Source organism: Lycium barbarum, chromosome 8 (genome assembly GCF_019175385.1).
Source record: "Lycium barbarum isolate Lr01 chromosome 8, ASM1917538v2, whole genome shotgun sequence".
Lineage (NCBI taxonomy): Eukaryota > Viridiplantae > Streptophyta > Magnoliopsida > Solanales > Solanaceae > Lycium > Lycium barbarum.
Genome location: NC_083344.1, coordinates 121,879,416 through 121,951,504, shown reverse-complemented (window position 1 = coordinate 121,951,504; position 72,089 = coordinate 121,879,416). Strand labels below are relative to the sequence as shown.

The 72,089-nt window shown below is 36.1% G+C and overlaps 2 protein-coding genes and 1 pseudogene across 2 annotated transcripts; all 3 read right to left on the bottom strand.

Moving 5' to 3' along the window:
* Positions 1-17,820: 17,820 nt before the first annotated feature.
* On the bottom strand, positions 17,821-21,187 carry LOC132607028 (protein NRT1/ PTR FAMILY 5.6-like). Its single transcript, XM_060320813.1, has 4 exons — positions 20,892-21,187; positions 19,783-20,000; positions 18,885-19,432; positions 17,821-18,793 (listed from the first exon to the last, which is right to left on the bottom strand). Exons 1-4 carry the CDS (start codon positions 21,049-21,051, stop codon positions 17,920-17,922), a joined length of 1,800 nt encoding a protein of 599 aa, XP_060176796.1. The 5' UTR covers positions 21,052-21,187; the 3' UTR covers positions 17,821-17,919.
* Positions 21,188-25,913: 4,726 nt separating this feature from the next.
* LOC132608404 (U6 spliceosomal RNA) lies at positions 25,914-26,023 on the bottom strand (annotated as a pseudogene).
* Positions 26,024-58,285: 32,262 nt separating this feature from the next.
* LOC132607029 (protein NRT1/ PTR FAMILY 5.6-like) lies at positions 58,286-65,385 on the bottom strand. The gene is made up of 4 exons (XM_060320814.1): positions 65,118-65,385; positions 61,032-61,249; positions 59,858-60,402; positions 58,286-59,343 (listed from the first exon to the last, which is right to left on the bottom strand). The coding sequence occupies exons 1-4, from the start codon at positions 65,254-65,256 to the stop codon at positions 58,470-58,472; spliced, it is 1,776 nt and encodes a 591-aa protein (XP_060176797.1). The 5' UTR covers positions 65,257-65,385; the 3' UTR covers positions 58,286-58,469.
* Between the last annotated feature and the right edge of the window lie 6,704 nt (positions 65,386-72,089).

Here is a 72,089-nt window from a genome sequence, read left to right as displayed (position 1 = left end):
ACAAGAGTCGACGCCGATTCAGTGGCATTCCGATGAGATCCCCTATCTTGATCATCTTCAAGATCGTCCAGATGCCTTTGTCTTTACTAGGGATAATGATCATATTCGGCGAAGTTTGTGGAAAGAGCCAGTGGATCTTTTAAAACAAAAAGCTCATATTGAAAAAGGGATGATTTTCAACTCGAAAAAATCATTGCAAAGGGCTGTTAAGATTTATTGCATCCAGGGGATGAGGGAGTTTAAAGTTGACGATTCCACACGAAAACTTTGGCGATTGGTCTGCAAACGAAAATATCAAGGCTGCGAATGGATGCTCCGTGGTAAGGAAACTGCTGAAAAGATGTAGACTATTTCAAAGTTCTACACAAAGCACACTTGTGATATGGGTGACCTCCCAGATGATCATTGCAATCTAGATACCAATATGATTGCTCGTGTGTTAGTTGGCGACATTGGAAAAAACCCAAGGTATCCCCTTCGCCTATGTTCATTTTATTTTTGGTGTTAATATAATGTTCCTCGTTGCTATATGCTGATATTTCAACTTTTTCAGGTTCCCTATTAAAGATTGTATTAGAGCCATCCTAAAAGTATATAGCAAAACTGTTACTAGGAGGAAGGCGTATCTTGGGCGTAGGCGTGCACATGAGATAGTCTACGACAATTGGGAGGGCTCTTTCAAGAAGTTGCCGAGATACATGGCGGCTCTACAACACTTCAATCATGGTACTGTTGTTGAATGGAAGCTCAAATCGAAACCTGGTGTGCCCGGTAATATTTTTGATTTTGTGTTTTGGGCATTCAAACCATGCATTGATGGCTTTGCTCATTGTCGGCCTGTAATATCAATAGATGGAACACATGTGTACGGGAAGTATGACATAAAGCTGCTAATAGCAGTTGGAATGGATGCAAATGGAGCTATATTCCCTCTAGCTTTTGCAATTGCAGCTAATGAGAGCATTAGTACGTGAACGTGGGGTGTGTTTTTGGACTACTTAAGGCAACACATTATTAAGGATCGCATGGGAATCTGTGTGATATCAGATAGAAATGCTGGCATATTGCATAATATGTTCAATTTGCAGGGGTGGCAGCCACCCTTTTCCTACCATCGTTATTGTTTAAGGCATTTGAATGCAAACTTCCAAAAGGCATATCGAATCCCAGCACTTTGCAATTGGATGTGGGCGGCTACAACAGAGCATCAGGAGAAGAAGTTTAACTTGCAGATGGACATTATTAGGCGGGCGAATGAGGAAGCCTTCCACTGGTTGAATGCAATTGATAAAGACAAATGGACATTACAACAGGATGAAGGTAGGCGATGGGGTATGCTGACAACAAATAGCTCTGAGTCATTCAATGGCTTGTTGAAATCTGCACGCGGACTACCCGTCACAACAATGGTGAGAATGACATTTAAGCAGGTTGTGGAGCGGTTCGTCACTAGATCAAAAGAGGCCAAAGTATATGCAACAGAAGGTCTAAGATGGATGCCAAAACCGTCAAAATTGTTCGAGTACCAATAAAATATTCAGCTTAGAAACATGACCGGATGGAGTACAACCTTGCGGAGCGTATATTTGAACTCACAACAAGTGTGCACCAAGGTAAAGGAGGTAACGTCCACACAATTTGTGAGATTCCAAGAACATGCACATGCGGCAAGTGGCAATCATATCACATGCCATGTTCTCATGCCTTCAAGTGTTTTATCACAATGGGAAAGAACGCCTCCTCGCACATGGCTGAGGAATATACAGTTGAAAATTATGCAAGAACGTATGCTGGAAGGTTCTACCCACTTGGCAGTGAAAGTTATTGGCCATCGGATCCATTTTCAATGGTTGCAAATAAAGCATTTATCCGTAAATTCAAAAAGAATGCATACTCGCGTATTCATAATGAAATAGATGTTCCACTGGGGAGATACACTTGAAAATGCTCATTTTGCAATTATGTTGGTCATGATAAGCGCAAGTGTCCCTTACGGTATGGTGGTCAAACTACATCTCGCGGTGGAAGTACCTCTCGTGGTGGAGGAAACTTTCGTGGTGGAAGTACCTCTAGTGGTGGTGGCACATCTAGCGGTGGTGGCGGAAGATCAACTCAAGGGAATTAATTGATGAATATTTTTTAACTTTTTTTCTTACTTTGATGATTGTATTTTAAAAAGTTTGGCTTTCTTATTAATTAGTATGTTAAGTATTTTCATCTACTCAAGGTTATGAATGAATGATGCAATTTAATTAAGTTTTTTTTTTTTTTGTATGAATGCTGCCATTTTGACTAACTTTTGATTAATTATTAATGAACAAGTTTAAGTATTCGTAAATAACTTCAAGCTAATGTCACCGAGCCTTCAAACGAAAATGGCGTTTGAGCACTTTTCAGCCACTAAAACGGCCATCCGAACTTTTGGGTATCCTTGATGTATTGATCCTACCTTATTAATCGCACAAAAATAAGTAGGGTTCTATATAAAATATTGAAGTTTCGGGGTCCCGAAGCATGATTAATCTATGGTCAAAGTACGTTAAAAAGTGTAATGGAAGAAGGGTTAACCAAAAGGGCCGGAAAAAAAAGGAGGCGCTATAGCGCAGTAATTTACTGCGCTATAGCACTTAACGGAGCCGTCCCCGTTATGTGCTTTAGCGCAGTAATTTACTGCGCTAAAGGCATTTTGGTAACATTTTTTTTTTGTTGGGGTATTTTGGTTCAAAATTTTTTTTTGGGGGCATTTTGGTTCTGGACTCCTTCCCCTTTAGCGCAGTATTTTACTGCGCAATAGGACCTATTTGTTTTGGTTAAACTCTCTTTCTTTTAAAATTTCACACTTTTTTACGTACTTTAGCCGTATATTAATCATGCTTTGAGACTTCGGAACTTCAATATTTTATATAGAACCTTACTTATTTTTGTGCGATTAATAAGGTAGGCTCAATACATCAAGGATATGCAAAATTTCGGATTGTCGTTTTAATAGTTGAAAAGTGCTCGAAGTGGACTTCGCTAAATTATTCTGGAAAAAGTGAATAATTCTCATGGACAAACGGGACCATAGTTTAAAGGAAATTAATCCCTAATCACTTTTTTCCATCTACTTTATTTTCCTTTAAATTTCCTAATCTTTTTCTTTATTTTCTTTTTCCTCTTCCACTTTTTATATGTAGACTCTTTCACATTTCTATTTTACTTTTTCTCATTTCCTCCTCCATATTTTGGTTTTTTCATATATATACTCCCACCAACACTACCTCGTTTTTCCAGTGGGCCAGTGTCCCCTATCAAAATTTCTTCTCCATCTTTCTCAATTTATGTGCCACCATTTGACTTGACTCAGAGTTTAAAAAAAAGAAGGAAGAATAGAGAATACCTAGGAGCGCGAGATAACTCTCTCTAAGGAACTCGGCAAAATAGCCCCGTAACTTCAGGAGAAGGGGTACCTCCTCACAAAAGGGGTCGCAGTGACCAGGCCCAAACGATTGTTTAGCAAAAACACAGGTCCAGCCGTTTTGTTGTTTGGAATCCTTTTTTAAAAAGAAGAAGTTACTGGTCGAGCAATATATAGGAGTAGTAGATCATATTCGATGGAAAAAAAAAAGAATGATTAAGACTTTTGATATTTATGGTCCAAAACAAGTCTTTGTGTGACGGTAAATCATCTTATAAAGTTAAATTATTTCTAAATATACAAATATGAAATTATTTTTGGACAGCCGGATCAATTTTAATATCTTCCTTTCCATCTTTCATAAGATCATCAAGAGTACCCATTTTTTCCATGTATACTTATCCATTTATACATTTCCCTTTGACCTTGGACGTATCACCGGCAGAATTTGGATCACATTTCAGTGGAATGCAAAGCAGGTTTTTTCTCTACTTCCTTTTCACTAATATGTTGGTCTTACTGTTCTATCCATATTACTCAAGGTCCTGTTTTATAGGTAGGAGTATTATATATGTGAGAAAAGACGGAGTCAAGATTTGAAGTTTATGAGTTCTAAATTTGTTACCGAACTCATAACTCGTTTTAGTTATTGAGTTCGGAGTAAAATATTGATACATATTTCAATGAATTTCCCAATACAAATACAAGGTCTGAGCAAAAGCTATTGGGTTCGGCCAAACCTGAATATGAGCGTGGGTGTATATACGTTTTAGTATTAGTGTTCAATTATCGCATTGTCTCCTATTCTTTGATGTGTATTACTATTTTTGCTACATTTATTGTGTATCTTGCTATTTTGATGTCTCCTTTTTTATAATCTGGCATCGGTTATTTTTCTTTTGAGCCGAGGGTCTTTTGGAAACTGTCTCTCTACCCCATAAAGGTAGAGATAAGGTCTGTATACATCCTAACCCTCCCAAGACCCCAGTTGTGGGATTACACTGGATATGTTGTTGTTGTTTTGTAACACGTGAGCCATGGGGTTCAAAGTTAAAAGCTTTCTTGCTATCTATTTGGGACTTACTTTGGGGCTAGAGGAAAAGATACAAATATTTGGCAGGCATCATTGACAAGTGTGAAATGAAGTTCATTCCCTGGAAGAGACAATACTGGTCTTTTGGCGGTAGATTGAGATTAATCAATAACGTTCTTGACGGGATGTTAGAAACTTGTCTAATTCTAATATCATTGATTCCTATTTCTACTGAAGTTGAGAAGAGGATAAGTAGGCTAACCGGTTCCTATGACAAGGAAATGCCACTAACAAAAAGTTGCATCTGGTCAATTGGCATAAAGTTTGTAGAAGTAAAGAAAGGGGTGGTGTTGGGATAAGGGATTTGAGAATTCATAACAAATGCTTGTTATACAAGTGGCTTTGGAGGTTGAATAATGACAAGAATGCCTTATGGAAACTGATATTATTTCAAAATATAGGTTTATAGCTCTTATTAATATAGATGCTTTCAGAAATTGTTGTTTTGGAATACTAGGTCTGTTGCTGCTGATATGTCAGACTTTCCGGATTTTTTAGAGTCTTTTGTCATGTAATTTGAGACAAGTCCAAATTTTCCGATGGGTTTGGCCAAAAACAAAAAAGAAGAAGTTTTTGGCATTGGTCAAATTGCAGGAGTGTTTTGTGCAATTGAGCAATTCTAATCATTTTTTAAGCTTATAGGTATTTGAATTTTGGTAGCTGAGAATGAAATTTCAAAGTGTGCTTTGAATCAGGTATTTCTCTCATTGCCATAGAACTCATAGATGTCTTACTTGTTCCTCTTTTTGCCTTTATACTTAGACAATTATTTTGGTTTCTTGTTATTGTGTGTTAAACTTCATTGCATATAAAAGTAAGTATCAGCAGTATCCGTTACTCTTCTACTTCTTCGTCAATGGTAAAATTTTTGAGTACATGCTTAATGATATCTCTCAAGGTCTGTCTTCGAATAGTTTTAGAAATTAGCAGAGAAAGCCACAAGGATAGGGAGTTTAAAATTGATGCAAGCCCACTTGTCTCAAGGCTATTTACAAGGAGCCAAGCTCGGGAACTACAACACTTGTAAAGCCTATTCATGAAGCGGGAGGCTCTTGAGTATATTTTTTATGAGCACCTTAGATCCCAAGTTCATTTGTTGATGAAGATTGCTTGGGGAGAAGAAGAGGAAATGGAAGTCACCACATTGGCTAAAAGATGAACAGTTGGCTATTCTTGCAAAGGAGATTTCAAGATTTTAAAGAAAGAAGAATATCCAAACAAGGCCCTTGTCTCATTAAGGGTGTTTATGTCATTTTGCTATCTTTTATTTCTAGCAGAGGATAAATAGTTCTTTTCTTCTTCATGGAAGACTTAGATTATTTTGATGAGAGATATTGAAACTTGTAAACTCTAGAATTGAGTGTTTGAGAGCTTGTTGAAGCTTTTGGTTGTTTGAATTGTTGAGAAGGTGGTTGGTTAATTGGGAAATTAATCCCTTTTGGTCTCCTTAAGAGTTTGGTGTTTTTGAGTAATCTAATTGAAGGTCTTAACCTTTTATGGTTATGTTTGTCTTTTAGTCTTATTCAATTGTGTCAATCTATTCTATCTTTAATTTCTTGTCTTTCCTTTTTATTATTATATCAATTGATATCAGAGTTTGAATTAGATTTGTTCTATCAAATCTAGCCTAGGGTTTGTTACTATAAAAAAAAATCAAAAATCCTAGAAAACCCCATTTTTTTTGTTTGTTTTGTTGTTTTGTTATTAGATTCTGGTTCCTTAGTATGTTAGGGTTTCAAATCCAAAGTTTCGAGTCATTCCAAGTTGTTTTGAGATTTTCACCATTGTTGAGTTGAAGAACTTGAAGTGGGTCTTGTTGATTCGGGTGAAATTTGGACTTGAAACTTATTGGACTTTGTTCTACAAGTCTTGGGGAGTCTAAATTTGAAAATTGAAGGAAAAACAAGTTGATTTGAAGGTAGTTGAAAATTTGAAATTGCTGGTGTTCTTGAAGACCTTCAAATCTTCATAAGGAAGAAGACTCTCCAAAAGGGCATTTAATCCAAAGTTTTCAAGTCAAGATTTGGGGAAAAGTGTTTTTCTACCCCAAAAGGGTAAATACTAGGTTGAGTGGGCCCAGGAACGTCATCAGATCCAAGAAAATCAGTCCAAATTTTGAGAAGATCGAGTTCAACACGAAAATCACTGAAGCTGGAAACATTGTAAATTACGGACCGTAATCTGGGGTCGTAAACTTAGATCTTAAAATTGGGAGGATTACAGTAGCTCACTGGAATTTGGCAACCTCATTAAATATGGACCGTAAACCCAAAATACGGACCGTAAACCACAATACAGACTGTATTCCCCAACCATATAAAGGGACCAAGGATTGGAGCATTCTGCCTAGGAAAGACATCATTAAATACGGACCGTAAAAAAAAAATATGGCCCGTATCTTGTGGGTCGTAAAAGGCAAGGTACGAAGGTGAACATTTTGTTTTGGGGCATCACTAAATACGGACACGAAATACGGACCGTAAGCCACAATACGGACCGTATTTTGTCAAGCTTAAATCGTATACTCGAGGTATCTTTTCAAGTCCAAATTTCATTTCATCCCATTTCCATTTCTCAAAAATTTCTTAATCCTTAGTTGTTGGTCTTGTGTCCCTAGTCCTTTGGTACCTTGGATCAATTGGGACTTCAAGACCACGTTTTCAAGTTATCACATACCCGGGCCTGAAATTTGATTTATTTCTCGATTTTAGCATTTCGTTTTCTTTGGTGTCTCAACTAGTAGCCATCTAGTAGTTATTCCTACTTGTGTTTACTAGTTCTTGTGTCCGCATTTCTTTCGTGCTTTTCTTCGTTTTTGCTTCGTTGTTAGTTTCTTGGTTCAAGTTCATTTGTTTTAATTGAGTCGTCTGTCCTTTTTGAGTCTAGAAGAATCTATTCCGACCAAAAGTAGCATTTGAATCCTTTGAGACCAACCGACTTGAACAAGCTTATAACCTTGAGTCGAAGCAATTTGGGAGGCAATCCACAAGGAACACTTGAGTGATTGTCAGTAGTTTTTATACTAACCTAACACGTTTGTTTGTTTTGTTGAGTGTCATTCATAGGTACTATGTCGTCGGAGGATGGAACAATAGGTCCCAGCGGGGAACTTACTCTCATGGATCTCATGCGAGAGTTGCAAAGTATAAAAGGCACAATGGGAAATTTGGGTGGTCAAATGGCAAACTTGGGAAGTCGGGTGGAGGCCATGGAAAGTGGTAGTCGAGGGGTGTCCCATTCACCTCGGATGGTATAACAAGGAGGTTCGAGTAGGGTTAATCAAAGTCCTTCACACACGATCACACCCGAAACCTTTCACCAAATGTACAACTTCACTCCCCAAACCACTCTTCAAACCACACCTCAAAATGTAACCATCCACAATCCCATTGTTACCCACCCAAATAACATTCCGATAGGTCCACGAAATGACCCATTACCACAAGAACCACCCCTAAATGAACCACACCACCAACCAAATGATCCACATCCAAATAACCCTTTACCAATCCACAACCTTCCACTTAACCAACAAAATCGGGATGATCGTTCAAATCATGAGGATGAGATAGAAGAGGCGATGCATGAACGGTATAGGAACCAAGGGATAGGCCAACGAGGCTAAGCACAAGGTGGATACCGGGGTAGAGGTGGAAGGCATGGCCATCAACCTCACATGGGTAGGCGAGACGGGTACCAAGGGCCAGAGCGCCAAGGTTATGATTTTGATGAAGAATATAAGGAACATTATGGCTATGGGGGAGGACGGGACAAGAGTCTCCATTCTATTAAGATGACCCTCCCAACTTTCAAGGGAGCTTGTAATCCCGATGCATTTCTTGAATGGGTTAAGCAATGTGATAGGATATTCGAAACAAATGAGATGTCCGAAGTGAAAAAGGCTACCTATGCCATTACTCAATTTGAGGGTTATGCTACAACATGGTGGGAGATTCAATCGAGGGCTCGTAGAATTGTTGAATTGCCAATGCCACCCACTTGGGGTGATCTTAAAGAAATCATGCGGAGCAAGTATGTCACCGAGCGTTACAAGTAAGAACAACTTAAGATGGTGTACACCTTGAGACAAGACAAGAGAAGTGTGGAAGAATACTTCCATGAATTCCAACTTGTCAAGATGAGGATCGATTTCCAAGAACAAGCGGTGCAAGAAATGACTCGGTTTCGGGCCCGATTGAATAGTGACATCACCTCCCAAATGAGGCTTCATAACTATAGGAACATTTAAGAAACGCTTGAAGTGGCTATTGAAGTCAAAAATGGTCTCAAAGATGACAAAACCAACAAATCAAAGGGCTATGTGAGCTCATAGAACAACAACAAGGAAAGGGGAACTTTTTCCTCTTTCTCCAATTGGCAAAAGAACAAAGGTTCCATGCATGACACCAAAAAGCCTATTGAAAAAAGTGTTCAAGTTAAGAAGCCAAGTGACAAGAAACCTTCAAGGTATGCTGCAAAAGAAGGAGGTACGAAAACTCCTATCTAATGCTTTAAGTGTCATGATTTTGGTCATAGAGCGAGTGAGTGCCCAAATCGGAGAGCATTCTATGTGAGAGAAACTTATAGTGATGATGAGGGAGAATGTGAGGATGGTGTTGAAGATGTTGATCATGAAAATGAGGGACATGAGAGTGAAGGGGATGGTGTTGAGGGTGATGATGAGCCTATTGTACTTCTCTATGTAGTGCGAAGAACCATGATAAGCAAAGCAATAGATGACCCAAGTCAACGAGAAAATCTCTTCCACTCCAAGTGTATCATTAACCAAAACACTAGCATCATAATCATTGATAGTGGGAGTTGTGCCAATGTTGCTAGTACCACCCTTGTTGATTTCTTGAAACTTCCCATCACCCAATATGAAAATCCTTACAAACTTCAATAGCTTAATGAATGTGACGAATTGAAGGTGACTCGGCAAGCTATCATCAAATTCACGGTTGGGAAATATCATGATGAGGTGTTATGTGATGTTGTGCCTATGCAAGCGTGTCATCTTATACTTGTCTATCAACCATAATGGGAGGACTAACCAATACACCCTTGTCCACAATGGTGTTAAACATGTCTTGAATCCCATGACAACCTCCCAAGTGGGTGAGATCTATAACAAAATGAGGGAGTTGAAAGAGAGGGGTCATAGTGCATTACAAAAGAAGAATGTGGGGGAAGAGGGTGTATATGAGAGTAGTTCTCAAGGGGATAGTGGAAAGAAATGAGAGCTTAGAGGAAAAGCCAAGGTGTCTCTTTTGGAAAATTGTGGGGAAATTAGGTAGGAATTGGGGGAGCATCAACCGGTGATTCTCCTCATGCATAGGGACTATGCACTGCACACTAATGAACTAACCCCTTCTTTTCCTAGTTCTATTTCTTCTCTTTTGCAGGAATTTGATGATGTGTTCCCAATGGAATTCCCAAAAGGCTTACCACCCTTGAGGGGAATTGAACACCAAATTGACTCTGTTCCGGGGTCTCAATTGCCAAACAAACCTACTTATAGAGCCAACCCGGATAACACTAAGGAGCTTCAAAGGCAAGTGGATGAGCTCCTTGAAAAGGGAGTTGTGCCAGAAAGTATGAGCCCATGTGCCGTGCCCGTGATTTTGGTGCCAAAGAAAGATGGATCATGGAGCATGTGTGTTGATTGTTGTGCCATCAATAAGATAACAGTAAAGTATCGCCATCCCATACCTCGTCTTAATGACATGCTTGATGAGTTGAGTGGTTCATGCATATTCTCTAAGATAGATCTTAGGAACGGGTATCATCAAATCCGGATGAATCCCGGAGATGAGTGAAAAACAACATTCAAGACCAAGTTTGGTCTATATGAATGGTTGGTGATGCCTTTTGTCCTCACTAACGCTCCTAGTACTTTCATGCATTTGATGAATCATGTGATGAAACCTTTTATTGGCAAATTCGTGGTTGTTTACTTTGATAATATTTTAGTGTATAGTAAAACTATGGATGAGTATGTTGTTCATTTGAAATGTGTATTTGAAGTGCTTAGACAAGAACAACTTTATGCCAATGTTGATAAATGTTCCTTTCGTGTGGATGAAGTTGTTTTCTTGGGATTTGTTGTGAGCTCAAGTGGGGTTGAGGTTGATGAATCCAAAATAGAAGCCATAAGAAATTGGCCCACTCCAAAATCCATTGGAGATGTAAGAAACTTTCATGGCTTGGCTAGTTTCTATAGGCTTTTTGTTAAAAGATTTAGTACCATAGCCACTCCTTTGACCGAGGTAATCCGAAAGGACAAACCTTTTTCTTCGGGTGTGGAGCAAGCTAATGACTTTGAAACTTTAAAACAAATGCTTAGCTCCGCACCATTGTTGCAATTACCCGGCTTTGATAACATATTTGAGATTGAATGTGATGCAAGCAAAGTGGGTATTGGAGCCGTTTTAATGCAAGACCAAAAGCCCATAGCCTATTTTAGTGAAAAACTCAAGGGAGCGACTTTGAATTATACTACCTATGATCTTGAGTTGTATGCCTCAATTTGTGCTTTGGGAAATTGGCAACACTACTTGTGGCCTAAAGAGTTTGTGATTCGGACCGATCATGAGTCCTTAAAGCATCTTAAGGTCCAAGGTAAGTTGAACAAAAGGCATGCCAAATGGGTTGAATTCCTTGAATCCTTCCCTTATGTAATCCAATACAAAAAGGGAAAGGATAACGTAGTGGCGGATGCCTTATCAAGGAAACATGTTTTGATCAATACTTTGTTTTCCAAATTGATAGGTTTTGAGAGCTTGAAGACATTGTAGCCCGAGGGCCCCATCTTTGCACAAATCTTTCTACAATGCGAAGAATTGGAAAAGGAAATGTGGCTTAGGGATAGATCTTCTACTCCTTATTCTAAGTCTGATGGTTTCTTGTTCAAGAACAAGCGACTTTGTGTGCCCATGAGATCTTAGAGGGAGTTATTTGTGAGGGAGGCACACAATGGGGGATTGATGGGACACTTTGGGATTGACAAGACAATGGGGATTCTTGAGGAGCAATTCTATTGGCCTCGCATGCGATGGGATTGACAAGACAATTATTATTCATAGCACTATTAACATGTCACCCTTTGAGGTGTTGTATGGTTTTAACCCCCTAACCCCCTTGGATCTATCGCCTTTGTCTCAAGATGTGGTATTGAGTATAGATGGTAACAAGAGAGCCGAAGCTATGAAAAAGATCCATGAAAAGACAAGGCTCCAACTTGAAAAGAAGAATCAAAAGGTGGCGAAGAGGGCAAACAAAGGGAGAAAAAGGGTGGTCCTTGAACCGGGAGATTGGGTGTGGGTGCACTTCCGAAAAGAAAGGTTCCCAAACAAGAGGAAGACAAAGTTAATGCCGCGTGGAGATGGTCCCTTTGAAGTCCTTGAGAGGCTTAATGATAATGCCTACAAAATTGATCTCCCTCCGGAATATCAAGTTCACAACACCTTCAACATTTGTGACCTATCTCCCATGGTAATGGAAAGTGATGAGCTATCAAATTTGAGGACAAATTCTCTTCTAGATGGGGAGAATGATGCAAGCCCACTTGCCTCAAGGCCATTTAAAAGGAGCCAAGTCCGGGAACTACAACACTTGCAAAGCCTATTCATGAAGCGGGAGGCTCTTGAGTATATTTTTTATGAGCACCTTAGATCCCAAGTCCATTTGTTGATGAAGATTGCTTGGGGAGAAGAAGAGGAAATAGAAGTCACCACATTGGCTAAAAGATGAACAGTTGGCTATTCTTGCAAAGGAGATTTCAAGATTTTAAAGAAAGAAGAATAGCCAAACAAGACCCTTGTCTCATTAAGGGTGTTTATGTCATTTTGCTATCTTTTATTTCTAGCATAGTATAAATAGTTCTCTTCTTCTTCATGGAAGATTTAGATTATTTTGATGAGAGATATTGAAACTTGTAAACTCTAGAATTGAGTGTTTGAGAGCTTGTTGAAGCTTTTGGTTGTTTGAATTGTAGAGAAGGTGGTTAATTGGGAAATCAATCCCTTTTGGTTTCCTTAACAGTTTGGTGTTTTTGAGTAATCTAATTGAAAGTTTTAACCTTTTATGGTTATGGTTGTCTTTTAGTCTTATTCAATTATGTCAATCTATTCTATCCTTAATTTCTTGTCTATTTCTTGTCTTTCCTTTACTTTGACTTAAGTATTTAAAAGTGGTTGTAGAAAAATTAGCAAAGTCATTAGAAAAATTTAAATAAATTTGTGATTTTGAAAGTTGTGAAAGTTATATGAAACTAATCTTATTTGCAGAATGGTGTTAAATAGTAGTTTGGGACATCCCAATGATGAAAAGTGAGTACTAATTAGTAGTAATTACAATCTTATAACGATCTGACCAACCTTTCCGTAATTTTGATGAATTTAAAGTACTTTCTTTTTGCGATTGACACTGTTTGGAGCATTAAAAATAGGATGCTTGTGGTCTCCAAACAAAAGATTATCCTTTTTTTTTTTTTTTTTTTTTAAATTATTTTTTATTACATGGAAGGGGAAATGGGGGAGGGGATTATAATGTCGGGATTCGAACCTTCACCAACAAGGTGAAAGTTTAGGTAGCCAACTAACTGAACTACTAGATCCCTACAAATATCTTTTTCTATGGTTTGTTTATGCCTTTTTCCTTGTCTATCTTGTTTTTTACAAGTGCTTAACTTATAGAAAAATATCTCTTGATAAAATGTTCTTTTTAGCCTTGAAACTTCGTTCTGTATTTAGTTTTCCTACCACTCCTTCAACTGATATTATAGCTGTCTGACAGATTTCTTTATGAAAAAATATTATCCCATTTAAGAACGTGCAAAATTCCCTACAATGAATTATCACTTCCTTTACTTTATGTTTGCTTTATTATATATGTTCTCTTGGTTTTCTTCTTCTCAAAAAGGGGCAGCATATATATGCCTAATATGTTGCTGGTGGATTAAGTTCTATAAAAATGACATACATGTTACTAGAACAGGAAAGAAGGGATAAGATTGGTGGTACTTCTTCAATATATGCACCCTTAACTTGTTTAATATGGTTGAACATAGAAGTAGCAACCTCGATATCTTATATCCGAATCCCAACTATAACAGTCAATATGAGCCCGTTTGCTCCATTTTTGGTGGTAATGCTATCAGATATCTATGCTTACCCAGACATAGCATGTTATCAAATGTATTAGTCGAGGTACGCACAAATTAGCTCCAACACTATTGTGATTTAAAAAAATTGCATGCACTCTAACTTTTATAATATTGATTTTTAGTCTTCTTGTTGCTTCCTAATTTTGCCGAATGTTTCAACTTAACCAGATTTTGAACATTGTACACAGTTGTCATTGGAATATAGACATGTACCAAAATACAATGGGTATGACACCACCTCCATCAACTTCTGGCGGCGAAGGAGTATATGCAGTGGCGGAGCCAGGATTTCCGCCGAGGGTTCAAAATATAAAAAAGTAAACATACGAAGAAGCCTAAGGGGGTTCAACATCTACTATATATACATAAAAAATAATTTTAACCTAATAAAAACAGTATTTTTTTTCGCCGAGGGGGTTCGGATGAATACCCTCGGCTCTATGTGGCTCCGCCACTGAGTATATGACGTCGGTCAATATCCTTTCAAAGATCTTAGCAAAATTAAGGAAAAAGGTCAGAAGGGGTCTATATGTAAGATTTGCCAACACAAGAAGAAATATAATCTTTAGGTCGGATGTGTTTGGTATGATGAAAATTATAGTTTCCAAGAAAATGATTTGAAAATATTATCTATCTATTTTATATTAAAAGCATGAACTCCAGAACTTAAAAATTAAATTACGTAAATAACCTTCCCATCAACTTAAATGTTTTATGTAATTTAAAAAAGAAATCTAACACTACGAAAAGGAGCCACCCATTCGTACAGTATTCAAACTGACTTTTCCGAAGAAGTGCCACTATTTAGTTTATGCTTATCTAATAAAAAAAGAAATCTAACACTACGAAAAGGAGCTAGCCATTCGTACTCAAACTGACTTTTGCAAAGAAGTGTCACTATTTAGTTTTATTCTAATCGCTTTTCAATCTTCTTTGTTCCCTTCAGATCCGAATTAGTTTTTTTCTCATCATCACTTTTCAATCTTCTTTTTTTCTTTTGCTGGTGTAGAGAGTGATAATTACTATTTGGAATGCACTGATTGAATTTTATCTGTTGTGATGGTTGCACGTCAACTTTTCATCGAGACAAGTATGTGTTAATCAGAACATGCTTTCTTTACCTCACTACTATTTGATTTATCACTATTGCTCTCTATTACTGCCATAACTGTTCTGCGCACTTTTTTTTCTTTAATTTGTTAGATTATTTATTGTAAATTTTATATTGGTATTCCTTTTTCCTGTATGCTTGGTATGAGATATTTACCAATGATATTTAAGTGTGTGAATTTACTCATTACCATGCGTAATTTCGTTAAGTTTGGATCTTTGTGTTAGAAGAACTTTAAATTTTTAATCAACGAAACGAAGTAGGAGAGAAAAAGAAACCATAGGCAGATGATGGGGTTTAAAATCATACAATTAGGAAAAAGACATTCCGGTGGAAATTTGCCCATATGTAGTTCTATTTATTATCTCTATCCTAAGGTTAGAATAAAGGAACAAAACAAGTTATATTAGGCAACTTCTTCCTGAAAGGTGAATATTTGAGTCCATGCGTAAGGAAATTTAATATTTTTTTACCTTTTCTTTTCTGAAAAAAAAGGAGAGAATAATGACGGTTAAGATGAAATTAAGTAGGGGTTTGGACATGAACTTGAAATCACGGTTTGAAATTATTTATTTAGGTGAAGGTTGATTTGAAGTTAAAATTTGTGCTTGGTCATAAGTTTTTGCTAAGTTTTGCAAACAAAGATTTGACATGTAATTTTACTTTTCCTCATAACCATGAAATCCAAAAATTTGTAAATATTATCAAAACTTTCCAAAAATCTTAAAACAATTTACCAATTGAGCAAACCTTCCAAAATTAATGATTAACGAAGGAATTCTCGCAGTAGTACCAACTGGATTTTGGATGTGTTTTATAGAATGGGGAAAGTGAGTTGATAAAATATAAAGAATGGTACAAGTTTTAAATTTAGAAAGGTTAATATCACAAATTTGAAGTTGAAATTCTACTGTTGAGGTGAATTTGGAATTTGAAATCAGAATTTCAAGTTGAAGTTGAACTTTTATTTAAAATGTGATAAACACACAAATTTGAAATCAAAACCTGAAATCATGATATGAAATCTCATATCCAAACAACGCCACAGTTTGTTTGGTTAGAGTTGTAAAATGCGTGAATTATTAGCTTTAAATGAATTTCATTTTTTGGACGTTTAATTTTGTATAATTATGATGACTGTTTCCATATATTACATATTTCCTTCTTGATTAAAGGACTTGATTTACATACTTATTATAGATTTTTTTTAAAAAAAATCTAATTTAAGGAGGAATTTTGAGCAATTATAGTATCTGAAGTGAATATGAGTCTTAATCAACTTGGGAAAAAAGGTTATAGAAGGAAAAGTAAAAGGAAAACTGATTTAAGAATCAAGAGTGAATGAAGCACTACAAGGTCGTCAACATTAATCCATAATCTCAGGTTATATATAATAGCATAACATGTTTCTCCTGTTGCCACTTTCATGTTGCACTTTCAATGTGGATCTCATATCGACAAAAAAAGTCATGGTCATAGAAGAGCAACCCAAATGAATAAAGATAATATACACCAGTTGTAATATCGTCGGTAAGGAGGAGCGGCTTAATAATTTTGATGGCCTAAAGCCACATTTTATTAAGAGGCCTTAAGCTTTTTAAACTATATGAAAAGAAATTTGACATTAATTTTTTTTATTTAACTTTTTGAAACACAACATTGTTAATAAATTTTTTTTATAATCGATTTCTTCATATAGTTTTTTCCAATTAAAAATATCAATTTAATCTTTCTTGAGATATTATATAAAGAGCTTCTTCTTTTAGATTGTATTAAAGTTTGAATTCTATCTCCTTCCCTTTTTTGAGTTTTAACTGACTTGATTCATATTTTTTATTTGACATATTTGAATTTTAATATATATATTAAAAAGGAACAATACAGTAACAAATCTGAAATTTAAAAAGATAACTACATGCTCGAAAAATAGGACCTGATTCTAGAAAAGAAAATACCGTACCTTCAATTTGCTAGCTATAATGCTTGAAATTTTGTGAAAAAACGAAGTGCAATTTAATTCATTCAATGTCCTTTCCCTTATTTTTGAAATACTAGACAGCTTAGTGAGAGGAAGAAAAAAATACAAAGAATTTGAAAGTAAACAAAACAAGAAGGATTATTTATGTGAGAATGTAAATTACATAACGCTCATCACCAATCACATTGCTAAATAATTTTATTTTATTTTTGTAAAAATCTTGTACCATCTAATCTCAAAATATTCCACTTAAAAAATAATGATCATAAAACTTACTATTGTTAATAAGAAAAAAAAGGCCTAAAATATGTGGGGGCCTAAAGCGTGTGCTTTAGCCGCTTGGCCCTCTGGCTGGCCTTGTCTGTAAGGAGTATTATTAGGTGAGATATGATTCACTACATGTTATACCTTATCTTTTATTGTTCATCTTTGTAGGTTAATTAAGATGATATCAATCACTTTGACCTCGACGAACAAGTCACCGTATGACGATCTACATTGATTATTCACATAAACTTGTACTTTGTTCTTTCATGTATAATTACTTATTCAAAGACATAACAATATTGATATTATTTTTATAATTGTTGTATTATATGATTTGACATACACGTACGACGCACGTGCCCTGAAACTAGTATATCAAAAAAATGGGAAATGACTTCCTTACTTTTAGGCAGAAGACATTTTCCTTTACAAATATCTCAATTCTTACTCTTGTTACCTGCTTTGATCAATACAGAAACATTATTTTCAACTTTAATACTCGGAAATATCATCATACTAGTATTATCATGATCAATCCACTTTATACAATTAATACATGTCACCTTCTTTTGTACGAATTAAATACTGGAAAATGATCTAGAAAATCTTTTTCCAAGATTAAAATTGTTCACGGAAAGCATTTTCCATGAAAATTAATTCCTCCATGCCAAACTCACCCTGTTGGAATCTAATGGCGTAACCTCTTCTCACTCCAAACTGTGAAGGTCAATAAGCTTGATATTTGGCATTCTTCTTTGTTAATATCTCATCCTTTCTCTATAGAGGAAAGCAATTGAAGAGACTGGGATTGAACAAAGGAAATGGAGGATCTTTTTTTTATTTTTTTTTATCAGAATACATTGATATCACTAGTACTATAATAAAGCTTGAGGAATATTTACATAAACTAAGCCATTGCTTCACGATTATCCCCATCATCGCAATCAGCTACAACCATAGTTGTCCTATTGTCCACATTCTTGTAGGTATAGCTCCTTGCAACAAAAACATAAACACACAAATTTACTGCTGTGATGGTCGCCAACAACCAGTAGAAATAGTCAAGCCGGCTGCTGTTTGGATCCTTTCCAAACCAACTCTTGCCAGTTTTCTCTGTGATATGATCCACAATGGTTATCAAGATGCTGCTAATAAAATTTGCCGCACCAATCACGCTAAGGTAAAGTGCAATGCCCAAGCTTCTCATGGAATCGGGCACTTGGTCATAGAAGTATTCTTGCAATCCCACTAGGGAAAATCCATCAGCTATTCCAAGGATGATGAATTGCGGGGCTAGCCAAAACACACTCATTGAAGCTGAACCCTCGACTGGATTTTTACGAACAACATTCAGTCTCTTTCTCTCAACCAAAGCTGCAACTACCATAGTAGAAATCGAGAAGATCATTCCAATACCGATCCTTTGGAGAATATTTATGCCTCTCTCATTTCCTGTTGCCCTTCTCAGGAAAGGTACAAGGATTTTGTCATAGATAATGACGGATATTATCATGCCAACAGCTGACAGAGCATAAATTGAGGCTGGGGGAATCTCAAAATTGTGAATGATCTTCCGATTTGTTGTCAGGCCTTGTTTTATGAAAAAAGTTGCGGCCTGTGATACACATATACCAAATGGTAAAGTGGTTAGCCAAATAGGAATCATGTTGATAATTAGCTTCAGTTCTTCCACCTTGGTGACAGTTGCAAGTTTCCATGGATTCTGTTGCTGTTCTATTGAATCTCGTGTTCCATCTACGATTGCAGCTTTATCAAGGAACCTGTAAAGTAAAATCATAAATTGTGTCAATAACATATTCCACCTTTCCTGGATAATTGCATAACCTAATCAAGACTAAGTTCGAATCTTACTTCAGCTTTTTAGTGTGGCCTAATAGCCTCCTTTGGGTAGTTCCTGACTTGGGAACTTCATGTAGATGATAAGGATTTAAAGGAAGTTGAAGGTTTCTTTTTCTAGTTGCAGCTACAATCACATTTAGCATGGGTGTTAACGGACTTCCAGTTGTTTTCCTGTAACGGTAGAATGGTCTCCCTGCATAGAAGATGGCTATACTAGAAGCCATAACTACTGTGAGTATTAGATCTGCCATGGCCCAGCTAACATGCTCTTGCACATAAACGATAAGAGTAACTCCAAGAAACAGTCCACAGCATAGCCCAAAGTTCCACCAGTTGAAAAAGGACATCTTTTTCCTTCTTTCTTCAGGATTTTCATCATCAAACTGATCAGCTCCAAAGCTCTCAAGAGAAGGCTTGTGTCCTCCCGTTCCAATAGATATTAAGTAGATCGCAAGGAAGAAGATCGGCTCGTGGACCTTCCTCGGTTCATCACAGAGGTGGTTACTGTCACAAGGTTTTAAGCTCGGGACCACTCTAGACATTGTCAAGAGAAGCAAGCCCTTATCCACATTTAAGCCAGAACAAGTAAGAGAGAATTTTAGTCATGTATTACATAGGCAAACATCGATTTATTAGAATGTCTTACAGTTCAATGATTCATTGTGGGATTTCACTGGGTATGTTGTTGTTGTTGTTACAGTTCAATGATTCTAGAACCAAATTTTGTGTTTATACAGAGATGACAATGTGATCCAATTTTCTGTTGTTCCAATAGGATTTCCAAAAGGTTGTCATTAGTGTTACCACTCTAGTAGGGTCAACAGCTTTTGCACATGCTTTCTTTATTTTAAGGAAATACTCTAAACTGACATTCCATCTAGTAAATTGCAGAAGCCGAAATTGTGGTTACCAGGAAGTAGACCGTGGAAGAGAGAAGAACGGTGGAGAATCTTCCCAAGTATGCATCAGCCAGAAAGCCTCCAAGCAATGGCATCAGGGTGGTGACTCCTATCCAGTAATTGACACTTTTCGCTGCTGTTTTGAGATCTTGATGGATGACTTTCGTTAGGTATATAATCAAACTTGTGGCTATTCCAAAGTAACTCAGCCTCTCACTGAATTCAATCGCTGTTAATCAAGGTAACGGTTCATCAATATCTCCATTTACATTGCATGTTCAACAAAATGAAGAATCTAATTGACATGTTTAATTTAACAAATTGAATCACATATAATTGTGGGCCACTGTATGGCTTAATTGTTTCTACAGTTTAGCTTAGTGGCATATGCAGTATTCGTCGTGTATAATTAGTAATTCTTAATATCCTTATCAACAAAGAAAAAAGTTGTAATTCGTCATATGATGTAAAGAACAAAATTATGTTAAGATATTGCGTGACATTTGGGCCATTTGGATGGAATCTAGAGCCAGGATAAATCTATAGGACAATTGCAGCAGCAAGAGGAGGCATCAATCTGTTACACATTTTATCCTGGGGATATATAACTACTTTTGATTCATCTAGTGACCATAGACGTTCTATTCAGTTAGTTCCTTAACTTTAGAAAAAGAAAAAGATGTTTTCAGAGACCAGTGAGTAATGTACTCATTCAATTTTTGCTGGCTTTATATCAAACCACGGCCAACCAAGTGTAGAAAGGTCTATTTCTTGAACAAGCTGGTCAAATTTCTACAGCGCTTTACAAGTTATTATCTTATTCAGTTTATTCTTGATCACTAGTTTCCTGACAGATGACATACTAGAAATATAAGTTTATGAGCATTTTTTGGGTGGTCATGACTGCTTAAGATAAGCTACTGCTCTTTTGCTCCTTTAGTTCTATGATTGATAAGGACTAACTCAGAGGAAGAGAAAATTCTATGCTTTGAACAATTTAAAATGAGGAAGCCATTCTAAGTTTCTTGATCTTCGAATAATTATAGATCACGAGAGTGAGGAAAATTAGACATATAAGTGAAGCTATTTAGTGTATGCCATTTGTTAATTAAATGCTTACCAATAATGAAGAGGGAGGCCTTCCATTCACCAGTTGAACTCCTAAGAGGAACTCGTCCTTTATGATCAACAGAAGAATCATAAACCAATTTTTGCTCATCAATTTCTACTGATTCTTCTGCTCTCTTTATCTGCTCCATTTCCACATTTATCTTATCCATCTTTTGGCTCTAATATACCAAAGAAGATATATCAGTAACAAGTTGGTGGGTTGGAAGCATTAGTTTGTTCACTTTATATAGGAAGAAATCCCTGCTCACTGCTATTTTCAAAGTTCCTAAGAACATGCGTGCCAAGAAATGTGAAAGTTAATGGAATTTATTACCAATGATTGTGACTTGAGGTTAACAAACAACTCTTCCCACTAAACTAAAGCAGTCCTATGGCCCTTAACACAGTGAATGGCATCGATGCTGCAATCAGATTCTTCTATTTTGGAACTCCTGCCACAAAACTAGTGGCGATGCTGGATACTGTAGAGGCCTAAAAATTGACCATATTTACAAGAGGCATATATCAGATAAGTGGTTTTACAGTTGTACACGTGTTTTATTCGTATTGTTCCTTGTTCTTATCTTTTATTTTGTTGATGGGAGTCAAAATCTTAATATGAGTTGGAGTGCACAGAAATTTAAGAATACATACTATGCTCAAATGTTGGATTTCACTCATGTATAGTATTCCATGAGATGCTATTGAAGAAGGGTGTAATATTAGGGTCCTTTAGTGGTAGAAGCATAGGAGTAACCACTGAGAGGTCTCAGGTTCTAATCCTAGTTATGTAGAGTTCATCTCGACCTTTTAGGAAAAAATTACCTGACATATGTTCTTCTAAGTTGCAGTCTGCGGCCAGATGGATTAGTCGAGGTACAGGCTAGCTATTCCGAACATCATTATCACAAACAATTTGCATTAACTGAGATCTTTAGTTGATGGTCAAAATATCAGGAATCTTGTTGTAATTTCTTGGAAGTACTATAAAGTAATCACATTTGTGTGTGTTGTTTATTCCCCTTCCTGGATTGTTCGTCTGTTGGGACCTGTCACAACACCATAATAATGATAATAAAGGCTATTAATATAGCCGACCCTACAAAAATACTAGGTTATTTTTGTTCCAACCTTGATGGACAGAGTTACCTGGTACCTTTTGCTGGTGGCAGGTGGCAGGTATCTCGTGGAACTAGTCGAAGTGCACGCAAGTTGGCCCAGATACCACGGTTATCAAAAAAAAAAAAATATATATATATATATATATATATATATCTGACCCCGCAAGCTTAATTAGTACATTTTTCCATTTTACATGACAGGCTTGTTATTTGGAGAGTGTTTTCTAAATCCTTCTTTTTTTGGTCATTTGGAGAGCTAGACAATGTTACTACTTGTAAATATATTTAGTTACAAAAAATATGATTTAGAGTGCTTAATCACTGTCTGATGTAACTAGCGTCTGTATTTTTTTGCATGTAGTTCGTTTCTGGTTACGTTGTTGCACCAATGAAAAGCGTTCATAGCTCAAATCCAAAGTTTTAAGATGAGAATCAAGGTCAATAATTCTTTTACTTAATGAAATAGGATATGTGGAAGTCAATGCTAAGTTAAAACAATTACTACAAATATGCTCTTCCTCCAATAATATTGTAAGCAGAATTTTTCTGCTTCATTAAGCCTCCCCTCTCCACCACGAAGTTGTGGTTGAAATTATAGTTCAAGAAAAGTTTGGTTTTCTTGGAGCAGATTTCTTGGAGCAGATTACTTTTGAAGACTTCAAATTTGTAATGAAGTATTAGTGGACAGAGTAAACTCTTGTATCTGTGTTGGTCAGAGGTAGCTGCACTTAGTTGAGATGCACACAAGTTGCTCTGGACATCACGGTTATTAAAAAACAATTCTTTAACTTTTCCTTCTCGATGGGAAGGGTGTTGGTCACAAATACAAATCACATACGGTAACAGTGAAACGTATTTAAATTAATAGGGTAATATTGTGCAAAGCAACTTTTTCTTTTTCCTCTCACATGATCAAAGTGCATGAGGTTTCAACAGCTAAAATAATTACTTCTCCATCCCAGATTCCCAGTAACACATGCATGTGAAAGTGCACTTGTACTAATTAATAGTGCTTGAAAAAAACGAACTGAGAAATAGTGCTTCACATCCAAGCGAGACACAATCAGCACGTTGTTTGACAAAATACCTGAAAGTGAAATTTATTCTAACACGTGAAATGTTATATTTTTTAAAAGTAAAAGTGTGGAAGAGGAAGAACTTTGTCCCATAAGATATGGGACAACTTTTATGTGCTATATAAAAATGGACCTTACTGCCTCTACAATAATTAATTCACTCCTTCCATTTCAATTGAAGTATCTTAATTTGACTAGACACAAAGTTTAAAACATAAGGGAAGTTTTTGAATTTTTTGATCTTATATTAAAGATGTATTTAATGTATCAAACTATCTTTGAATCTTGTGATCTTAAATAAGCCACCTAGAATGTTGGAATTAACGATCTATTACCAAATATATAAAGAAATATTCTTTTTTGGAATAGACTAAAATGTAAGACACTTAAATTGAAACTGAGTAATAAACTTTTACACTATCATACAACTACTCAACTTTTGGCCAAGCGGGAAGAGAGATTTGTTACTACACTCTAAGGCTATGTTGGGCGATACATGAGTAAAAGAAAATTTATTTAGTTTCTTGGCAAGGTTAGTAAGTTTAATCCCATTAGAGTTGTAAAGCGGGAAGAGAATTCTTTTGTGCTTTTACTCCATGTCAAAATTAAGAGAATCTTATACCAAAAATACTCCTCCATAAGGTTGACCAGTGGGAATGATAGAAAAGTAGTAGAAAAGAAGATGGCTAATATTGGATGCAATTAAATGATTACAAGGAATTTGATTCTCTTGAAATATACAGCCCCAAACTGACTGTTGTCACTATCACATGATCATTCATATCTAATGTTGATAGTTACGTTTATTTAATTTGTTCTTCAAATTCTTCTAGTCTAGCTAGTTACAACCCACTGAACACCAAATATATATTCGATAATGACATCCAAATATCCAATCACAAATTAATTAGCCCGCCTTTCTGTCAAAAAATTATTAGTTTCTTCATCTTTAAGGTTAGTCGACTCTCGTATGAACACATCTCGTCATACATACATACAGTGACAGCACTAGCAGAAGCCCATTTGCAAACGCTATTATTGGAAACCAATTAGAAGGTGAGGATACAATACATAAGGACACTAAATATCGATATTCCATCCCACGTAGGAACCCAACACCACTCTCTCACATTTAGGATCGGACATTTGAAGCGTGAAAATATAAGATGGGGTCCAACTTCGTGTATATTATGAAAATTGATAAGCGCTTGGCTTTAATACCATGATAAGAAAATGAACGTTGGGTCTAACTCAACTCGAAAGCTAGCTCATGAGGTGAGTACGCCCAAGAGCATAAAAAGACACCAGATATCCATGTCTCACCTGATGTGGGAACTCAACATCCACTCAAAGTAGGGTATTAGCAATAGTGGCGGAGCAAAAATACATATGATGCGATTCAAAAAAGAAACTTTAGAATGTCATTTTTAGGATCTGAACTTGTGACCTAAGGTAATTTTGAACCCCATTTACCACTACTCTAGAATCTTTTTTTATGACAAGAGAATTCAACAATTCATATATTTCAAAAAACCTATTTGCACAGTATAATTTTCCTAAGAATTGGAGATTCAATTGTAGCCCTTAGCTCCCTTTAGCTGTGCCACTAATTTGCAATGGCTTTCAATTGCTTTCTACGTGACTCGAACTTTAGACCTACTAATTGGAAGTCACGACCTACTAATTGGAAGTCACGAAGTGTCTTGCCGACCAAGCCACTATTAATTAGAACTGAATTGTTTGACCATCTATGTCAACCATTCTCATCAGAAACTTTTGATCTCACTAGAAAGATTTGTAATTTGTTTCACACATCAAATTATACTTGAAGAAAACAAGACTTTGAATTTGAAACAAGATTTCAAGAAAATACTATGAAAATAACATATTGGAAACAATATGAAGCATGTTGAAAATGCTACAAAACTTAAATGATACGAAAGCAAAAAGCTGCTTATATAAGTACTTATATGAACATACTAATTAATAAGAATCAAAGAAGAAGAATCTATGCGAGAAGAACTTATTATTAATTTATTTTTGCTAATAGACGACGAGAATACTTCTTGCATTGACAATGACACTTAATATTCAATTGAAAGTATATTTCCTGGTTTTGTTTTAAAGTCTGTGTGATCAACTTTTTTGGAACTCAGATCCGAATGAATCATTCTTTCTACGAAGTGCCTGCTAAGTAAGAAGATAGCAAGATCCAAATTATGTCTCGGTAGAAAATCTATTTCTATTACTATGAAATTCATAAGTAAAGTGACAAGTCTTGTATGTGTTCTTTAGAAAAGAAACTTGACCATTGTAAAAACATATAAGAAATACTCCTGAGTGGAACTTTTTTGATAGTGGAAAGATGGACATGCCTTTGAAACTAGTGGATCTGTTAGCATCATTTTCAACTGCACGTATTAAATGGGCAACCCAAAAATGGATAAAAATTACAAACTTGTACCCGGCCATTTAGCACGAAAACTTCACTAAATTAGCAAAACGTTAAGTTTGTGTAAGGAGTACTATTAGCTTCGTGGGAACGGGAACTGCTGTTATGTAATGTTTTGGTTCGAGCAACCCATGTGTAAATCATGATTTTTTTTAATAGTCAACCAATGTGTAAACGAATGGTCCTTTTTTTTTTTTTTTTGGGCAAATTAGACAATGTGTAATTCATTTCTTTTGTAAACCAACTACTACAACAACTACGTACCCAATGTAATCTCACAAGTATAGTGGGGTCTGAATAGGATAGAGTGTACGCAGACCTTACCTCTATCTCATGGAGATAGATAGACTGTTTTCGAAGGACCCTCGACTCAAGTGACACAAAAAAAATTGGATCATTTCTCGATTTGTGTGTGTCATCCTTGCGCAGGACCATGTGTGCTAATCTTCTTTGTATCATTCCAATTTTATCGATCGGATGTCCCTGAAGGCACTCTTTTGTAAACCAACTCGTGTAAATATATCTTTTCTAGCTATAAGTAAATTCACGAGTAAATGATCCATTTATTATTATTATTATTATTATTTGGCAAATCAACCTATGTGTCAATCATTTTCTACATTATTTCATAAAGATGCCAAAGCACTAGGGTAAATGCATGATTCATGTCGTTGATCGCTTTTCATTGGCTATATGTCCGATGAATCAAATTTTTTAGATGACTAAGGATCGAAAATTAATATTGCACTACTTGAGATAAGACTCATCCCTATACTTTTAACTTTTTTTTTAAAGTGTTTGGGAAAGGTGATGAGTGGGGTGGTCGGATATATTCTTCATAATTTGACTATCTTTTTTGATAATCGAAAGCAAGTATACAACAGGTGAAACTCGTGTTCTTATTGTGGGTTTATCATTATTAATACAAAATTTGGAAGTTTGATTTTTTTACTATTTGTTTTTTATGGGGCAAAATGCTGATTATAAGAATGCGTAGTTTGTTTAATTGAGTGGAGAATATCATGATTAGGGCGAACATGGTTTTTTTTTTTTTTTTGACCTTTGGTGGAGACAATAAAACTTGTAACGAGACACTATAGCTTTCTAGCACATGACTTTGGAGGACTTAGACCTCATTTGTTTTCATTAAAATTAAAATATCTTAATCTGAATACACATCTGAATGATTAAGATGTTGTGATGTTGTCTCTAGATCTGAACAAGGAATGATTTAGACTGTTTGTTTTCTCAATATCTGAATGTGCATAATGTATTTATTTAAACATAATAAATATACAATTCAAATAAAATCGGAACTAAAAGTTAGAAACTAAATACAAATTTAATAAAATAAAAATATTATTTGATAAAAATATGAAACATTTATGTTTGCTAGTAATGATGGAGATGTTTGTAGTGATAGTGGGTGGGGTTTTTGGGGAGGGGGGAGGAGGGTTGGTAGGTGGGGTGCGGTACGGTGGTGGTGGTGGGGTGGGTCTGGAGGTAGGGTGGGTGGTGGTGAGGGGGTGGATGAGGGTAAGGTGGGTGGGTGGTGAATGTAGTGGGGTGGTGGTGGTGGGTGGGTTTGTGGAGTGGGGGTGGAGGTTGGGGTGGTGTTGGTGGTGAGTGAGGGGTAGGGTTGGGGTGTGGGTGGCGGGTAGTGGAGGGTTATGGTGGGTAGTTATGGAGTGGGTAGTAGTGGGGGTGGGTAGGTGGGGTGGTGGGGGGTAAGTAGGGAGTGGGTGGTGTGGGAGTGAGGGGATGGAGCCAGTGGTAAAAATTATCCATACAAAATACCTCATAATGATATTAAAAATTTGTTTAAGATCTTAATGATTAAGACTTATTCAGACCAAAGTGCTTAGATCTTAATGTAAACAAATGCACTTAATGGTCTATTCAGATTCAGACTTTCATTAAGTGCAAATAAATGGGGCCTTAGATGCATATCTGAGATGTTCAGAAATGCAATTTTGGCAATTCTTGCAATTTCGGCCATTATATTCTTGAAGCCTTGGTTCATACTCCGTTCACTTTTACTTGTCCACTATTTCAAAAATAGATTTTCACTTTTACTTGTCCACTTTTGCCTATCAAGAGAAAAATAATTTGTTTTTCCTATTTTGCCCTTAGCATTAATTACTCTTTCCAAATCCAATACAATTATAAACCAATTAATATGGGTATCATGTGTCACACCCCGACCTGGGGGGTGTAGCCGGCACCCGGCACCCGAAGGGCCGAGTGAACCAACTGTGATATCTGAACTATGTAACATGAATCATAGACCGACAAGGCCATTAAATAACAATTTTAAGAAGTATATTACGTCAACCTGCAAGCAGAAAACGCCCGAACACACATATATGCATAACTAGGGCCGACAAGGCCGCAACCAAGAAAGACAACTAGTTAGAAGGCCGGCAAGGTCAAACACAACACATGTACACTGACTGATAGTCTGTAAGCCTCTAAGAGCACTCATATGCATCAACTGGAGGAGACAGAGCCCCGACGTACCTATAGCCATACTCATAATATATATGTATATATATATATATATATATATATATATATATATATATATACACACACACACACATACACATGCATGCATCCTATTTGATGACTCTGACCTGCAACTCCGGAGAATGGAGTGCGAACATCTCTGCTGAACTCTGGTATCCTACTGAGAAAGGTATACCAATCCGTCTACCTGTACCTGTGGGCATGATCACAGTGCACAAAATGCGTCAGTACGAAATATGTATTGAGTATGTAGGGCAGTAAGTGTAAGCATAAAAAATATAAATAACAAGAGGGGAGATATAGAGGCAACCTGAACTATGAAACAAGTCGCTGAGGGAAATCATAACCACAATGTGAATATAAATATATGCTCATAAAAATCATTCCTCACGGTGGAGGCTTATAACATTTCATATCATATAATAATATATATCCCTCTGTGGGGTGAGCTCATCATAATATCATCATCTCTGCCCAACTGGTCAGTGGTATGCACAGTTACGTGCCTGCCCAGCCGTATTTGACACGGAACGGTAATGAAAGAAATACATCTAGGTGCACATCTTCGTGCCTGCTCAGCCGACTATAGCGTGGCGCGGTAATGAAAATAAATACATATATATAAGTGCAATGCAAGACAGACCTCAGAAGGGATATCATAGAAAGAGTCGGAGTGACCTATCATCGTTATCCTTCGACTATCGTTATTGTTGCTACATTCATCATTCTTTAATCAATAGGCCAAAGAAATAAAAGTACAGGGAAACATCTTGTTATGGATTATACACAAATCCAAAGTTGGCCAAACTCTTATGAAATATGATCGACACAACTTTTATCTGAAAAAGTGTACCATCGGGAGGTTCGTCACCTTTGAGCAATAAACAAGAAGATAAGGATTAACTCAATTAAAGGAAGTACAATCAACTCAACTTTAACTTGAAGAGTACCGTAACAGATATCATTCGTCTTTCGATAAACAAGAGGGATATGAAATGCGAAAGGTACTTCAATACAAGCTATTCATGAGAAAATGGTAAGCTTAACCATTTTGGAACATAATCGACACAAGTTGAACGGAAAGTCTTTTAATCGATAACCAAAAGGAGATATGGAACGTGGAATATACTTTGGTGCAAGTCACAGATGAAGTATGGGTCAGCTCAATTATCATGGAACGCGATCGATCCAAGTTAACGAAACCACTTTTTAATGAAAGGTCATATGAAATCTAGTCATGCCACAAAGAGAATGGAAAGCCCTACTGATACAAGCCGAGTTGCCTCAAGGACACTTAAAGGACCGTCTCGTGGAGCCAAAGTTTGGATGATAGCATGGAGAGGACGGATGGGAGATGGAAGAATATTAAAGTGACCAACGAGCAAGGGAGGCTAGCCAATTCAAGATTTCCATCTCCACAAGACTAGCCAAACAAGGCCCTTACTTCATTAAGGGTATAATTGTAATAATGTAGTGTCTTCTATTAGTTAGTTAGTATAAATAGCTAGTCTTTCATTTCATTTGGGGACTTTTGACATTTGGAAGAAAAGATGAGTGATTTTGAGAGTTGTCTCTAGAGAGAGAAACTTATGAGAGAGACCATGGATGGCTCTTGTTGAATCTTTGATTGTGAGAGGATTGGTTGCTTGGGAATTCAATTCCCTTGAGGTCATCCTAAGAGGTTGGTGCTTGTTTATGCTAATTAATTGAGGTCTTTAGGTTTGATACACCTTTAGGTTGCTTTTAATTCCATTTTCTTGTGTCAATCTATCTATCCTTTACTTTCCTTGTTAATTTATTGCTTCCGCGTATCCGTTATTGTATCAATTGGTATCAGAGCTTAGTTTAGGTTTGTTCTACCAAATCTAATCTTGGGTTTTGATTCAACAAAAAAAAAATCCGAAATTAAAAAAAAAAAAAACGAATTTTCTTGTTGATTTTGTTGAATCTGGTGTTAGATTAGAGTTTCTTAGTGTTTCTAGAGTCTAAATCTTCAATTTCGAATCCATTGGGAGTTAGGGTTTGTGTTCCACCATTGTTGAGCTTCAAAGCTTCAAGAACTTGAAAGTGGGTCTTGTTGAAGAAGGTGAAGTTGAAGGTTGAAACCTATTGGGCTTTGTTCTCTACATTGAAGAGAACTTAAATCCGAAATTTGAGTCAATTTGGAGTTGATTTGAGGGTAGTTGAAATTTTGAAGTGTTCTTGTGTTCTTGAACACCTTCAAATCTTCATAAGAAAGAAGACTCTCCAAAGGGCCATTTGATCCAAAAGTTATCAAATAAAACGTGTTTGTGAGTCCAACAACACAAACAAATCAGAAATACTTAGTCTAAATTTCTGATTTTTGCAAAAAAAAAAAAAAAAAAAAAATTAAGTCCCAACGTTGGCCCAAATGCGACGCCATATGCGACATCTGCGAGTCGCATGTATCACCTGCGAGTCGCAGGTGAAGTCGCGCCTGGTGACAGAGAGTTGAACGTTTTGGGGTGCCTCATCTGCGAGCCGCGGAACACCATCGCGGGTTGCACCTGCGAGTCGTAGGTGGTGTCGCACCTTGTGACAGAGAATTGACATTTTGGCTGCATCAACCGCGAGCCGCGGATCACTATCGCAGGTTGAACCGCGAGTCGCAGGTGCTGCACAGGCGTCGCGGGTTGCACATTTCAGGTTTTTCAACTTTAATTCTCTTTGATTTCAATTCTCAAAACAAAAATTTCTTGATCCTTAGTTGATGATATTGTGTCCCTAATCCTTTAGTAGGGAAAAAAAAATTGATACCTTGGATCAATTGGGGCTTCCTGGTCGTGTTTTCAAGTTATCACCTACCCGGGCTTGAAATTTTAATTATTTTTTCGATTATTTTTGCATTCCATTTTTCTTGTGTCTCTCACCTAGTAGTCATTTAGTAGTTGTTCCTACTTGTGTTTGCTAGTTCTTGTGTCCGCATTTCTTTCGTGCCAATTCTTTCGTGCTTTTCTTCGTTTTACTTCGTTGTTAATTTCTTGGCTCAAGTGCGTTTGTTTTTGTTGAGTCGTCCACGTTCTTCTTGAGTCTACAAGAATCCATTCCGATCTCGAGTAGCAATTGTGCACCTTGCAACCAACCGAATCCAATCGAGAATCAACCTCGGCTAATCCAATTGAGTGGTAAAAGGTAAGAGTGTGTGAGCTCATTCGAGTGGTGCTAGCCAAGTACAAAAGAGTGTAAACACGAGTGTGGTGAGGTTTCTTTACTACTAACGTGTTTGCTAAGTATTCTTTGCAGGTATTACTCCATGGAGAGAAGATGTCACTCAATGCTAGTGAGGGTGTTGAAAGAGGAGAGGATTCGTCTTGAAATTGATGACTACTTTAGTGAATGTTATGTCACTCCTCGTCTTGTGGTTGGGTTGGGGTTATCTATAGTGAAAAGGGCAAAGCAAAAGGGAAGGTTAACTAATGTGGCATATGTACCTTTCTCTTATGGGGAATACCATGAGAAAGTGTGTTGCGAAATACTCCCTATGGACAATTGTGACATGTGCTTTGGGTTTGCTTGGTTTGAAGACCATGGGATTGCGGATGAACAAAATTGGCATAAGTATGTTGTGAATGAATGGGGGACACCTCTATTTCCAAACATACTTCATAGAACGAATCCAAGGATAAAAGTGCAAGAGCCCAATGTGAGTTGGCCTACCCTATGTATGAGCGCTAGTGGTGAAGAGTTCTATGAATGGGAACTCATGATGGATGAAATCTTTGCTAGCTACAACTACTCACGACTAAGGAAGATGGACTTAGCCGTTCAAACTTTTGACTCAAAGCTTGTCAAATATTGGGAGTATGTGAAAAGTTGTGGGAGACAAGTGAGGAGTCCCATCAAAACTTGGGAGGACATGAAAAGGATATTGAGAAGCCAATATCCCAAGCCACATGTGAGACGAAATGAATCGTTGAGGGGTACCTCTTTTGAGAGAACCCCATGCTTGAAGGCAAGGACGGCGGCCACAACCATTCCTTCCATTGGTCAAAAGAGCTTGCATGAACACCAAGGTAATATCACTTATCCTTATACTCGTACATCTTTGTGTGATTTTAATGTCAAGTCAAGCATGAAAGTTAGTTTACCTTGCGTTAAGCCTAATGCTCCCTTGCCGTGTATTGGTAATGCCATTGTTGAAAGTGTCCCCACACTAGTTGATCCTATTGATGACCGAATTGTTCCTTCTTGTAAGGTCGATTTGTGTCCACCTAGTGTTGACACTTGTGCTTTGAATGATAGTGCATTATCGAATGAAGGTGCTCAAACACTAGTTGATCCTTTAGATGACAAAATTGATTCTTCTTGCAAGATCGATTTGTGTCCACCTAGTGTTGGCACTTGTGAATTGATTGGTAGTACAATGTCATGTGGTCATCATATTAGTAATTCTTGTGAGTTTGACATACTACCAACTCGTGTTGAAACTTGTATTGATCAACTTGCTTGTAATGATAATTCACTACTTGAGGATCTTTGTGATGTGTTTAATGTACCTCTAGTTAGTGATAATGTTGAAATAGTTGGTCAATTGAAAGAATGTGACATCTCACCCTTGTTTGTTTCATGTCAAAATGAGTCTCTTGATCGTACTTTAGTGTCACGTGATAAGACTCCAATTTGTAGTGGTGATGTGTCATGTAGATCGTCATGTGAGCGAAAATGCATTGAAAGATGACATTGGTTCTTTTGAGAGTGAAATGACATGCTTTAACTCTTCATTGTTCATGGATTACTCTCTTGTAAAGGATAATGTTTTATTTGAGGCTGACGTGACTATTGAGAGTGATGAACCTAGTGGGGTGTTTGGTAATGTTGAACGTTTAGTTTCCTTTGGAGGCTATAATGTGATATGTAACCCACTATGGAATGAAGGCACTCTTTCCCATGATGGAGATCTTCCTTTGAGGAATTGTGATCCATTTGTGGGGAAGGAAAGTGTTACAAAGGAAGGTAATTCTTGTCTAGAAATTGCAAATTCTTCCTTTCATGTTCAACTTCATAGTAGCCCTTTGGATAATCTTGTCCTTGAACCGTATGGTGAGGTTACATTGGGGAGTGATATTGATAAGGAAGTTATTTTACGTGATACCTTTCTTTATTACTTATTTGCATATCACATTCATGTTATTGTTGAGAGTTCATTTGATGTTGGGCGGGGCCTTATTGAGGTGCTTAGTTGTTGCCTTGCCCGTGATATGTGGGTATCTTTTCCTTTTGACCCCGGTGAAATCTTCACTTTGTGTGAATGGTATCATTTTGCAATTGAGGATCATTTGTGTTTTATGCCAACTTGGTTTCTTGAAATCATTGGTTCTCTGAGAATATCCTCATTTCTTGATCCTTGGGATAGCCAAGTTCTTCGTACTCTACTTAAGAGCTTATTTTGCTTGAAAATGGTTGATACTTGGCTATATCAAAAATTTGTGTCTACTTGGCATGGTGGTAGGTTGGTCCACCTTAACACTAACCCTCATCCTTTGAGGACTTGGATTTTGTTTGTCTCCTTTATGGTTTTGCAAGGTATAGATTCGAGGACGAATCCTTTTCAAGAAGGTGAGAATGATACAAGCCGAGTTGCCTCAAGGACACTTAAAGGACCGTCTCGTGGAGCCAAAGTTTGGATGATAGCATGGAGAGGACGGATGGGAGATGGAAGAATATTAAAGTGACCAACGAGCAAGGGAGGCTAGCCAATTCAAGATTTCCATCTCCACAAGACTAGCCAAACAAGGCCCTTACTTCATTAAGGGTATAATTGTAATAATGTAGTGTCTTCTATTAGTTAGTTAGTATAAATAGCTAGTCTTTCATTTCATTTGGGGACTTTTGACATTTGAAGAAAAGATGAGTGATTTTGAGAGTTGTCTCTAGAGAGAGAAACTTATGAGAGAGGTCATGGATGGCTCTTGTTGAATCTTTGATTGTGAGAGGATTGGTTGCTTGGGAATTAAATTCCCTTGAGGTCATCCTAAGAGGTTGGTGCTTGTTTATGTTAATTAATTGAGGTCTTTAGGTTTGATACACCTTTAGGTTGCTTTTAATTCCATTTTCTTGTGTCAATCTATCTATCCTTTACTTTCCTTGTTAATTTATTGCTTCCGCGTATCGGTTATTGTATCACCTACATACCTCGTCGATGGAGTTATATATGTTTCCCGAGTCCTTGAACACCTTACGAATGATTTCCTACATAATACAGACTATTCAAGATCAAAACCAAGGTCATAGCTTATAGAAATCTTCATTTAGACATTTAATCGAGCAACTCATGGGTGTGAATTTATAGGCCCTTTTGTAGGATAATTTCCCCGTAAAATGCTGCTAAATTCTACTTTTTTACTTCTCCTCTTCAATATGATCTCATCCATATCACCACAGCTCCAAACAACACAACAAAGCCATACAAAATAGTCCAATAAATAAGCTAAGTTCATGAAAGTTTTATAAGAATATAGAAGAGCTTGTTCTATGAGGTTTTGCACCAATTTCTACGATTAATTACTTGTAGGAGCTCAAAGAGATTAAAAAGAAGTTAAAATATACCTTAAATGATGAAACACTCCAAACTACAAGTTAATTCAAGGTGGGGTTTCCTTTCGAGAAGTGAAATAGTGAGAAAATCACAATTCTATGATTGCCACGTTGTTCCTTGCATTAGAGTTGGTTGATTAGCTCTTAAGTTTGGTTTGGATTGATGAAGGAATGTTTAAGGAGTATAATAGGGTTTTGCTAGTCTTTGAAGCTGAAGAAATGGGACAAAATCGTTGAAGGGTCATATATATACATGGGCTAAAATGAAGCCACCGACCATACTAGTTGTTCCTGCGGCAGTTTGCGTCCTTGGACGAAAATGCGAATATCTCTCTACTTCGATGTCATATCGACAAACGGTAAAGTGTGCTGGAAACTAGACTCATAGACCTTCGATTTGATTAGTGGATAAACCCGTAACTCTAAGTAGATTGAGAGAAAATCTCCCCGATATCTGACCCAAATTTCAGTGAAATTTACAAACTTAACTTGCGACGCCCTTTGTTGACTTTCGTATTACAACTCGTTTGACTTCCAAACTTAACAAGAGGCCATTATACGGTTCAAATACTTCATATAATTACTTACTTATCATGGGAAGCACTCCTAATCTCATCTGAAAGTACAAGTTATCGTATTTCCAACTTGCCGACTTTTGACGAACTCATGTTTTTTTGATTCATTCACCCTCCAAACCTTCTGCCACTTACTAATATTCTTTTTATAGACTCTTATAGCCATTTATATTAATAAGCTCAATCCCTTTTAACCTTAAGATAATTTCTTTTGAACTTGCGTTGACTAACTCATGATGCGACTTTAACGTGCGAAAATCCGAGGTGCAACATCATGGTAAAATATGCACTTCGTTTATTATTTCTTAAGGTGTGTGCAAAGTCCATAGTCGACAAGTAAAAGTGAACGGAGGGAGTAGATAGTTTGGCTATTGCAGCCTTAATTAGAACCTGCATTCTCTTTGTGCATATTTCCCTTCATATGGACTGGTCTTTAATTTTTGCCCCTTAAATTGCTGGTCTTTAATTTTTGTCCCTACTTCTCATTTAATGAAAACTTGTGGGCCAAAGTATTCTTATTCGCTGGTCTATGAACCTAGAGATTCTGGATTCGAACCCTAGCAAAGTGGGAAAAAAAATCGCAAGACAAGGTTTTCATGGAAACTATGCTTATTTGGGCAATGTTGCATAGAAACTATGCCTATTTGGGCGAAGTTACATAGAAACTATGACTTGTCCGGCATAGTTCTATAGGATAACATAATTTCTGCAGAATTATGCCGCAAAAGGCATAGTTTCTATGTAACTTTGCATTGCAATTTTTATTTTACTTTGCTGGGGTTCGAAATCTGATTGTCGGGGATATTTTCGACCATTTTTTTATTACTTAAAGTGCCGAAGGGAAAAAAATTAAAGACCATCGATAAGGGCCAGAAATTAAAGACCACCCCAAGATAGGGACAGTCGTGCGAATTGCCCTTAGCGTAAATAGTCTTTTCTTTTCGGTTTTACTTTTTAGGGGAGCTTACTTTGCTTATGGATGTTTTCTTTGAGTGGTTAATGGTGGAATATCATTGTTGTGACAACTTTACAAGAATGTTTTCAAGAGGTATTCCACTTGAAGTATTCCTATATTTCAGATTCATTTGTTTGCTAGTGAATGTTCTAATTAATTATTGCTTCCAATTTGGGTCGATTCTAAACTCCTACTTGCTATCTTTATTTCTTGTCTATCCCTTTCACGATTCACATCATTTGGTGCTCTAATGGTCGATTGAACTAGTGTTTTGGATTGATAAGACGGAATAAAGGGTGGTTATGATACTTTTATTAGTATTGGTGTGCAGTGGTGGAGCCAGAATTTTCACTAAGCAGGTTAAAAAATATAAAGAAGTAGATAAACAAAGAAGTCAAGGGGGGTATTATATCTACTATGTATACATAAAAAATAATTTTTACTTTGTATATAAGGATAAGGCATCATTACCCCCCTCACCTAGTAGCGTTTTTGCCACGGCACACCTTACTTAATTTTTGATCCTATCACCCCCCTAAACTATTTAAAACCATAATATTTTACCCCCTAAACGCTGACGTGGCAAGGAGAGTGTGTTTCACTCTCTTTGAGAGAGTGAGAAACATAAAAAACAGACAAACTTCATTTTTTTTCTTAAAAATCTGTATTTTCTTAAAATATGAATATAAATCTAGTTTTCCACATTTTAAAAAAATAATTAATTTTTTCAAAATTTTATAAAAAATCATTTTTTTTTTCAAATTTTGACAAGAAAAACACTTTTTCCGGATTTTATTTGAAAAATAAAAGTGTCCTAAGAAAATGAAATCATAAAAATCAAGATCTTTTAAGACATTTTAAAAAAAATAATCAAGCTTTCCATATTTTTAACAAATCCATTTTTCCATATTTTAAAAAAAAAAACAAATTTTCAATTTTTTTTTTAAAACGGGTTTTAAAAATAAAATTTTTAAAAGAAAAATCAGTTTTTTATTCTTAAAAATTGACACGTAAGCTGAATGTTTTTATAAAAACAAAAGAAAATAAATAAATGCACATGTGGCAAGGAGAGTGTATGTCACTCTCCCATATGAGAGTGGGCATCAGCGTTTAGGGGGTAAAATATTACGGTTTTAAGTAGTTTAGGGGGGTGATAGGACAAAAAATTAGGTGAGGTGTGTCGTAGTAAAAACGCTACTAGGTGAGGGGGGTAATGATGCCTTATCCCTTGTATATACATTATAATTTTTCGCCAAAGAGGTTCAAATGAACCCCCTTAGCCCTTACTGGCTCCGCCCCTGTTGATGTGGCAGAGGATATAAGAGTATGACGAAGGAAATATGGTGGTTTATATCCGTGTATATCCCAATGAAAATATCTATGTATTCCCGATGTATATTTTGTGTGATCTACAACGTAACAGTAGTGCTTTCCTAGCTTGAACTTAGCTCTGAAGTTTGATCCCAAATCAATCCAAAGTACCTTCAATTTTGTCAAATTTTGTATGTAGCCTCATCTAGGAGCTTCCAACGAATTTCAACCACAGTACACCTTCTCAAAAATAACTTTTACTAATAGTTTTTCCGAGTTTAAATTTAAATTTCTAGTCTTTAATGGTGTTTTTTTCACATGCTTGTAGACTTTAAGGAAGATATATTTTTTAACTTCAAACTCATAATAATTTTATTAAAAAGGTAGTAAAACAAATGCTACTGTAAATTGACGATTAAAGTAAAAATTTCTTCATTTTTCTGTTTGACCAAATAAATAAAAAAACTAATGAAAAATCTCACATGGAAAAGGGTCATATTTGTCCCTCTACTGTTGAAAAAGGTTTAATATTGCCCTCCGTTTGAACTATCGGTCCATATATGTCCTTAATATTATACTAGTGAATATGTTCGCGCTTCGCGCGGTAAAAAAATGACACTATGATAATTGAATTTTCAATAGTCTTTTCCTAATATTGAATATTAAAAATAATAAAAAAGTAGATTCATGTAAATAGATATTAAGAATATTTCAATGTGAATTAAACAATAGGACCGTGACACCAAATGGTGTAAGAATACCAAGAACAGTTATAGAAAAATTCCTTTTCTTGTATATTATGTGTATCGTATATAGTGTATTTATACATGTACATGAGAATTGTAAAATAAAGAAAATCTAAATTCCTATACAATTTTGTCTAATTGTTATTGGTTCATTCCTAACTAATTCTATCTGAAATAATATTCTTAGAATATACTAAGAAGGTTCTAAGAAGGTACAGTTGTATACACAGTTGTTGTATACACAGTTGTATACTTATCCGGATGGGCCAAGTTTATCTCTTGTATTTATGTCTTGATCTGAGTAGCACAATTTCTCTGAATGGTCCGAGTGGCCCAATTCCACTAAATGATCCAATTCAGCACTTTTGGTCAATTTTCCTTTTATTTCTTCTTTTTCAGACATAGACCTCGAATTGGTCGAAGTCAAAACAGCTTCTTGTACTTCCTCTTTAGACTTAGGGTTTCTTCCGTGTGAACTTGAATCAAAAGATGAAGATGATGAAGACGATGGTAAATCCATTCCAACATCCCCCTTCAAGGTAGAGGGGAGCGTAGTGAGCCCCAACTTGCCAAGAATTCCATGGTGAACTGGCCCAGAAAGGGATTTGGTAAAGATATTGGCGAGTTGGTCCTTCGATGGTACAAATGAGATAGAAATAAGGTCGGAGAGATACTGTTGCCGGATGAAGTGGCAATCGATCTTAACGTGCTTCGTCCGCTCTTGAAATACAGGATTACGAGCGATATGTATCGCAGCTTGGCTATCGGAGTGCACCGGAACCGGCAACGGTGGGGGAACAGACATATCGGTCAATAAGCGAGCCACCCAAGTCAACTTAGCAACCAATTGACGCTTAGACCGATATTCAGCTTCCGCCGACGACATAGAAATAGAGATCTGCTTCTTGGATTTCCAAGAAATGGGAGATCCACCCAAACTTATAAAAAAATCCACTGATAGAACGTCGAGAATCACGACAAGACGCCCAGTCGGCATCACAAAAGGCATTGAGTGCAAAGGAACGAGATAAAGACATAAAAAGGCCTTGACCAGGATACTGCCGAGGTAACGAACAACCCTTAATGCTGTATCATAATGAACAATAGCTAGTTTGTGCATAAATTGACTTAAAATTAACACAGCATGGCAAAGATCTGGTCTTGTGTGTGTCAAATAGTTCAGTTTACCAATAATGTGCTTGTATAATGTGGGATCCTCCATATATGAATCTGAATCTGCTGCTAATTTGACTGTAGGGTCGAGAGGAGAAGAGGCTGAGTGAAGATGAGAGACATCAAATTCCAAAAGCAAATCATAGGTATACTTCCTTTGACTAATGATAATTCCTTGATCCTCTCTTAGAACTTCCATACCAAGGAAATAGTGTAAAGGACCAAGGCCTTTGATCTTGAATTCTGAATGTAGAAATGTTTTGAGAGATGTTATTTCTGTATAAGCATCACCAGTAATGAGAATCTCATCCACGTAGACCGCAACAATAGCTATAGTTTTCCCAGTTTGTTTAAAGAACAATGAGTAATCATTAAGTGATACAGTAAATCCCTTGAAACTGAGGGCTCATGCAAGCTTGGCATACCATTGCCTAGATGCTTGCTTGAGCCTATACAAAGATTTCCTGAGTTTGCAAACCAAATTAGGTGTAGGTGGACTGAGACCTGTAGGAAACCTCATATAAACCTCTTCTTGCAAATCCCCTTGCAAAAAGGCATTATTCACATCAAACTGAGAAATGTCCCACTTTTCTTAGCTGTAATGGAAATTAAACACCTGATTGTGGTCATCTTGACCACTGGGGAAAAGGTTTCATTGAAATCTATCCCCTTTTTTTGGTATATCACCTCTAATGACCAACCTGGCCTTCAATCTTTCTAAGGTACCATCTGCATGTTGCTTTACTTTGTAAACCCATTTATAGGGTAAAGCTCTTCTATCAGTTGGTAACTCTACAACATCCCAAGTGTTATTAGCTTGTACAGCAGCAAATTCATCTTTCATAGCCTTCCTCCACCCTGGATGGGCAGAAGCCTGAGCATAACTTGTAGGTTCAATGATGCTAGAAACTGATTATAAGAGTAGTTGATTAGGAACAGAGAGGGCACGAAAAGATAGTATGGTAGGTGTGGAAGGAGTGTCAAAACAGGATTCAGTGATATTGCTAAGAAAAATGGAATTACAATAAAAGTCTTGAAAATGAGTTGGCAAAACACCTTTGTTAGATCTAGTGGACCTCCTAAGATCAACAATAGGAGATATAGGTGAAGAAACTTGACGTGGTGAGTGAGAGGAAGAATGATTGTTGGAAACAGTGGGTGATTTAGAAGAAATAGGAGTAGGAATGTTAGGCAAATATGTATCTGAGTGTGTATCTTAATGTGATTGAGATGGTGAAGTAGAGTTGGGTAAGTCATTTTGTTGAGGGATGTGAAGATGAGGGAAAGAATGCTCATCAGCAATGGAAGAAGTAGGATATTTTGAAAACAAAGAAGATTGATCAGTTACAAAAGGAAAAACTGATTCATAGAAATGAACATCCCTAGATACAAACACTCGTTTAGTATCCAAATCCAGTAACTTGTACCCCTTATGATCATTAGGATACCCTAGACACACACATCTCTTGGCCCAAGACTGAAATTTATCTCTCCCATGAGCCAAAGTGTTGGCATAACTGAGGCAACCAAAATACCTCAAATGCTGATAAGTAGGAGTTTTACCAAAAATAATCTCATAAGGTGTTTTTCCATTAAGTACCTTAGAAGATAATCTGTTAATCAAGTAGGTAGCAGTGAGAATACACTCCCCCCCCCCCCCCCCCCCCAGTAGGAAATAGGAATTTGAGACTGGAATAACAATGCTCTAACCATTTCAAGTAAGTACCTGTGTTTCCTTTCAACTATTCCATTTTGCTGTGGGATAGCCACACAAGAGGTCTGATGAATGATCCCTTTTGAACTAAAAAATTTCAAACTTGCCTCACTTTTTCCTAATTCTAAGGCATTATCTGATCTGATTACTTTCACTTTCACGTGAAATTGTCGTTCAACCATTTTTAGAAAATTCTGTAATATTGTGAAGGCATTACTTTTAGTGGATAATAAAAAGGTCCAAGTCCCTCTACTGTAATCATCAACAATGGTTAAGAAATATTTATAATGATTATAAATAAGAACTTTATAGGGTCCTCAAGTATCAATATGAATAGGTTCAAAAGGAGACTTAGAAGTAATTTGACTTAGAGAAAAAGGCAATCTGGATTGTCTTGCCTTTGGGCAGATATCACAAACACAATCAAAGTCCTTTGGAATTGAAATGAAACTGACATTTTTCATTGATGATAAAGGCAAATGCCCCAATCTAACGTGCCACAAGTTTACAGTAGAAGTTGCATTTGTACAAACAGGAAAAGAAACAGAATTTGAAACATTAGGGTCAACAACAGAACTGGAATTCGGTAAACTAGAGACTACATTAGATGAACTAAAACACTATTTCTGAAATTGTGACTGGAACTAGATTCCTTAGGAGTTGACTTAGGACTTGGCTGGAGCAGGTAGAGACCCTCCTTTGCTTTACCAAAAACTTGACCCTTCCTCATTAAAAGGTCCTGCATGATACAATCAGTTGATGTGAAAAATAAGTTACATGCAAACTGAGTACAAAACCTATGAACAGACATGAGGTTATACTTGAATATAGAACATTTTTTAAAATGAAATTAGGCAGAATAGAGACTATACCAACATGAGTAACCTGGATAGTTTGACAATTAGGAAGATTAATAGTCAAGGATATTTTAAGAAGTGACAATGATTGAAAGGACTTTGAATTAAAACACATATGCTCAGAAGCACCTGAATCAATGATCCAGGTGCTAGAATTAATTACTGAAAAACATGATCCAAGATATTTTAAGATTGTACCAGCTACTGCATTTGTGTTAATCTCAGATCCTGTAGTATTGGTTGTTGCCTCATCCACCTTCATTTGCTTAAACATCTGGACAAATTGATTGTATTGTTCCCTGTCGTAAGACTGATTTGGTGTGTTAAGCTCTGCAAAATTGTTGTTCCTGCTTTCACTTTCCTCTATTAGTAGGACTCCATTACTCCTGATTTGAACCCCTTTTTCATTTGTGAACTGAAAATCCTCAGGAAACCCAATTAACCTATAACAATCATCTGAAACATGCCCTATTTTTCCACAATAAGTACAAGATACATTAGGATTATATTTTCCTCTTTTTCCTTTGAACTTTTGTGCCTGCTTTGTGAACTTATGTTGCTATATGTTGTTGAATCTGGGATATAGGTTTCCAGATCTCTGATGAGATGGTCCTGCATTTCTTTGAACTTGTTTTGCACCCTTAAATTGATTAATATTTCCAACCATAAAAGCAGAAGAATTAGATGACATAATAGGACTCATGTATGTCTCTCTTTGATTTTCATCCTGTAGAATCAAAGAGTAAGCCTGATTAATGTCTGGTAAAGGATTAATCATTAGAATGTTTCCTCTAGCTTGTGCATAGGTATCATTCAGACCCATAAGGAATTCCATGATTCTCTTATCATCCATGGATTTTTTCAGTTTATGTTTTCCTTCACATGAACATACACAAATACACTTGATATTTGAGTTAAGTGAATCAAGCTCATCCCAGATCCTTTTGAGCTTAGTGAAGTAACTAGCAATGTTACTAGTTCCCTGTGTCAACCTACTCAGTTCTTTCTTAAGATGAAAAACTTTGGCACCATTGGTTTGTCCAAACCTGTGCTCCAAGCTACCCAAAGTTCTTTTGTTGTTCTTGAGTAAATGACACTATTTGCAATTTCTTTTGACAGTGAATTTAGCAACCAGGCTGTGACCATATCATTGCATCTACTCCAAGGTTGCAGATCTAGAGATTCTTGAGCAGGAGTAGCATGAGCACCAGTGATAAAACCAAGCTTGTTCTTGGCTGACAAGGCAATAAGGATAGATCTCTTCCATCCCTGATAACCTCTACCATCAAAGAGGTTATTGACCAACACCATTCCTGGTGCATCAGAGGCATGAAGAAAGTAAGGATGATTTGAGTTAATGGTTGTTGTGTTGGTACTGGATTCTGATGTTGTACCATCCACATTTGATTCTACAGCCATTGTTTCTTTTGATTTAGAGTGATTGATGATTTTTGTATTAATTTAGTTGCTCTGATACCATGTAAGAATACCAAGAACAGTTATAGAAAATTTCCTTTTCTTGTATATTATGTGTATCGTATACAGTGTATTTATACATGTACATGAGAATTGTAAAATAAAGAAAATCTAAATTCCTATACAATTTTGTCTAGTTGTTATTGGTTTATTCCTAGCTAATTCTATCTGAAATAATATTCTTAGAATATACTAAGAAGGTTCTAAGAAGGTACAACTGTATACACAGCTGTATACTTATCCGAATGGGCCAAGTTTATCTCTTGTATTTGTGTCTTGATCTAAGTAGCCCAATTTCTCTGAATGGTCTGAGAGGCCCAATTCCACTAAATGATCCAATTCAGCACTTTTGGCCCATTTTCCTTTTATTTCTTCTTTTTCAGACATAGACCTCGAATTGGTCGAAGTTAAAACAGCTTCTTGTACTTCCTCTTTAGACTTAGGGTTTCTTCTGTGTGAGCTTGAATCAAATGATGAAGACGATGGTAAATCCATTCCCACAAATGGTAAGAAATTTGGATAAGATGAAAATTTATTTCCATTTAAAAGTGAAACTAATAGGGTGGAATACATAAATTTATGTTTGAGTTATAAAATTTGGCATTATCAGCCATTTATTTTATATAATAATATAAGCTTTACATAATAATATAGATTATAAAGCGAAATTACATATATAGAATACCTAATTTATAGGAAAAGATTTGTACCGCTTATAAATTCCAAGGTTCATTAATTAAAGAATTCCTTTTTAATAGATATATTTGAGGTGTAACCTTGAAAATTACCTCATTCGGCACAACCCAACTTTTAATGGATTACTGAATTGTTTCTTTTCCAGTACTGTCTATCGAGGTTAATTCATAGCAGCATGTAATCATATAATTTAGAAAGCAATCACTATTACATAGAGAGCAGGCATACTCATAAAATGTTTTTTCCTATTGTGACGCAAAAAAGTGTAATTTAATTGTTTGTTGTCAAATGGCAATATCACTTCTGCAAATAGGTGGTACAATTAAGCATAAAAGTTGCAAAGCAGAAAGAAGATAATACCACACCCCACATACCTTGTGTATTTATTTGAAGTCTCTGTAGACTAACCTCCCTTTCCACAACTTTCTCTCATTTTTCAATAACATATTGCTAAAATAAATTAACAGTAAATTAGAGCATACAAATACAAATTAGAGTATGCACAAGATTCACTCCAATCCTATATAGTGCATAAGAATTATTAAGAGGCATATATAAGAATTAATAATCAGCTTAATTTTGAGGAATGAATGCACATTAAATACAATTGTAAGTAGAGGTTACAAAAATGAAAAAACTGCTACACGATTCATTAGAAAAAAATGTTACGGAAATATCTGATCGCAAATGCTATTGTCTTTATTATGGGTGGAAGGATGAAACCTTTAACAATTTATTTAGTAAAATAGAGAAATGAGAGGAAAATGTCAAAAAATTGAGAAAAAAGTCAAATAAGAATGCTAGCCATAGAGAGGTGCCACATCACCTTATCTATGTCTAGCTTTATATTATATATAAATTATCAGTCCATATATGCCTTTAAAGTTGCAAAAGTGGCTTAAATTTGCCCTTCCTCCATTTTAGCCAAAATTGCATACCAACTCACCAATTCAACTTTTTTTCTTCCGTCACTACCCAAAATCACCAACACCTTCACCATACAGTGGCGGATCCAGGATTTTCACTCAGGGGGTTCAAAAAAACAACAAAAGCTAAATATAAAAAATAATGTTATCAATGGGAATCAAACCTTGCAATGACAATTTTGAACACCCTGGACCGCTTGAGCTAATCTTTTCCATTTATTCAGGTGTTCAAAAGTTAATATATGTATATAAACACAGAAAATCTACCCTATATATACACTGTAATTTTTTGCCGAGGGTGTTCGGGTGAACATCCTCGGCATGCTCTAAATCCGCCCCTGTCACCATATATATACCATCACCACCAACATAAATCATGTACCTTAGACCGTGTACTTCACATGCATATCAGTTTATGTCATTTGTATATGTTGTATATATCTTAGATATGTCATGTGCATTAGTATTATATACATGACATACCTATACAAATGACCTACATATGATATACACGTGACATATATAAGACTGTTTTCCTTCAACCTCGACGTTCAACCCGAAATTCGATCCAAAGGCTCACAAAAATGGTCCAAAATTTTAGATATAAATGGCGGACCTGTTCGATATTCACCCCTATCTCGGTGGGGTTTAAGGATTTAAGCTTCATCACACCACGAAAAACATATTTTGAACCTTTAATTAACTAAAAAATAGAAATGACAACTCCAAAAATCAAAGCTCAAATGCAACAGTGATAGATTTCCATAATTTCCCTTTTAGATTTGAAGCTCAAGTGCAACACGATGGGCTAATTTCAGCTCAATGAAATCATCAATAGGGCCGTCATGTAAATCCCCTAAAATATCAGAGAGAACAAGTTCTGGTCATATTTTTTCATTCCTAAATTGGCCTTTAGTGGCATATATTCTTCTTATTCTGAACAAGTGAAAGTCATTTAGGATTGATATTTGGGGTGTTAATGATTCGGTTCGGCCAACATTTTATAAAATCTATATCATACCCATTCTTCGGTTATTTTATTTTGTATAATCAAGATTAGAATTTTTCAAAATTGTCCTAGTTATCTCAATTTCTCTTCGATGTCGGTACAATTCAGTCAATTTCGATTTTTTTTTTAAGACCTAAGAGTTACAACTTACAAGTAAGTTAAAACACGTGACCAGGCCTATTGCGTGGAACTTTGGCAAAAACTCTCTAAACATTTGTACTATTTTAGAAGGTGATGCAAGGAAACACCATAATAGATATCCATCCCATGGTTCTATAGTAGGGGAAAACAAATTAAGCAAAAACGAGAAATTTAAATTACACGAATGAAAACAAGTTAGTCAAAATTACGGGACTCGTGAACTGATCAGTATACTAAGATTGCTATCCAATAAGAAAAATCTTACGACATCAAAGATATCTAATACTTAATGACTTGTTACTCAATAAGACTTAATGACTTGTTACTCAATAATATTGTTGTAATACCTTGTGGCTCACAACTAAAGATTTTAGAACTAATGTTTTTTTTTAGAACTAATGTAGTTTTGATATAAATAGCAAAATAGTTTTGGGAGTTGGAACTTTGGGTATTACTTGTGTCACGACCCAACCCCGTGGGCCGCGACTGGCGCCCTACTTGGGCACCCAAACGGACATACAAACAAAATCATCATAGCAAAGCTTAACACGGATTTCAAATTTATCATTTTTAAACAGAGTTGAGAATGAATATTTTCTTGCGCGATTGCGCGTACAAAACATCATATCAAAATCAGAAGAGGCGGCGGAATATACCTCGCCGAACATATGCACATATATCAAAAAGCCGGCAAGGCTATCAAATATGTCAAAAGCCGACTAGGCTATCAAATGGCGCAACGGCCCAAAACACATATACAAATGCACGCCGACAAGGCTGCCATAACGAATAGAATCATACAAACACATCGGAACAGAAGTAGGCACACACACCCACAAATACGTCTACAGACCTCTAAACAGACAAACCGAATCATATGGCGGGACAGAGCCCCGCCGTACCCCTGAACAAATACATATATACATAGCGAACAAATATATACCAAAATGTATGCTCTGAAATGAGAAGAGCACTCCAAATAGCAGAAGGGGATGTCCTAAACTGGTGAATCACCAAACTGTGCGTCTGTACCTGCGGGCATGAAACGCAGCCCCCGAAGAAAGGGGGTCAGTACGAAATATGTACTGAGTATGCAAAGCAGAATATACAAAAAACAAACCTGAGACATAAACGAAACAGAAGTGTCGAACATAAGTGCAAATCCAATCATATCAAAATGTTTGGTTTCAAATATGTAAGTCATGCGTAGGGTACAGAAGAATATGGTCGCCCGCCCGTCGATGGCGCCATAACACAGCATAACACCAGGAAGGTTTCAAATCTCCGTATCCTCGTCACATATCACATCACCGCATAACGCCATACACAGCATACCACCAAATATAAGTGGAACCCGACCCTCTTTTGCGAGTAGCTCGGTGAACCATAAACACAGCATAACTCCGGAGTATAACAAAGTGCGCACGACAACAGAACCGGCCCGGGACTCGGCGAAAGGAATAACAGAATGCACGAATAGAGTCGTGAGTAGTCATATGCATAAAATCATTATCATAAATTCAAACGTAAGCAAAATGATCATATTTGAAAATCGAAATAATAGTCATACTAAATTCTTTCAAAGATTCTCCGGATTTCATAAAGGAAAGTCGCAAGACCCATGGGTGGGTATTTACCCGAGTCGGGCCCGCCTATGGAAAACATACATATCATATGTCATATAGACTTCTACAAAAATATTAGAGTAATCCGAGCATGTTTGTGAAAGATATGGCATTCCAAAAATTACGAACTTCTTTAAAGTAAACCCTTTTTATGCAAAATTCAGAAAACGATTATTTCAAAGACATAAGGGTTCATATTTCATCAAATCATACATAAGAGTGTCAAAGAACATATACGGATCATAACATGCTCGGACTTCGGATTTGGAATTTCCTTAAGGCTCTAATTTAGCCTATGTAAAACTAAGGCATGCCAAAAAGAAAGGAAGTTGCTTTACATACCTCGTACGCACTCCAAGATGGCCAATCTAAAGTAAATTCCAATCTACGCCTCGGGCTCCCCAAAGTCTACAAATATGCCAACGAATATCCAATCATTAGCTAAGGGCACTTAAGCCATCCATTCCAAACTAATCATTAAATTCTACGGAAAATTTGGCAACATTTCCCCTGTAAATAGGCCATCCCGAGAATTTATCTCGCTCAAAATCAACAACAACAACCACAATAACCAACCTAACAACATCAATAATAAATTCGGAAGGCAAAATAACATTAATAGCTCTCTTTTTCATCATTCGACAACTTTCCAATTATTCAATTCAACGGCTTACTTTCAAGCCACAATATCGTTCACATATTTAATTATCAACCCAAATCCTTACCATAATATTCAAGGGCATTCTAAACAATTCACATAATATTTCTAACAATCCACAATTTCTCCAAATTTTTGGCCGAAAACAGCCCCCTTAGCCGAGAGCAGCCCCCTATTTTCTTTCCTCATTTTCAAGTCATGTTTTGTATCACAATCCACAATATATCGATGTCATTTTCACAAATATACGACTTACATCAAAAGCATAATAAGACCCAAATCAGCCCACAAAATCTCAACGTCATTCTTGAGTCATTAAATGCTCAATTCCAACTAGAATTCATAATGATGACAATTAAGACGTTAAACGATATAAATACGATCTTCGGCATATAATAAGACCCATATTCGTCCACGCTACACATATACATATGTTAATGGTTCTCATAAATAAAGGTTACATTAAGTGCACCCAAATTCTCCAAATCAGTCCGCACATTTACCATATCAATTTTTGGGACATTAAACTCTCATTTCCAACATAAAAGTCATCTAAATAGCCATTACGACGCTAAGCGATTTTAATTCATTCGTTGCCAAACATTTGGGGCTATACACGGCTACAATACACACATACATACATATATCGATAATTCTCATTCATTTCTTCACCTTGCAACAATCAACATACTAAATGGAATTAATTCATCACTTAGTCACAACACCCATTTACACAACTTCACACACCATACACGACCCAACTTCCAGCATACTACATTTCACGATTTTCATCCATAATAACATACTATAATATGCATACAACATTTATAACACACAAAACAAGAGGAATTCTCACCTTTCTTCTTCAACTCCACAAAAGGGTTAGGGTTTGCAACCTCTTGAATGAAGGACTTGATCACTCCAACAATGCTTCCAAGCTACTTAGGGACCTCAATATAGTGGGTTTGTATCAAGGAAATAATTTTTAGAGAAGCAAAAAAATGATCTTGGATTTTCCCCTCTTCCGTGAGCTTCAAGTTGAAGCTCTTCAACTTGTGGCTCTATTTTTGCTAAGTAGAAAATGAGGAAAGATGACTTGAAAGTCATCTTTTAGTCCCACTAAAATATCTCTACAAATCTTTGGCCCACACAATGTGTTGGACCATTTAAAATTGGCCACACAATTGTGTGGGACCACTTCATTGTACACGGCCACATGGCTCTATTTTTGCAAGATTTTTAATTCCAATTTTGTGAATTGTGGTCCCAATTTTCCCTAAGTGTTCAATGCCATCAATTTCATATATAACTTATGTCTCGAATAAAATCAAATGGTCAAAAGTCCCGGCTTCAAATCCCGGAATAGTCTTGGCCTTAAATTATCATAGTTAATCCGGGTTGTCCCAATGTATAAAAATACGGGACGTAACATCCTCCCCCCCTTAAGAACATTCGTCCTCGAATGTTGGATTAATTCTACGGGTCTTATTACAAATTCGGGGGAGTTTCTTTTATAGCCGTCACATACAAGCCATTCACAAATCAACATAGTCAAACAAAGAATTTAGATTACTTGAAGGTACTGGAAATAGGTGAGGATAGTTTTTCTTCATCTGCTCCTCAGCTCCCCAGGTCATTTCCTCGCGGTTATCATTCCGCCACAGTACCTTAACCGAAGCCACACCTTTATTCCGTAACTTTCTTACCTGACAATCCAATATGGCTATAGGTTTCTCTTCATAAGATGGCTCCTCGGTGACCTGTATATCATCTGTAGGAAAAATTCTGGAAGGGGTCACCAATACATCTACGAAGCATAGGAACATGGGATACCGAATGTACCGCTCCCAAATCAGCTGGCAAATCCAATTCATAGGCCACCTTGCCTATTTTGCGAACAATCTGATAAGGCCCAATATATCTCGGACTGAGCTTTCCTTCTTGCCACATCTCATAACGCCTTTCATAGGTGACACTTTGAGAAACACCCAATCGCCAATCTGGAACTCTAACGGTCGACGCCGTTTATCAACATAAGGTTTCTGTTGACTCGGGGCCGCTAATAGTCGCTCTCGAATCAGTTTCACTTTATCGACTGCTTACTAGATCACATCTGGACCAATTAACTGAATCTCACCCACGTTAAACCAACCAATTGGAGATCTGCATTTCCTGCCATACAAAGCCTTATAGGGCGTCATCTGAATACTGGAGTGATAACGATTTTTATTAATAACAAATCCAATTAGCGACAATGATCTCCCCAACAACCTCTGAAATCAATAACACAGGCCCATAGCATATCTTCCGGTGTCTGAATAGCACCTTCGGCCTTTCCGTCGGACTGAGGATGAAATATTGTGCTACGACTCATCTGAGTCTCCAGTCCTTCCTGGGACGATCTTCAGAAGTTAGCCGTAAACTGAGCACCTCAGTCGATTATAATAGATATAGGGATCCCGTGCAATCTTATTATCTCATTAATATACACTCTGTCATAACCCTCAGCCGAAAAAGTAGTCCTGGCTGGAAGGAAATGGGCTGATTTCGCTAATCTATCAACAATACTCCGAATAGAATCGTATCCGCGTTGAGTGCGCGGTAAGCCTATAATGAAGTTCATGTGAATCATTTCTCGTTTCCAAACTGAAATTTCTAGTTCCTGTAGCAATCTACCGGGCCTTTGATACTCGATCTTGACTTACTGACAATTTGGGCATTGGCCAACGAACTTTGCAGTGTCCCTTTTTCATACCATCCCATCAGCATAAATATTTAAGATTATGATACATTTTTGGTGGATTCAGAATGAACAGAATGTCGAACATTTTGTGCTTCGCCCATAATTGGCCATCGCATCCCTGCAACGCCAGACGCACATAACCTGCCTCTATATAACGATACCCATCAGGTGAAACCTCGAACTGGGTCTTTTCCTTATCAAGGGTTGTATCTCTGTACTGTACCAACATAGGGCTATCAAATTGGCGTTGTTTTAGCTCTTCCATAATCGATTAGTCCGCAACTTCTCAGACAGCATCCCTAATATTTCCAGAATCAACCAAACGGACTCCAAAATTAGCTAATTGACGAATTTCACGAACCAATCCTTCCTGATCAGACTGTACATCAGTCAAACTGCCTATGGACTTGCGGCTGAGTGTGTTGGTTACCACATTGGCTTTCTCAGGATGATACAAGATATCGATATTATAATCTTTCAATAATTCAAGTCACCCTCTCTGCCGCAAAATTAGCTCCTTTCTGCCTAAAGTGTACCGGGGCTCCCATGGCCCGTATAAATATCAACGTGGGCCCTTTATAAATAATGCCGCCATATCTTTGAAGCACGAGTCACCGCCGCAAATATTTGATCATGAGTGGGATGATTCCTTTCGTGCGGTCTGAGCTGTTGGGGAGCATAGGTTACAACTTGACTATGCGGCACTAATTCATAACCTATCCCAATACCAAAAGCATCATAATAAGTAACATACCCGGCTGGCCTCGCGGGAAGAGCCAGAACTGGAGCTGAAATTAATTTTTCCTCCCGTACCCGGAAACTGCATCCACAAGTACCGGTTCACTGAAATTCCACGGCCTTCTGAGTTAGCTTCGTTAATAGTGCCGTAGAAGAAGCAAAGTCCTTCACAAATTTTTCTGTAATACCTGGCTAATCCCCGAAAACTGTGTATCTCGGTCTATGTCGAAGACCTAAGCCAACTTTTTTTTTTATCGCCTCAATCTTCTGTGTGTCAATTGTTTCTATTTCTACTTACTTTACTTCACTTTCATCCGCTCCCCCTATTTTGGGGTTGTGCTTATACCGTATCCATGTTTTTCCTTTATAATCTATAACTTGATTACCCTCGTACGAGATCTTAACAAAATTACAAAGTGATGAAATTCCCAATCATTTAGTACAAATCTTATCTGATAGCTGGCACTCGAATAATTTAATTAATATAGCAATTTATCCTCTAATAACCATATCCTTCCTTCATACTCGTTCCTTATCCGTCGTTCTATTTTATCGATAATCAAATTACTTAATATTCGCATGATTCTTCATTCCATGCCATAGGTTTTTCCTTTGCCCTATACTATTACCTTTTAGTTCGTTTTCGCAAATAATTTCACGCTTTGCCCGTTGACTCCTTTAGAAGCTCTGCTTAGATAGGTTTCTTACTTTTCAATTTCCTGGCATTTGATCTCCTTATCTTACACTCAATTACTCTCTTTTCCTTCCAAAATATCGTCGTATTAGAATCTTCCATATTCTATACCCGATAAATACCAATACGCAGTGGGAGAGTTGATCCCATTTTCTAAGAGCGAATGAGCCCATACTTATTCATCATTAGAAAGACCTATTCGTAATAATTTGAGTTTAGTCATTCTGTCTTTCTTTATGAATTTTGAGAACCTATGGATAAAATATCTCAACCAGTAGCAAAATAAATATCAGTTTATTTCATGACATCTGTACCATATCTTCGCTTTGTCTTATAAATTATGTTCAGTTAATGTCTCCCATATATTGCAACGCTGGCTATTAGGGTTCGCCAATCGATCGGCAAAATCATAAATGGGGGTCCTATACATACATATATATATATATATATATATCACTAGCATTTCTTTTACAAAGCGTCCTCAATCATCTGTTCAAACTCATTCTAATTCTAGAGCTGCGTTGCTCTTTCCCCCTTTTCACCAATCTAATCCGTCTCACCCCACGCGACCTTTATAAAGTTTCTAATCGTTCCACGTACCCTAATTTCCTTTTAGGTTACTCCAAATTTCCTATTCGTCTCTTATATCCATATTTGCGAAGATTTTTTTTTTTGTGTACATTTCCCAGGGGGTCACCCATCCCAGAATTGCTCTGGCCCTGGCACGCTTAACCTTACAACTTTAATGTTTTTAGACGCGTTAAGGCCGGTATAATTGCATCAATTTCCCCGCACAACCTTTATCACAAAATTTAAGGCAAATCAGGGTCTTACATATTTTCAAAACGTTCTCGTAGCGGGTCCCACCCCGATCTAGAGAGAATTCTTTTACTTTTCGAACTATATAGTCACCATGTCGCCCCCTGTAAATCCTCAATATTTTTCTCCTCATGCATATACATATATAATTTTAAACAGCCCACATATTTAAGTTTTCTTTTTATTCCACAAATTCCACCTCCAATTAGTCGATGAAGACTGATAAAATACTACTGTAAGACATTCTCCAACCACCAGCGAAAGAACACTAGAATCCGACGAACATCGCGAAATTCTTTAGTACTTAATTCACATAATTACCTCCATATTTATACATATATATATATACATACTTCTTTTGAGTCATAAGCGAACCATTTAATCCCCAACTGTCTGTTATACATTTAGTACTCTTCAAATGAACCGAACTTAATCGTTGGACATTTTTGCCTTTCACATAAGCTTTTCTGAAGCAACATGTGGTTGGAACATATTCTGGTCCGTTTAAATAAATTACGAATTTGCTACTCTTATATGCCTTCTCGAAATAAAATTTCCCAATCAAGGATAATGCTTCTTAAGAATGGCATGGAGGGTACCTCTTAACTTTAATCCAACATAATAGATTACCCTATCGGTATCAATTTTCAAGACATACTAAGAACTCATATCTCGATCTCCTTTTTATATTTCTGGAAAAATTTAGGCAGAGGTTCCTCTGTATTTCTTACTATCCCAAAACTTGTACACAGGAAATACCAACCATGCCTCACGGGGCCAACACATATACGTATTTATATATCATATCATGTCATATCATAGCCACACAGGGCTAACAATTGCAAATAAAAGTATACAGATGTCGAGGCTTACCTCACATGCCCAACTCAAACGGCACCAGTGACATTTTCCTGTTTACTCTTCTTGTCAATCTTCAACTTTATATTTCCATCATACTTCAAATAGCTTCCCCGACATACATCTTTCGTACCATTTCTTACCTGTGTACGGTATAGCTCCCAATATCGTCGGTCACTTTCTTACGTCGATACTGCTTTCCAGCTGAAATTAAAGGTTATTCGAAAGAGATTTATTTCCTACGGCTGGCTTTATCGCACGATCTAAGATTCAAAGAAAGGTAACATCCTAAATGTCCTGTAGCCTCCTGTTTATCGATGTGGTGCACAACACACCGATAAACAAGACTCTACTAGACACGGTCTGTAGACATCCCAAGGACAAACCGCTCTGGTATTACTTGTGTCACGACCCAACCCCGTGGGCCGCGACTGGCGCCCTACTTGGGCACCCAAACGGACATACAAACAAAATCATCATAGCAAAGCTTAACACGAATTTCAAATTCATCATTTTTAAACAGAGTTGAGAATGAATATTTTCTTGCGCGATTGCACGTACAAAACATCATATCAGAATCAGAAGAGGCGGCGGAATATACCTCGCCGAACATATGCACATATATCAAAAAGCCGGCAAGGCTATCAAATATGTCAAAAGCCGACTAGGCTATCAAATGGCGCAACGGCCCAAAACACATATACAAATGCACGTCGACAAGGCTGCCATAACGAATAGAATCATACAAACACATCGGAACAGAAGTAGGCACACACACCCACAAATACGTCTACAGACCTCTAAACAGACAAACCGAATCATATGGCGGGATAGGGCCCCGCCATACCCCTGAACAAATACATATATACATAGCGAACAAATATATACCAAAATGTATGCTCTGAAATGAGAAGAGCACTCCAAATAGCAGAAGGGGATGTCCTAAACTGGTGAATCACCAAACTGTGCGTCTGTACCTGCGGGCATGAAACGCAGCCCCCGAAGAAAGGGGGTCAGTACGAAATATGTACTGAGTATGCAAAGCAGAATATACAAAAAACAAACCTGAGACATAAACGAAACAGAAGTGCCGAACATAAGTGCAAATCCAATCATATCAAAATGTTTGGTTTCAAATATGTAAGTCATGCGTAGGGTACAGAAGAATATGGTCGTCCGCCCGTCGATGGCGCCATAACACAGCATAACACCAGGAAGGTTTCAAATCTCCGTATCCCCGTCACATATCACATCACCGCATAACGCCATACACAGCATACCACCAAATATAAGTGGAACCCGACCCTCTTTTGCGAGTAGCTCGGTGAACCATAAACACAGCATAACTACGGAGTATAACAAAGTGCGCAAGACAACAGAACCGGCCCGGGACTCGGCGAAAGGAATAACAGAATGCACGAATAGAGTCGTGAGTAGTCATATGCATAAAATCATTATCATAAATTCAAACGTAAGCAAAATGATCATATTTGAAAATCGAAATAATAGTCATACTAAATTCTTTCAAAGATTCTCCGGATTTCATAAAGGAAAGTCGCGAGACCCATGGGTGGGTATTTACCCGAGTCGGGCCCGCCTATGGAAAAACATACATATCATATGTCATATAGACTTCTACAAAAATATTAGAGTAATCCGAGCATGTTTGTGAAAGATATGGCATTCCAAAAATTACGAACTTCTTTAAAGTGAACCCTTTTTATGCAAAATTCGGAAAAAGATTATTTCAAAGACATAAGGGTTCATATTTCATCAAATCATACATAAGAGTGTCAAAGAACATATACGGATCATAACATGCTCGGACTTCGGATTTGGAATTTCCTTAAGGCTCTAATTTAGCCTATGTAAAACTAAGGCATGCCAAAAAGAAAGGAAGTTGCTTTACATACCTCGTACGCACTCCAAGATGGCCAATCTAAAGTAAATTCCAATCTACGCCTCGGGCTCCCCAAGGTCTACAAATATGCCAACGAATATCCAATCATTAGCTAAGGGCACTTAAGCCATCCATTCCAAACTAATCATTAAATTCTACGGAAAATTCGGCAACATTTTCCCTGTAAATAGGCCATCCCGAGAATTTATCTCGCTCAAAATCAACAACAACAACCACAATAACCAACCTAACAACATCAATAATAAATTCGGAAGGCAAAATAACATTAATAGCTCTCTTTTTCATCATTCGACAACTTTCCAATTATTCAATTCAATGGCTTACTTTCAAGCCACAATATCGTTCACACATTTAATTATCAACCCAAATCCTTACCATAATATTCAAGGGCATTCTAAACAATTCACATAATATTTCTAACAATCCACAATTTCTCCAAATTTTTGGCCGAAAACAGCCCCCTTAGCCGAGAGCAGCCCCCTATTTTCTTTCCTCATTTTCAAGTCATGTTTTGTATCACAATCCACAATATATCGATGTCATTTTCACAAATATACGACTTACATCAAAAGCATAATAAGACCCAAATCAGCCCACAAAATCTCAACGTCATTCTTGAGTCATTAAATGCTCAATTCCAACTAGAATTCATAATGATGACAATTAAGACGTTAAGCGATATAAATACGATCTTCGGCATATAATAAGACCCATATTCGTCCACGCTACACATATACATATGTTAATGGTTCTCATAAATAAAGGTTACATTAAGTGCACCCAAATTCTCCAAATCAGTCCGCACATTTACCATATCAATTTTTGGGACATTAAACTCTCATTTCCAACATAAAAGTCATCACAATAGTCATTACGACGCTAAGCGATTTTAATTCATTCTTTGCCAAACATTTGGGGCTATACACGGCTACAATACACACATACATACATATATCGATAATTCTCATTCATTTCTTCACCTTGCAACAATCAACATACTAAATGGAATTAATTCATCACTTAGTCACAACACCCATTTACACAACTTCACACACCATACACGACCCAACTTCCAGCATACTACATTTCACGATTTTCATCCATAATAACATACTATAATATGCATACAACATTTATAACACACAAAACAAGAGGAATTCTCACCTTTCTTCTTCAACTCCACAAAGGGGTTAGGGTTTGCAACCTCTTGAATGAAGGACTTGATCACTCCAACAATGCTTCCAAGCTACTTAGGGACCTCAATATAGTGGGTTTGTATCAAGGAAATAATTTTTAGAGAAGCAAAAAAATGATCTTAGATTTTCCCCTCTTGGCCGTGAGCTTCAAGTTGAAGCTCTTCAACTTGTGGCTCTATTTTTGCTAAGTAGAAAATGAGGAAAGATGACTTGAAAGTCATCTTTTAGTCCCACTAAAATATCTCTACAAATTTTTGGCCCACACAATGTGTTGGACCATTTAAAATTGGCCACACAATTGTGTGGGACCACTTCATTGTACACGGCCACATGGCTCTATTTTTGCAAGATTTTTAATTCCAATTTTGTGAATTGTGGTCCCAATTTTCCCTAAGTGTTCAATGCCATCAATTTCATATATAACTTATGTCTCGAATAAAATCAAATGGTCAAAAGTCCCGGCTTCAAATCCCGGAATAGTCTTGGCCTTAAATTATCATAGTTAATCCGGGTTGTCCCAATGTATAAAAATACGGAACGTAACAACTTGCTTGTTGGCTTGTAGTCTTTCTATCACCCCTAGACCAACGCAAAATATTTAATGCTTTATTATTTTTAAGCTTGATTATATAAATATATTTTACATATACTGATTTATTTGGTATGGTTCCAAAGAATTTCGATTTGTTTAAATAAAATTTAAAATCTATTCTAATTATTCGGTACAGTTACAAATTTGTGTAGAAATCCGATATTATTGTAAAAAAAGAAGAAATCTAATAATCAGTTAGGCATGATTTGATTCGGCCCGTTAAGTCAATTTTTTCAAGAACCATTGACACCCCTATTTGGCACTCTCATTAATTATTTAATATTTCAATTCTCATCCTTTCTCTTAGAGGAAAAGCATTGAGGGGACTTGGATTTAACAACGAAAGATCAAGAGGAATATGTTGTTTTTAATACACTGATATTACTATTTCAGCAGCGTGCTAAAAAGAAAACTTATACATATTTATATATACTACGCCATCGCTACGCGATCATCCCCATCGTCGCAATCAGCTACAGATATAGTTGCCTTACAGTGAACATTCTTGTACGAATACTTCCTCGCAACAATAACATAGACACACAAATTCACTGTTGTCATGATAGCCAACAACCAGTAGAAATAGTCGAGCCGGCTACTATTCAGATCCTTCCCAAACCAACTCTTGCCATTCTTCTCTGTGATATGATCCACAATAGTTATCAAGAGGCTGCTAACAAAATTTGCAGCACCAATGACACTTAGGTAAAATGCAATGCCTAAACTTCTCATTGAATCAGGCACTTGGTCATAGAAGTATTCTTGTAATCCCACTAAGGTAAATCCATCTCCTATTCCAATTATAAGGAACTGTGGGGCCAGCCAAAACACGCTCATTGAACTCGAGCCTTCGAGTGGATTTTTGTGAACAAGATTAAGCCTTTTTCTTTCGACCAAGGCTGCAACGATCATAGTAGAAACAGAGAAAATCATCCCAATACCGATCCTTTGTAGAATACTAATCCCTCTCTCGTTTCCTGTTGCCCGTCTTAGGACAGGTACTAGGATTTTGTCGTAGAAACTGACAGATATTATCATGCCAACAGCTGCTAAGGCGAAAATTGATGCAGGGGGGATTTCAAAATTGTGAACAATCTTTCGGTCCAGTGTAACGCCTTGTTTGATGAAAAATGTCGCGGCTTGTGCTACACAGATACCAAATGGTATAGTTGTTAGCCAAATGGGAATCATGTTGATAACTAACTTCAGTTCTTCCACTTTAGTCACAGTTGCAAGTCTCCATGGATTCTGCTGCTGTACTATTGAATCTTGTGTGCCATCAAGAATTGCAGCTTTATCGAGGAACCTAATCAAATAGTCACAAATTAAATCAGTTACATTACCTACATTGAGAATGTATTTGTATAATAAAAGGGGGATAATTACGTTTTTAAACCGCTCTAAAACATAATAACCAGTAAATGTTTGTGTTTTCTATATTAAGTATAATATACATAAATATACATGTAATATACATAATTAGGGATCGTTTGGTAGGAGGGATAAGTTATCCCATATAGATGGGATTGGGTGAGATAAGATGGGATAAATAATCCCACCCTTTATGTGGATAACTTATCCCACCTCTTATCCCATGTAGATGGGATTGGATGGGATATCAAAGAAGTTATCCCACCAACCAAACATAAGATTAATTCCAGTCCATTGGATTAATAATCTAATCTCATCCTATCCATCCTACCAAACGACCCCAATGTATAGGTTTTGTATGTTTTGGCTAGCACCCGCAATTAATTTTGGCCGACAGGCCAAAACTGAAAAAAGCCCAATTAAAAATCAGGATTATGATCGAATCTTACTTGAGCTTTTCGGTGTGACACAAAAGCCTCATTCTGCTAGTTCCTGATTTTGGGACTTCATGTAGATGAGAAGGATTGGCAGGAAAAAGAAAATTTCTTTTTCTAATTGCTGCAACAAACACTTGCAGCATTGGTGTTAAGGGACTTCCAGTTGCTTTTCTATAACGATAGAATGGTCTCCCTGCAACAAAGATCACTAAACTAGAAAGCATAACTAATGTGAGGATCAAATCCGCCATAGCCCAACTAACTTGGTCTTGTACATAAACAATTAGAGTAACACCAAATAATAGCCCACAACAGAGCCCGAAATTCCACCAGTTGAAAAAGGACATTTTCTTCTTTCTTTCTTCGGGATAGTCATCATCAAACTGATCAGCACCAAAGCTCTCTAGAGAAGGCTTGTGCCCTCCAGTTCCGATTGAGATTAAGTAGATCGCGAGGAAGAAAATCGCTTTGTGGATCTTCCTTGGTTCGTTACAGAGGTCAGTGTCACAAGGTTTGAAACCTGGGACCACTCTAGACATTGTCAAGAGAAGCAAGCCCTGCAAGATCATTTTAGTGTTTTGTTAGGCAAAAGAATGATTGATGAATTAACCTAAATGTCCCACCCAACCGTTTAAACTTAAAAGAGCCAAAGGACATATAGTATAGTGTATAATTCATGTATAATATTTGTATAGCCATGTATAATTAGTGTATACTCTATATATACCGAATAGAAAAAGTAAGCAGTGAATTCAGCCGGCTAGTCATAAAGTTCAATGCTTCTGCGAAAATAATTGTGTTTACGGTTAGTTGATTATTTGATCCAATTTTCTGATGTTCAAACAGGATTAGCTTTCCGAAAATTGATATATAACCTCTATAAGCAAAAGCAAAACAAAGTTATCAATAATTGAAAATTAAAGCCAATTTTAGTAATCAACAATTGATCAATGTTCCTATACTAGTAGGTTTAAAAGCTTTGGCACATGCTTTTCTTTAATACTCTCACTTAAAAAAAAAAAAAAAAAAAAATACCTACGAACTTCCTGGTTAATATGTTTCTAAAATGTATTAACGGTAGATTTTGTTGTTTAACTACAAAATTTATCCATCGATAATCCTGTGTTTTCAGCAGTGTCTAAATGTCATTCCATGTTCTAGATTACAAGGAAGAAAATTGTGTTACCAGCAAGTAGACAGTGGAAGAGACAAGAACTGTGGAGAATCTTCCCAAGAATGCATCAGCAAGAAATCCTCCAAGCAATGGCATCAAAGTGGTGACACCTGCCCAGTAATTGACACTTTTTGCTGCTGTTTTGAGGTCTTGATGGATGACCTTTGTTAGGTATATGATCAAACTTGTGGCTAATCCAAAGTAACTCAGCCTCTCACTGAATTCAATTACTGTTAAAAAAGGTGACAATTCATTAGTGTCACTGATTTTGCATTACCATGAAAGCAACATGTTAACAAAACGAACATCCAATCACCTATTTGATTTTTTTTTCTTAACCATGAGAATCAATATAATTGAGGGTGATTTCAGGGGTACGTTCTTCTACATATATAATTTAGGTAGAAATTGTAATTCTCAATATAAGCAGTGATGTAAAGAAAAAATCTTGTGTCTAGATACTAAGATTTTGTTTCACTAGGATAGAATCTATCACTAGGACAAATCTAGAAAATTTACATGCAGCAACCAGAGGCGAATCTAGGATTTCTGGAGCATGGGTTCTCCACTAAAAAAAAAGGAAAAAATGTATTAAATGGAAATTAATCCCTAGTCCCTAGGTAAATAATTCAACTTTCAACCAAGTGCACCATTTAATCTTTTGTAGTATGTGTTCCAATAGGTAGTATTATACTAATTTTACAAAATATATACATAAAATACCTAATTTTACGGCGAGATCATGTGTTCACGTGCTCCAAAAATAGTGCCTAAAATCATCCCTGGCAGCAACAGGCAGGGAAGAGCTTGGGTAATATACAAGGTCAATATTTTTTTTTATGTATATATGATATATGTTAAATTCCTTTGGCTTAATCATATATTTACATTTTACATAATCTTGAATCCCCAATAGTGAAAAAACCTTGCTCCGCCACAGCGCAACTTTAATCAGGTGGAGTCATATATGACAAAGAACTTTCTATTCACTTAATCTATTTTTAGAAAATTAGGAAAGGACGTCGCAGACAGCAGTGAGTTTGTCAAACCACTGTCAAGAGTGTCAACCAAGTGGAAAGAAAAACGATATCTTGAGGAGTGCTGATCAATATCTACAGGGCTTAACAAGGCGCCAAGAACAGAACTGTTATGATCAACAATGTTCTGTTAATGGGGACTGTTTTGAAAAGCAGTTATCCTTTCGCTAAAAGAGGAACTATAACTGATCATGTAAGTATTACTTTTCTTAGTGATGTTTGTATATGGTCGATAAAAAGACAGCTCGGTACGTGAAGTATCCCATGTTTAAACAGGGTCCAAACAAAGGTCAAGGGGCCTATATCCCGTTGAAAGCATCAATGCCTGATTCAATGGCTCGAAACTACGACTTATGTGCCAACACGGAGCTAGAATTTTGAGTTTATGGGATCTGAATTCTAGAAATACAACTTCATGTGTTTTGGATAAATTATATATACATATTAGGTTTTTAATATAATTACACGATCTAAGTTGAAGCTACTGGTGCTGCCAACCCACAACCAAAGTTATAGCTCTGCCCCTGTTTATAGGTCACATGGATAACAATTTTATCATTATTCTAGAATAATCGAAGAAAATAAATGAGTCAAGGAAACAATTGTAGAAAGAAAAGACACAAAATATCAAAATATCTCAGAGCAAATTCCCTAAAAGGTCACTCATGTATTGAGAATTGCCTACAAATATCACTTTTGTTTCTTTTAGGACTAAAATATCACTATTTTTCTCAGAATATACTAAACATATAATATTCTCCTCCTCTCCTAATTGACATGCCTTGTCAAATAAAATTCTATTTTTACTAAAATTGAATTATTTTTCAAATATTCTCCATTAATAGAAACTTTAATTATTTTATGGCTTCCCAAAAGGATTCAAGAGTCGGGTTTTCTCTTTTTGATTTAATATCTTAAGGGCATAGAAGTTTTTAGATTTTTTATTATCAAATGTTATGTTATTACAAAATATGTGAAGTCACTTTAATATCAAACTCTTGATTTATCAAAGCTACTTCAGTGGCTAACAAAAATGAAAAGAGTATGTAAGGATCCTTTTTCTAGACTGAATAGTGAATAGCAAATAAACAATCAAAAAACGTCATGTGAGACTATCGGTACTGAATGACACAGTAGGAATTTTACAACTATTCTTCTCAGATGGTTAAACTATCAAAGTTGGAATTATACACTTCTCGTAACCAAATATCTCTAGTATAATATACAACAGGAGTATCAATGGTAGGTTACGTTGTGCTACATTTGAGCTGTTTAGGATGGATTATTTGCACCGTACGTGCGACTTTTTGCTTGAGGTCACTTTTTAAATTCTATTTTCATTGCCCCAGTGAGTTAAATTTTGCTATTAAGTCTTTTATGCATGGTTTTGTAAGAAACTACGGAGATTAGGTTGCATATAATTTTAAAAATAGGGTCGGTGCAAATCATAAAAGGGAATATACATTAAGTGTGCAAAATGCAAAAAAAAATCAAAATTGGGTATAAAAGTTATGCTTCTTTAATGTTTTCTAACCAGATTAAATGTCTATAAGACACGAGTTGATTGGTTAAATGAATTTGAGTTGGATTGAATTAAATAGATTTGATGAATTAAATAAATTTATTATTAAAAAATAAAATTTTATGTGACAACTATGAGAGAAGGAGGATTTTGTGTATTTAGTATATTTTGAGGAAAATAGTAATAGTTGGGTGATATTCTAGTTTGGAAAAAAAAAATTGTAGGCTATTCTTAATACATAGGCGACCTTGTTGGGAATTTACTCAATATCCCATCAAGGTTTTTGGTATAAGAACCGACCCAATATGAGTTTGGCTCCACAAAATTAAAGAAAATGAGATAAGATATAGTAATATCATAGGGCATCATAGATTCAGAGATAACACTTTGTAACATTATAATAGTGCTTTTGAGGACCCCCAACGACCTTGTCGCTTGTGCTTTCTTTTTCCCTTTCAAATGTTTGTTTTAGACCAAAGACTCCAAAACAATTAATCATGCATTCCACGAGCATGAGAGAGATGGAACGATTGACAAACCACAAGCGTAGCTTTAGACTTATTAAGACAGTGAAAATGTAATTTAGTTGTTTGGCCATATTCCTTTGTATTATATTCCTTCCGTCCCATAATAAATGTCATCTTAGCCAAAAACACGCATATTAAGAAATCAATAATGCAATGTAAAATTTACTAAATTATCCCTATATAATAAAAATAAATTACTTTTTCTTCTTGATTAGAACATACACAAGTAGTAATCCTTTGTCAATGGGAATTCACTATCAAGTTACAATGTGATTTTTCCAATCATCATTTAGATATTACTTTAACTTGTAAGTTTTCGTCTAAGGGTAGAATTGAAAAAAACTAGTCAATTTATATCTTGGTTTCCTAGAGTGACATTTATTACGGGACAAATTTTTTAACTAAGGTGACACTTATTATGGGACGGAGGGAATACTATGTTAAAATCATCTACTCTAGCTAGTGTTAAGGTTCAAATGGATAATCTTACAAGCTAATTTATGATGTGAGAGCTGTTCGAGACAGAAACAACATATTATCTTCAACCAACATGAGAAACTCTAATACCTCGTAAGCTCACAGCTGGACACATGAACAATATAATATGGAGCCCAACGTTGGATAAATCAAGAAAGAAGATGAGTTTGACTCTTATAATATGCGAAGAAATTGGACCTGAACCTAACTAAATCTCAAAAGTACGTCACTCATGATACGAAAGTTGTCTAAGATCATACCAGTCATTCTTTCAACCAAAGGGGGACACTATAACTGACTAGATAACATAAGCTAAAGCTTTATTTCACCTTTGGTTTGTCACTGATAGCTTAGCTTTAGGATACTAGAACTGACAGGAAAAGACTGAGACGGGATTTTTATCAGAGTTCAACATCTACTATATATAAAAAATAATATTTTTGACCTTATATATACTGTAATTTTCAAACGAACCCCCCTCTGCCCATCTAGCTCCTCTGCTGACTAAAACCTATGCATGGCTACAGATGCTTACCGATAATGAAGAGGGAGGCTTTCCAGACACCAGTTGAACCCCTGAGAGGAACTCTTCCTTTATGATCCACAGAGGAATCATAAACCCATTTTTGCTCATCAATTTCTACTGATTCTTCTGCTCTTTTTATCTTATCCATATTTTTGGCTATAAAACACCTAAGAAGGTATATCAGTACTAAAGTGTGTGGGATAAAAAGTTGGTGGGTTGTCAACTTTGGTTTGCTGCTCACCTTATATAGGAAGAGGAATAACTGTTGACTGCTACTGACAAAGTTTCTGAGATTATGTGAGCCAAGAATAATGTGAAAGTAAAAAAAAAAATTTGCCAATGATTGTGCCAGTGGACGAACAAACAATCCCTTCCACTAAATTAAAGTTGCCTTTTTGGCCCTTAATTAATGTATGTTGGACGTATAGATGTGGTCCTTTGATATCCGCATATAATTTTGAACAATCCTAACCTTTTGAGTTAGTTTCTGAAGTTGAGTTTGGCTCAAGCTAAAGTTTATTTTTTAAGATGGTATCACAGTACGCCCGAGTCACACCCATCCCAACTTTTAATTCACCCTACGATTAGTGGAGGAGCCAGGATTTTCACCTAGAGGGTTCAAAAATATGAAGAAGTAAGTACACGAAAAAGCCAAGAGTTCAACATCTACTATATATACATAAAAGGTTATTTTAACTTTATATATACACTGTAATTTTTTTTTAGGGGATTCGGATGAACCCCTGGAGCCTACGCTCCGCCCCTGGTTAAGACCCCATATTATGTACTCTAGTGGCCAGGTCTGGGCGTGCAAAGGTGTTGGATATCTCACATCGATGGAATATGATTCTTTAATTTCGTTATATGGTCTTGAACGGTTCTCACCTCCGAAATAATATTATGGTCCAATCAGATTCTTGTACTTCGAACTCATGTTACAAAAGTTGCCATGACGACAATCGATACAGTAGAGCCCTACAACAAATTTGATCATATATTTACCAGAGCCTAAGTGCACATGTCTCTGAGTTCATATTTTATTTTACATAAGTGCATATATGTATTTATATTTTTATATTATTTCCACAAAGAAGAGTTTTCGGATTTTCTGAAAAGATGGAGTCGGAACTTAATAAATTTACGGAGTGTCAATAAATTTAATCTTGTCAACTAATTGATCTTACGATATTTTTCAAAAATGGATCCACCCATCGCGAGATGTAGAGACGATCGTGCACCTATTACTTTGATTACGTGGATCTTATCGACATACAAAAAAAGAATTAGGTGTTGACAATTTTTGTTGCGATTGAAAAATATTACTAATTCTTTTTTAACGACGCATTATGAAAAAAATTGTATTAACTACGAACTATATAGAAACAGATTAATAACGAATTTTACAGCTAATTCGTTATTTTTTAGTGATATATGCATCTATTAGACCTCCCCAATACTTCCCTTTCCATTTGTGGATTTGCTATTGGATTACCCCTTTCAAAATTATGATATATCAAATTGTAAGGAAGTGTAGAAATAGTACTGAGTTTTATCTCTCATCTTCTTGATGATTGAAGTGGAATCTCTACTTTAGTTGGAGTTTACAAAAATTTAAAACAAGGACAGACTCTGCTCAGAATTTGAGATTAGTTGGCTCTACATGTAAGGTGTTACGAAAAATGCTATTGGGAAAGAGTGCAATATTGTCATCTTTAATTTAGCTTCAACTATCAAGAATTTTCCTCTAATTTAGTTGATGTAGAGAATATTTTTCAATTGGTGCGTGAAAGTAATGTGAATTCATCCGATGACAATACATGTTCGGCCGAATTCAATAAGTATAGATTAAACCTTGTATTTACAGTATTAAATATAATCAACTAAATATGTAAAAAAAAAAAAAAAAAAAAAACGATTACTAATACCTTCCTAATATATATCTCTGACATAAAATTTAAAACTTAACAACAATAATATACCCAATAAAATTTCAAAAAGTGAGATTTGAAAAAAACAAAGCGTACGCGGGCCTTATTTCTACTTTAAGAGATACAAATGTTGTTAAAACTCATAAAAAATAAATAAATGCCTCCAACTCCAATCGATCACATTTATATGTGTATAGTACAACCTAGTACCTTTTGCAGTTCACGTCCTGTCTTTTGGTACTTGCCACAATAAAATAATGATAACAAGTGAAGGCCATTAATGTAATTTAATTCGAGGAATGCAGGAGACATCAGCCCGTGTCTGATTGCCATTTGGTTCATTAGTAATTGTTACACTAATGTAGAATGATCATAGCTCAAATCCACTATCCATTAGCTTAATAAGATGAGGATCTCGGTTAATTATTAACTTTAACTGCTGGAAATAAATTAGGTGTTTGGAAGTCAATGCTAAGAAAAGACAATATTATTTTAAATTTAAACATGCCTCTCCCACCAGTAGTATATATTTTAAGCTTCATCAAGTCGCTCCTACCTCCACCATCACCATGAACTAGTGATTTCACTAGCTCCTATAAGTACTGTCAAAAGGAAAGTACAAAACAAAGTTGTTTGTATTTCTTGGAGCATTTTTTTTTTCTGAATAAGACAATTTTATGTTTACTAACTTGTCATTACAAAAAGTGACCCTTTCTCCTTCGTACTTGATTTGAATGATCATTAATATACAAATTCTATATAAATAAAAGCGAAGTATAACAGAGTAGCTAGAACAGTAGTAGCATTATCAGTATAATCATATTTAGACAAAAATGTTAGTCATAGTGTTGGCTTCTCTAAATGTATGTTGTACTGGTAATCCTCCTGCATTTAGCAAAAATATGTGAGTATTTTTCATTTACTTCAATGATCATAGAGCATATTACAATTTTGAAGACTTGGGGGACTTTCGGAATTAATATTTGCCATGTAGTTCATGATGGGTTATTATACCATGAAGAATGTTCGTAGCTCAAGTCCAAAGTTAATTACTTTGGTACTACTAATTAAGATGTGAATCCAAAGTTAAATAATGTATTAATTTACATTATTCATCATTATCATCATACCTAGTGTAATCTCATAGTATAGGTGGGGTCTGGGAGGGTAGCGTGTACACATACCTTACCCCTACCTCATAGAGATAGAGAGATGTACTGCTTCCGATAGTCCCTCAGCTTATTTTACGTTACAATTAGAATTAAATAAGACATATCCTAAAATCCTAATGCAGAAAGTTTCAGAGTTTTTGAAGAAACCTGAAAACTACTTGACAGGTTTTCTTAATGCAAAAACTAAAAAGCTTTTCTTTGTAACTGTTTTAATGTACAATTGAAAATGCTCTTTATAAAAATAAAAATAAAAAGAACCGGCAAAATTGTCGACATTTTTTGACGAATGCCACCCTTAGTTTCTCGACTATAGGCTAGTGACCTTTATTTCATTACAGTTGTAATGGGAAGGAAATAGTACTGTTAGTATGTGCTCCAATAAGGTCTACTATTGCGAATGCCAAACATGCAAAAAGATGGCTAATACCATTAATAATATATATTTTCCCCAAATATAGCAGTCTGGAATGCAATTATGAGTAGAAGAATTTTGTTCTCGTAAAGAGGTGATGCACATGTATCGAATATGTTGGTTCACTATAAAATGATTCTTGTCAAAAGTGATGGATGCATCAACTCTGTCTCGTAGTATTTCCTGGTGAGTGGTATTGTTCCGATTACGGCCACTTTTCCAAACAAGAAATAATCTGATAATGATGATATCAAATTGAACAAAGTATCTCATTTCCTAATAGTGACAGCCACATATACTGAAGCCTATTTGATGGACTCAATGATCTGATTTTGTTTGGTGGGTTGTTACGTATAGATTCATAATGTATCGTATTATATTGTATTGTTTCGCATTTTATTGCACTGTATTATTTTGATAAATACAACATTTGCATAGATTGTATCGTTTTCCATTGTTACATAATGTAGCATGTCAGTAATTTGAAAAAAAAATCTACAAAAAAATAGGGTAGGTGGTAGAGCTATTATAAAGAAGTAGAGTAAATAATGAAATAGGATTACTAGATAATAAGCAATCTCTCCTACGCTCTCATTTCCTAATAGGAGAGATAGGTTTGTGGATTGTTAATACTTTGTTCAATTTGATATCATAATGTATCGTATTATATTGCATTGTCTCGTATTTTATTGCACTGTATTAATTTGATAAACAAAACGTTTGCATAGATTGTATCATTTTCCGTCATTACATAATGTAACACAACAGTAATTAGAAGGAAAAACTTACAAGAAAAGTAGGATAGGGGGCAGAGCTACTATAAAATTTTAGAGTAAATAATAAAATTGGATTATTAGATAATGAGCAAAGACAAAATGAGAAGAAGAAATTAAGGTACCGACACGATCACGCCAAATCGATATGTAACTATGAATTTTTAGATAATAAGCAAAGACAAAATGAGAAGAAAAAATTAAGTTGCCGACATGATCACACCAAATTGATATGTAACTATGAATTTAACGATACAATATAATAAAGTCTAAGTAACAAACAAAATAAACATTGAATTGTAACCATCCAAACAAGCGGTAAATAAAATATCTAAACGCTATTAGTGTTGACAATAATCAAAACAAGGAAAAGTAATCACCTCATGAAATTCAACATGACGAATACGCTCTTAACAAAATTCCCTAAATCACACTAAAAAATATCCGTAATATGAATTATATATCGCCTCAAATACCAAATTAATTATACCTTTGACAAACCATTATTAATAAAATATGAAACGTTTGTGAGATGTGAATCACATGCCAACCTAATTTAGGTTGAATTGAATTCTATACAGATATGAATCACATGCCAACCTAATTTAGGTTGAATTGAATTCTATACAACAAGCACATAATTTGAAACAAGACCTCCGAACAAACTACGGAAACTGCATATTAGGATCGGAGCAATATATATCAAAAGAGTTCAAATAAATCCTCCTCGTCCAAAATTGTACCTGTATATGAACCATTAAAAAAGGAATTATTTTTGGACTCTGAATAAAGAGAAAAATACTTTTTTGTCACCTTCAGATTATTACTAACTTTTAACACGTCCCATAAATAAGTGGTCCATTGAGGGAAACATTTTCTGTATTTATCCATACAGCAGCATCTTCTTCGGGAATAAAAGAAAATTTTAAAAAAAATATTAAAAAAAAAAAAAAACAAATCTGTCGCAAAAATAATAATTGTACGTGTAGTTTTTCTAAGATAGGACGAGGAAAGGATGAGAATGAAACACTATTTCCGTCACTTGATGCGACACATTCTTTTTAGTCGGATCTAAATAAAATACACACTTCTAAAATGCAAAATAACTAATTTTACACCGCCATCTTACCTTTAATAAGAATCTTTTATAACAATACAATTTTCATGTTATATTTAGGGTCATTAATTTCAAAAATCTTAGCACACAAATGTTATGACATATTTCAAATATGTGTATGTGCATAAAGCTGATATAAAAAGGATATTCAAAGTTATAGCATATATAGTACTTATGTCTTTTAAAACATTGCGTCCAGTTCCTGTACGTAATGATCCGGATTTAGGCTTTCTGTAATGAATTTCCTTTTATTAGCAACAAAAAAATAAAAAACACTTTAAATATGATTCTCCCCCAAAACAATGACGTACTAGATCTTCCAGTAATAGAAAATGTAGATGCACTTTTATTGCTCAACTAATGCGATTGGCTGACCATTATGCGTCTAGAAGCAAATAATGGAACTCAGCAATGAAGATTAGTATTGCTAATTTAAGCAAACTCCACTTTGTTAATTAAAAAATTAGAAGAAAGTAAATGGGGGCAAAATGGTGGACCTAGCTTTGGAACTTTTAGAGTGAGGTCAGATCACTACACTATATCACCAACAGCATTCGAAAATTTACAAATTTGCACCTATTTAGTGCAAAAACCTTGAGAGAGTTAGTAAAATCCCAGGTTTGCATAGCTAATTAGATGGTATATTTGGTCTCCTTATATGATTTTGACTTTTTGGGTAGTTTATACCTCATGAGTTAGCGTATGAAGTCGATCATTTAAGTCAAATGTTCATTTTCATATTATTATATCAGAGTCGGATCTATCTTAATTCACAATTTACTCGATTTCGCACCTCTGCTTTATATTATTTACAATCTAAATGTCCTATCCTAGACATGCGAGGGTGTTGAATTCTCACATTAATGGTGAGTGATAAATTATTTGATTTTCTTATGAACTAGCTTTTAAGATTGAGTTGGGCTCCATTTCTTATCACTTACTAGCTCCATTTAGTTTGTTTTTCTCTCTTTCTTTCTCTCTTTCTCTCTTTCTTTCTTTGATGGAACACTATTGTTGTGTCAAGCAATTCCATAGCATGTTGATAATACCTACTTTGCGAAATAGTCCATGTGTTGTTCATTTTTTTCATATTTGGAATTACGATGCTTAGAGCACTATCACGTACTAAATCTCTTTCTTTTGACAACTCGAATGAATAAAATCTTTGACATGACTAACGAGTACGTTGTAGATTGTCCTCTTTGGGATCCAGAAGTACCACTTTTTTAAGCTTACAGCCTTGGACTATATAGGAGTGTGGTTGGGGAATTGGAATGGATTCTTGTTGATAAATCTTTCTGTCACCAATAATCATTTCTTTGCCATTTTCTTTTTTCCTTTTTCTTAGTATTCTATCACGTCTTTTGTATTGCTACAGAAGGAAATTTTAAATTGTGTACTGGATTAATGAATTGTATGTCTTAAATACAAGTGTTTTGTCCGCTTTGTTAGTACATTGTCTTTCATTATAGAATTGTCGTTTTGCAACATAAAGTTACTTGATGTTCATTACTATTAATCCGGACGGAGACATGTTACTCTTTGGTGAACATCTCCGTTATTTTGACCTAATAAGCTT

What these genes read in the sequence shown, in the direction of transcription:
- LOC132607028 (XM_060320813.1), bottom strand. Translation starts at nt 21,051, where the DNA reads ATGGATAAGATAAATGTGGAAATGGAGCAGATAAAGAGAGCAGAAGAA. An exon ending in CTTCCACGGTCTACTTCCTG is followed by an intron (nt 19,433 to 19,782) that starts GTAACCACAATT and finishes AATGTGGATAAG; the next exon opens with GGCTTGCTTCTCTTGACAAT. An exon ending in GGCCACACTAAAAAGCTGAA is followed by an intron (nt 18,794 to 18,884) that starts GTAAGATTCGAA and finishes TTTACTTTACAG; the next exon opens with GTTCCTTGATAAAGCTGCAA.
- LOC132607029 (XM_060320814.1), bottom strand. Translation starts at nt 65,256, where the DNA reads ATGGATAAGATAAAAAGAGCAGAAGAATCAGTAGAAATTGATGAGCAA. An exon ending in AGCCTCCCTCTTCATTATCG is followed by an intron (nt 61,250 to 65,117) that starts GTAAGCATCTGT and finishes CTTTTTTAACAG; the next exon opens with TAATTGAATTCAGTGAGAGG. An exon ending in CTTCCACTGTCTACTTGCTG is followed by an intron (nt 60,403 to 61,031) that starts GTAACACAATTT and finishes ATGATCTTGCAG; the next exon opens with GGCTTGCTTCTCTTGACAAT.